We start from the raw sequence: 58,645 nt of genomic DNA on the forward strand, positions 1-58,645 counted from the left end.
TCAATATGGGAGCAGACATCCTGTCGAGGCAGGGGCTGAGGCCCGGGAATGGATGCTTCACCCCGAGGTGGTGAAGCAGATTTGGAGAGTTTTTGGCCAGGCTCAGGTGGACCTCTTCGCGACTCAGGAGAATGCGCAATGTCCCCACTAGTTCTCTCTGACTCATCCAGCTCCACTGGGGCTGGATGCCATGGTACAGACGTGGCAGAGGCTTCGTCTGTATGCCTTTCCCCTGATCGCTCTGCTCCCGGGAGTTCTGGAGAGAGTGTGCCAGGATGGGGACCATCTTCTTTTAGTAGCCCCGTACTGGCCGGCCCGAGCATGGTTCTCGGACCTGATTCCCTCCTCGACGGCTCTCCCTGGGAGATTCCCGTCAGGAGGGATCTCCTCTCGCAAGCGGGAGGCACCATCTTTCACCCTCGCCTGGAGTTGTGGAAGTTATGGGTGTGGCCTCTGAGGGGGCACACCTCGTAGCCTCCGGTCTCTCAACCAAGGTTGTTGAGACCATCCTCCAATCCAGAGCTCCCTCCACGAGGAAACTGTACACCCTGAAGTGGAAACCTTTCACTTCATGGTGTGGAGACCACCAGCAAGACCCAGTTAACTGCCCAGTTGGTACAGTGCTGGAGTTTCTGCAGGATCGGTTCTCTGCAGGGTTAGCCCACTCCACCCTGAAGGTATACGTGGCGGCTATCGCGGCCTACCACACCCTTCTGGGTGGCCCCTCAGTGGGTAGGAACCCCTGGTTACAGGTTTCCTCCACGGTGCGCTGAGGCTAAGGCCTCTGACCAGGTGTAGCTTTGCTGTGTGGTGATTTGGTTGCTATTCCATAACTCTGAGTCCTCTGTTCCCCCCTCTCTATTTGGGGGTCAAGGCTCACTCCTCTCGAAGTATGGCCTTCTCGTCAGGATTTCCCTCTCTGACATTTCAACGCTGCGGGTTGTTTCATGCCTCTCACTTTCATGAGATTCTCGGTCTTATTTATGCCACTCTGGGCTCCTTTTTTCTCTCGTCCTAGCTGTGCTCAGTGATACACACTAGGCAGGGATTTGAAAGTCTGGCAGCGTGGGCATATCGTTCCCCTAGCGTTTTCGGACGCAGCTCGAGTTCCCGAAGGGGAACGTCCCAGGTTACGTATGTAACCATGGTTCCCCAAGGGAACGAGACGCTGCGTCTCGAGCCATACTTCCGGCATCCCTGCAGCGCTTGCTTCTCTATTTAGAAGCTGCCGGCTGCATGCACCGCACGTGCTTTAAGCTCTCTGGTCTCTACGTCACCCCACCTGTGACGTCTCGCTTCTCCATTGGACTGTTTGCACACGTGTTTCAGAGCGTGGTCACGCTGGAGGTGTTCCCCTAGCGTTTTCGGACGCAGCGTCTCGTTCCCTTGGGGAACCATGGTTACATACGTAACCTGGGACGTTTTTGTATTCATCAGAGATCTACACAGTGTAACTCCACAAACAACACAGTGTGGTTAAACTCAACTGAAGCTCTAACCAAAACCATAAATTTGTTCCTCTTGGTCATTTCACAACCAGTGACTAACAGGTTCGTCACCTTTGTCTAGAGTGGAGGTTTAACCATGAGCCGAGGCCCAAAACATTTATACATTCATGTGTCTCAGTTCTCACAGCTGTCTGAAACTAAACTAGAAGCAGCAGAATAGCCACATAAAAATGCCGAGCCAAGAAAGCATCTATGTATAAATATATAATATGTTCTTAAGAGTACAGAAACTGTGGCTAGTTGTCACACTTATTCCTAAAAATGCAGTGTAAGATTGCAGTATAAGCTGCTGTTTATAACATGATGCTTATTGATTGTATATCTAGAGTAAATATCAGACCATTAAACAACATGTAAAGCAACTTCACACTTGAAACTTAAGTAAATGTGCAACGGTTAAATAAGCATTGCATGTTATATTTCATTTTCTTTTATGCATTGTACTTCATTTCAAACATTTTATAGATTTTTAGTCTAAAGGTAAAAAAAAACCAAAAAAACAAAAACAAACAAAGAAAGACCCTGATTCATGTTCACAGCTGATTCATTGTGATCTGAGTTTTTGAATAAAACCCTGTTTATATCAGTCTTGTGTCTAAAATTGTCTCTGTATTTTCTTGTAATCAAAAAATAGTAAAAAAACAGAAGTAGGTTCACTATACAAATATATATGATTCATTTTCATTTCACAGCATTTTCAATACGCCAACAGATCAAACACCTTTATGTGATATTTGTGACCCTGGACCACAAAACCAGTCTTAAGTCGCACAGGTATATTTGTAGCAATAGCCAAAAATACATTGCATGAGTCAAAATTATCGATTTTTCTTTTATGCCAAAAATGATTAGGATATTAAGTAAATATGTTCCATGAAGATATTTTGTAAATTTCCTACCATAAATATATCAAAACTTATTTTTTGCATTTTTATGCATTGCTAAGAACTTTATTTGGACAAATTTAAAGCCCATTTTCTCAATATTTAGACCCCTAGACACACCCCTTTTTACACCCCTAGATTCCAGATTTTCAAAAAGTTGTAACTCGGCCAAATAATTGTCATATCCTAACAAACCATACATCAATTGAAAGCATATTTATTCAGCTGATGTATAAATCTCAATTTAAAATTTAAATATCTCGAAAAATTGACACTTATGAATGGTTTTGTAGTCCAAGGTCACATTTAAGATACTTGATGGTAAATTCTTCTCCTGTTTGTATCAGGGCTCCACTGCAGGTGATTTATGATACAACTTTGCATATTTCACCTATTTGTGACCATCAGAGAAACATAACAAAAATTTAAATTTGAACTTATAGCTTGTATTACTAGTTTTGGCAAATAGATATACAACTACTGACAACAAACAAATACAGCATGTCAGAGTTTAGAACCAAAACCAAAGTGTCATGGACTCTGCTGCCCTCTAGAGGAAGTCTATCTACCTACTGTATACTGTAATTTGCTACATAACAACAAAATGGCTACATCACTAACTCGTGGGTGTTGTCATTACTTGGCATGGGGTTCAACCATTTCTCAAAAACCATGCATTCACCGGCAAGTAATGTGAAGTAATAGCACATGAAAAAGGATTAAAAATCAAGTTCACCATTTCTTACAAATCACCAATGTCAATATCATACTAAAACAGAACTTCAATTCAGTATAATTATAGCAAGTCAAGTACAATAATTCCTAAAACAGTTTCAACCCCTTTTCACTCATACTTGGTATCTCCCACTACCCATGATGCAACACAGCACAGATATAAAAAGGCTGAAAAAAGTCCTTTGGGTCTTTTACCCAGTTCAAGATGGCTGCCACCATGCATGCCAATCCAGGCGACAGCCAACAATTTCCCAGGAAAACCTAAATGTCCATTAATTTTAGTGTTCAGGTGGCCAGTGTGAAACACAACGGTCAAGACACAGATGTATAAATGTGTGTGTGCTTCGCTGTCACATCAAGGTAAATAAGGTAAATAAACAAATTAAAAACCCAAGTATGTGTTCATGTCTTTATACAAAGGCTAAGCTGGGGGAACACTGGGAACAGAGGGCAGCTCTGTGACGCACATAGTAAACGTTCAATCTCTGAGACCGAAAAATGGTTAGGAAGATTTATTCCATTCTTAGGAGTGACTTATTTTCGGAATGAATTACAAGCATTGCATGAAGCATTTGAGACTACAATCAAAAGTACACTCATTTCTATTGGTGAAATTTCAGATGAAGTACACGCAATGAGAAAGGTTGTTCTCATCTGATTGGGACACATACTTTAAATTATTATTGGGACCCCTTTGGAATCATTTAAAGGCAACTGTTGTAGTGGCAGTTTCAGTAGTGATTATCATCATCATAAACAGAATGTTTATGATTTATTGGGTTTATAAAAAAATGAGTGGGTGGATTTTTACCATTATAGTTTGGTTGTCTTCACACACAGCACACCCCTTATAAAAGTGATTTTTGAATACTCAGTCCCCTTAAACATAGATGTCTATAGGGCCTCTGCTGCCTTCAGGTGGATGAAAATGGTAGTTTCTACTTAATGCCTTCATGATCCAGCAGAGAGATTTCTGGTCTCAACACTAGACTGCAGCAGTTACTTTTACAAATTCTCTCTGCATTTCACATGACTGGTTCCTCAGTGAACATCACTTTCATATGCACTTGCGCACAGTAAACACAGAGTTCACAGTGTACTCAGGTTTAAACCTTGAGATGACAGAGAACATCTGCAATGACTGAACCACAGAACCCAAACTAAACCGGTTTTGATTTGTTTGGTTTTGTCAAATTTGGAACATCCTCAGTTTGCTCGATTTACTTATTGAGACAGTCCTCAAAACCACTCTTCCATTGCATCACACTAGAAGCTACTTAGTACCAGGAGACCTTATTGGATTTTTCAGTCAGGACCACTCTGATTAAGATTAATGTAGAGGTTCTGAACATTATGGCTGCAGGCTTTGCTCTGTAGGTTTCAGATTCTAAGGCATTTACATGTCACAAGTAAACATGAACTAAGAATGAACAATATTTTTACAGCATTTATTAATCTTAATGTTAATTTCAGCATTTATTAATGTGTTATTAAAATTACAAGTTGTGTTTTTTAACATTAACAAATGCACTGTGGTCTAATATGAACAAACAAAGAACGACTGTATTGTTATTAACTAACATTAACAAAGATTAACAAATAATATAATATATGTATTATTCATTGTTTGTTTGTGTTAATAACTACATTAATGTTAACAAATGGTGAATATTGGCGAAACATATTGGTCAAATGCTACAGTGTATTTGTGTATGCGCTCTGGAGAATATCAAAGATTTATTTACTCTTTGTGCGTATTATAGGCTGTATACTGTATAATCTATTCAAGATTCTGGAACAGGACATGTTGGTTATTAACACAAAGAGAAGTATAAATGATTTGGTATACTATAGCTGTCACAAATTCCCTCTGTTCACCACCAGAGGTCGCCTTCCAATTATATTGACCCAGACTGTTACACATCACCTTGGACTACATTTCCCATGTTCCATTGCTCAGGTTACGCACTCATCTGCAGCTAATCACACACATTATAAAAATGAGGCCCCAACCATCATTCAAGGCTGAGTATTGTTTAGCGTTTATCACTCTCCTAGTGATAGCTATGTTACGGAGCCATTTCAAGTTTCCTGATTCTAGTTTAGTCTTGTTCAAAGTCTGGTTATCCGCGTCTTGTATCGTCTTGTCTGTCTGCTGCCTGCCCTGCGATTATTGCCTGTCTTGGATTATCCCTTTGTCATGCCATTTCTGACTCTGTTTTCCACCTCGTCTGTTGCACTCTGTTGGAGTATCCGTTTGCCTCTCCCTTTGGATTACGTTCGCCGTCGATTGACCCACGCCTGTTTACTGGACTACTCTTTTGTCTTGCCCTCAACATACCTGTTTGCTGGTGTCGACCCTGCCTATTTTTGACTATATCTTTGAATAAAGCTTCACTTTGAATCCTTTTTCCTCACGTCTTGTTATTTGTTATTTGTTCATATGAACAAATATGACCAAAAACATCTTCATCTCAGAGAAGAAAGTATACTCACACTTTTAGTGGGAGACCTTCAAGCCCTCTCCTTCAATGGTTCATGCCTGGATACGTGCCCTAGGTACCCACCACTCCCTTCAGATGGTAACCTTGCAAGCTATCCCTTCCCAGGAAGGTAAGGAAAGGAAAGGACGTGACATGTGGCCAAGTATGGTGACCCATACTGTGCTCTGCATTTAACCCATCCAAGTGCACACACACAGTAGTGAGAAGTGAACAAACACACACACACACACACCATGAACACCATATTGCTATAGCTGCGGGAGCAGTTGGGGGGGGATCGGTGCCTTGCTCAAGCGGCTCACCTCAGTCATGGTATTGACTCACAACCTTTTGGTTACAAGCCTGACTCCCTAACCATTAGGCCACGGCTGCCACAGCTGCCCCAGCTGCCCCAGAGGATCTCCCACTGGCTTGTGGATGCGATCCGTATGGCCTGGCCGCTGGGAGTGAGAGCCCACTTGACCAGGAGTGTCACTGCCTCGGTAGCTTTTGCGAATGGGGCCTCTTTAAGAGACATTTGCAGCTGCAGGTTGGGCTACACCTAATTTTCTTTCAAACATGTTTAATGGAGTGATGAGGCCTTTCGTTATTGAGGTTGTGGACCAATGTGTGTGTATAAAAAAACGAACAAACAAAGAAAGTGAAAAGAAAAGTGAAAAGTGTACAATGCAGACAAACTTGACTATGTCCCTTCCTATTCTTTCACTTCCTTTTCTTCATGTTTTATGTTTTTCTTTTTCTTTTCTTTTTTTTTTATTCTTCTCACAGTGGTATTAACCTGCTGTCAGTATCCAGTGTCAGATCTACTAACTGATTTGTGATCAAATGTGAGCATAAACCAGAAATTTACTCACTGACAAACAGCCTTTTCACCTTTTAGAGTGGAGGTTTTGTAAAACTTTTATACTTGTTAGTATCTTAGTTCTCATAGTTTTCTAACCTCAAATGGAAACAGGAGCATTGTAGAATAAACATTGCTATCTTCATGACATGATGCTTACTGTTTGTATATCTAGAGCTATACAGTATTATTAGACAATTAGACAACATGTAAAGCACATTTACATTTGATGCATTCATATTTCTGTGAATGTACAACAGTTAAGAGACTGTTTTCTGTTCTTACATATTTAAAGCTATTTATCTGTTTTTGAATAAAACCCATGTCTGTCAGTCTTGGGTCTAGTATCTTGTCTGTGTTTTCTTGTTGAGTAAAAAAATCAAAAAGTGCTTTTACTGAAATATTTAATCATATGGTTTATTTAGATCTAAAGTGCTGCTCTGAAATCATTCAGATTCTGTGACTGAATATCATTTACAGTATGTATGATTAAAAAAAAAAAAACACACAGGGAGGCATATGCAGGGTTTTAGAAATACTGAGGTCCCAAAATTGATTTGATTTCTCTGATCTACAAAATGTGAATTTTAACACCAAACACTTATCTGCCACTTATGAATGTCAAATTATGCGTGCTTTAGCAGCTTCAGTGAGCAGCAAAGCCTGCCTACTTTGATTTGATTGGTTATCACTCATGATCAAGTCTTATCTCAACATTATGCAATATTCTTCTAGCACCAAAACAAAAAAAAAAAAAAAAAAAAAAATCAGTGTTGTTCATAGATGCTTTGCATAGCATATGACCCTGACACAAGGTGACAATATTCAGCACAACAGTTGTTTCCGCTCATGTGATACTGATTATTAAAATGTGTACAAGCAACTCATTTTCATTACACATTCTGAAATTGTATTACCATTTTTTGAAATGAACTGAATAAAATACCAATTTTTATTTTCAAGATGTTTGTATAAAGTGTTTCAAATACAGAGTAACAAAAATGCCTTCCAAACAAAAATCAAAAAATGTTTGATTGTAATCATAATTCAAAACCTGATAATTATCTAACCAATAATATCAAAACCTTGACAATAATAATAATAATAATAATAATAATCTTTTAGAATCTGTAAATAATATCTAAAGGTAAAACTTAATAAAAATAAGAAAGTCTGTCTTAAAAGTATATATTTATATAGGGACCTATACAGGAGGTTACACAACATTTTTTATTATTTTTTAACGCCACCAGATGGCACCATTCTTACTTAAAAAAATATATACATATTTTAAATGCTTGCAGTCTATTTTTTATGACTAAATACATACATGCATACATACATAAAAATATATTAATTCTAATGGAAAAATAGCTCATTAATATTGCACATTATTACTGCACAGTATCATAAAATAAAAAAGTAATAATCATTCAGTCATTTATATATATTTTTTTTAAAATTACCTTTTTTTTTTATATAGGTTTCTATGTAAGTACTGGTACTTCTGATTGAACTGTGACTGGAATTTTGCAAGTCTGAAGTAAAAGTATTTGATGGACATATAATATGTGTCAGGAGCATTCACTCAACTTTGGGACTGTCAAATTGTGTGCTGAACACCACTTTTATATATATATATTTATACATTTTTAGATGACTCTGATGGTTCCCAGTAGCACCAGTCTGAACAAGACAGACTAAAAGGAACTGGAAGTGAAAATTAGTAACCAGTCTGTGGCTTTTGCTTCTTGATATGTTTACTGAAATGCAATATGTGACAAGCCACTTCTGTTCAAGAGTGTGTGAAAGATTCATATATAAAGTTTTTAGTTACAAACAAACAAACAAACAAACAAATAAAACATGCTCCAGTCTGAATGTGGATGTATATAAATTATAGATGGATATAAAAAATAAAGTATATAGGTTATCATATTCTGTTATATAAATTAGGCAGTTTTACTAGTTATTATTTATTTTCACATTTGTCGTTTGTATAAAGTAACTTATTATCCTCTTCCTCACAGACTAGATCAAATCTAGTTTTCACTCTTCCATGATCAACTTCAATAGCAGTTGCATAAATCCTGTTCTCTACTCCTTTGCTGGAAAGTCATACATTAAATGTGAAGGCCTGACCTTTGTGGCACGACTCTTTTGGGCTCAAGGATTGAGTCATGCAGAATCAGAAAAAAAAAAAAATCAGAAGCAAGAGGAGAAAGAAGAGGCTGACCATCTCAGAGACAGAGTCTGATTTCACCACTAGTGCTAATGCAGGTTTGAACATTGGGCTTGTTTTTGGATCTTGGCATTTTTGCATAGGTTAGACTGCATGATGCTGTTACTGGGAAACAAAAGGGCAAGTTCACTTAAGTGAAATTACAAAAAGTCTTTCTTTAAGATTAATGTCATTTTTGTTTGATCATTTGTTATATAATGTATACTGTACTTCTCAACGTTTTGATTTAGGTTTTTATCCAGTAGAGGGCGCCACATTACAGAGAGACAAAAGTAGCTTCTTAGTAGAAAAGTAGTAGAAGAAAGTTTTGTTGTTGTTGTTGTTGTTTTTGTTGTTTTCCTTTTTTTTATAATTATCACAATAAATGAAACATGTTTGATGCTTATGCTAAGTACTAGTTTATTTGTTAATGACTTAATTCAATTAGTGTATTCAACATTCTCTGAAAACGTAACATCTTAAACAAATTTGCTTCTCAATTAAATGTATATTGTTTTAGAGATGTTCAGACACTTTCAGTGAAAACATGGAGAAAAAAAAAAAAACTTTTTGTTTTACATAAAAATTGGCACACGTGTGACTTTCCCTAAAGGATCCCTTTGTACATTGAGGTAAACGTTCCACTAAGTAGGACAAGTTTCCTAGATCAACATCCTTGTTGGTCCTGGATCAACATCCGTATCCGTATCAGATTTCAGGGTTGGGTTTCGAGCTAATATTAGGGTTAGTGTTAACATTAGAGTCTTGTGCACCTTTCTTATAAACCAATAACTGTCTTCTGATCTCAGTGTTGGGTTATGGTTTGAGTTAGTTGTAGGGACTGTTTCTTTGACTGAAATGTCAGAAGGCATGTTGATCCAGGAACACATCTTACAAGAGCTGTTTTATTTGTTTTCCTTGAACCTGGGGAGAATTTTCTGCACATTGTTTCCCTTTGCAACTACCTGTCTGATTTTATGATTTATAAATAATGAAAAGGTCTGTGGTTAGCATTACCCTACCTGATGAAACATTCATGTTTTGTTCTATAATAATACACACTGTCATGCCAAATTTTGAAGTGAACTGGATCAATGTAAGTTTACAATTTCTTGTGTTCACACTGTAAAAAAAAAAAAAAAACTATTTGTTGAGTCATCTTAAAATAATTTGTTACCCAGCTGCCTTAAAATTTTAAGTTGAATCAACACGAACATCTTTGTTGTCATTTAGTACAACTTAACATTTCAAGTTGACTAAATTTATTTGCGTTGACTGGACCTAAAAGAGTGACAAATTATTTTAAGCTGACTCAACAAATTGTGTTATTGTTTTATTTTATTTATTTATTATTGTTATTATTATTATTATTTATTTTTATTTATTTATTTTTTACAGTGCACTGAAGTGCAGATGATGCAAATTTGTTAAAGGTACAGTATAAAATAAATACACCATATACTCATTTTGTGGAGTGTGGTAACATGTTATATCAACTTGTGCTTTTCCAGCATGAGTCCTAAAACTGAGCAGTGGATCTTAACCCTGAGCACCAAGGTTCAAAAAATAGATGAGTGATGTGTAATGAACATGAATAACAAATAAAAAAAATACATTTAATACTGGCAAACACAACACAACAATTGTGGTACAGAACTGTTGTAAAGGCAGCAACATACTGATTGGCTCATTTGGCCTTTAGCAAACAATTTCACTGTTTTAAGATCTCATTATGTTATACAATCAGAACAATGCAGTGCAACCGGCAAGAATACAACAGCACAAAAGAGTGTGTTCTGCACTAAACATAATCAATGAAGAATACATAAACAATAAAGAGCAATTAAGTTTATGTCCTTTTTATCATTGTTACTGGTTCTTTTGAGAATAAAGCACACTGAATTATTTTTCTCCAGTGAAATATTACACTGGCTCCAAGCATTAACAATATTGCAATGTAAACCCAGAGCAGTGGTTTCCCCACATTGTCTCTTTTTCTTTTCTTTGGTTTTCTTGTTCAGTAGATTTGCCTCCTTGTTCTGCAGTTGACTCTGGAACAAAAAAAAAAAAAAAAAAAAAAAAAAAAAATCAATGTCTCTGCCTGTCTCTGACGAAACAACCCAGAGTTACAGTCAGTCAGAGTGCGGGCTTTTTGAGTACTCTACAGGAGAGAGCGGTTCTCAGTGCCGCCGTTTTGGTGTACTTCTTTAGCAAAAAAACAAAAAAAAAAGTTTGTATACATTTTATTTAGTTTATAAAGCCTTTATACTGTGTTGTAAATTGTATTATTTTACGCAACACAACATAAGGACGAGATGTCAGTCAGCTGCAACAGCAGCGGTTGTTCTGTAGAAACGCCTTTTGCCTAGCATAAAAAAAAAAGAAAAAAAAAAAGAAATATGTAAGTAAATATTCGTTATTGTACTGACTTTAGTTTATTTTGATATTAAAATATGCTCTCTAATGTCAGTACTGTTCGTTTATGTGCAGGTTTTGGAGTCAGTCACACCATCTTTCAGCTACGAGTCTGCAGTTAGCATGGCGAACAGCAGCCATTCACCAGCTTTTTAAAAATGTTTATGTCTTAAATGCTTGTAAATTGAGTTTGAATGTATGTAATATTGTAAACTATGCTGTACACCCAAATAAATTCAATTTTCTTTGTTGTATTTTGTTCATGTGTTTTTGCTTAATAATAATGTTCATCTTTGTGTGTGTTTTCTATAAGTTCCAGTCCATTGTGGGCCAGCAATATAATATTTTTTAAACAATAGCTGATCTAAAATGTTTGGTAAAAACATTTAACCCAACTAGCTGAAATAACCCAAAATAACTCAGCATTTGTTCTGTCTACTATTTACCAAGCGCTGGGTTGCCAAATGACCCAAGTTGGATTGTTTTTAACCCAACATTTTTTTAGAGTGCAGAAAGGAAGTAAAAACATTGTTAAAATAGTCCATGTGACATGAGTGGTTCAACCATCATTCAACCATTTGATGAAGCTACAGTTTCTTTTCAGTTAATTTCTTTGCACACATAAGGGATTCTTGTGTGCTTCATAAAATGATGGTTAAACCGCTGATGTCACATGGACTATTTTAACAATGTCCTTGCTACATTTCTGGGCCTTGAACGTGGTAGTTGTGTTGCGGTCTATGCAGGGTCAGAAAGCTCTTGGATTTCATCAAAAATATCTTTATTTGTGTTCTGAAGATTGTCTGGGTTTGGAACAACATGGGGGTGAGCAGTGGATGATAACAGACAAGAAATGTGGTTTCACACCATCAAGCTGATAAAGTTTCTTTAGTCGTTCTGCAATCTCACCTCGCATTTGTACAACATCCTTTTTTGTGTTTGCTTGTAGTGTGAAAACTGTATAGGCTCTGTACAGAAAACAGAAATGAAAAGTCTTGTTCATTTATTTGTCACATGATGACAGAGATACATATTCTGTATTGAATACAGAAATTAGTTATTTGTTAGTTAGTAATTCCCAAGCAGGTAGTTAGGCTTTACTCTTTTTACTCTTACAGTTAGTTAAACATTTCTAGCCTCATTTTACCTATTTATTTCTTGTGATTTATACATTTGTGAATTTCTGAATGTGCTTTAGGTGTACTGTATGTCAGTGCAACACTGCAACTTTTTTCATAGTTCTTTGAGTTCTTGATCTCAAAAGCGCAAATTAGAAGTCATATTTAAATCCACTTAGGTATACATTAATAGCACAAAGTAGTTCAAAACCGAAAGTAAAGTTCTGAAAGCTGTGCAAATGCATTTAGTAGAGTGTGGCACTAGCAGCATCATGGTCATGGGTTTGATTCCAAAGCATGAACTAATAAAAGTTTACAAGCTGAATGCAATGTAAGTTGCTTTAGTTAAAAGTGTCTGTCAAATCCACACATGTAAGTGAAGTGGAAAAGCTGAACACAATGCAAAAACTGTCCATCAAATGAATGACCTTATCAATGCTTTGCCTGTCACGGAAGTGGAAAGTATGGTCGCATTTCAAGAAACTGGGCTTCCATGATTTGCCTAAAAAATCAAGTCTGCATGAAATCAAAATTTTTACTATTTACTTTGTTAGCAAACATTGCTAACATTAATTGTCTTTGAGGTGAACAATTAATTGGTGCTAGTTAATCCACAGAAAAATATGTATCTTAGTTATCTTTAAAGAGTTACTCCACCCCAAAATGAAAATGTTGTCATTAATCACTTACCCCCATGTCATTCCAAACTCATATAATCTTTGCTCGTCTTCAGAACACCAAGATATTTTTGATGCATCCTTACAGCTCTCTGACCCTCCCATAGCAATGTAATTAACAGGATCAACGTCCAGACACGTAGCAAGGAGCATGCTAAAATAATCCATGTGACATCAGGGGCTCAACTGTAATTTTATGAAGCTACAATAATACCTTTTGTACGCAAAATAAATAAATAAATAAATAAATAATGACTTTATTCAACAGTTTGTCTCCTCTCCAATCACGCTAGCACCAATTTGGATAGTATACCCTGATCGCAAACAGCTTATCTGTGTCAGCATAACACATAGATACGTTGTTTTCACTAAATTAAAGTTTAAATAAACATAGAAAACATATCCGCATGGTGCAGCAGACACAAAACGGCATACCCTGTTTGCGTTTAGTGGGGATACTATCCGAAGTGGCGCTAGAGTGATGCGGAGGAGACGAATATTTTAGTTGTTGTTAGTAAGTTGTTACTTTTTTCTTTGCGTAAAGTATGTAAATGTCACTTCACCTCTCTTCCACCTTTCTCTCAATCTCTCAAAATGTACAGACCAAAGGGAAATGGTGGTGCTGAAAAGCTCAGGGAAAAGTGGTTTAAAAATTTGTAGGCGGATGCCGCAAAATTAAGGCTTTGTCCCAAATGGAACACTTGTGGTCTTACTGACTAACAATGGCCACCGCATGTGCATGTCCGTTAAGTCTACAAGACCGTAGGATATAACGTTCCTTATTTTAGTTTTCAGAAAGGTGTTCACAAATGTCCCCTTTGCACGCGTTACGCACCCTCGATCCACACTTCTACTGAGCCCACACTGGGGCGAGCTTGGCAGCAGACATCTACCAGACAGTCAAAGCGACATTACGTCACGAAAGTGCAGACTCAGAGGACGACTGTGAGGGTTTAGGGGTTGGAACAGGGCCTACGTCGGAAGGCTTGTTCGACTTCATACAGTGCCGCAAAGATCAGACAAAAGCAATGCATTCTGGTTAGAACATTGCTCAAAATCGACTTCAGAAGCCTTGATGATGCTTTATTCTCATTGGACAGATTCTGTGATGATAAGGATGATGTGTGTTGTTTGTTTGTTTGTTTGTTTTTTGTTTGTTTGGGTTTTTTTTTGGACAACTTCCTGTATTTAACCAGTCTTAATATTAAGTATCTGATATTCAAACAAAACACAACACACGCAAAACATTAACAAATAATAATAATAAATATAGCTGCAAGCAGCAATTATCGGGGTTCAAGCATATAAAGCCTTTTAAGATTTTATGGTTTTAGTGTGTAGTCCAAACCAAAATGTATGACTAACACCAAAACACATCCACAATGGAGAACACACTCACAAACACACACATACACAGAAATTAAATGGTTAAACTTATATTAACGCTCATTAAAGATGATTAGAGACAGACACATTTTGTTGCACATTTAGATTTCTGAAACAACAACAAAACTCTTATTGCAAGTCTTCTCTTTTAGATTAAAATTAAATTTTCAATTTTATAACATCAAACCATAATTGGCATAATTGTAAAAAACTGATATGTCTGTATGAATACAGTGGTAAACATTTAAAGTATGATCATACATGCAATGATAATGAATTTATTATGTCTAAATGCCAATCTTGAAGAAGAAAGAACTGAAAAATACTATATCAGTGATATTAATAAGCCCATTAGTTGTCTTCTAGTGCCGTCTAGTGGTTATAATTAATCACTGCAGAGACCGTACCATGTGCATAATAGTTGTTAACGTTTCTAACTATCATAGTGCCATTTTTTCCTCAATCTCCATAAAATGTTGTATGATTGTTTAGAATTAAATCATGTATCAGTTTACACAGTTTTGGGTTTTCTTTTAAGATTTATAGGCTTTTGGGTACACTATATAAAGACCACATCTTTAAATGACTCTGTCATAGCTGTCCAAATGCAAATATTTAGCGTTTTATTTGAGAATTATCAACCTGGAGAGTCTAGAGAATTGTACTGCACTGATTTTTTTTTTCATTTTGAGTTTAAAAGCTAGGGCTAGTTGGAGAATAGAGAATGTTTCATGGCTCTGTGCTGCCTTACTTACTGATCACACCTGATTCTGATCACCAGCTCGTTAAATGAGAGCTCCATGAACTGACTGGAGTGCACTACATAAGAAAGACATACCTTATTGGCCACACCTGTTCATCAGCTCGTTAGAAGAGAGCTCCATGAACTGAATGGATTGTGTCAGATAAAAGCCAATGAATGGTCCTCTGCTGCCATGTACTGGTTGTAATGGCAATTACAGGGACTTTATCATTGAAATGTACTGGTTTTAACCTTTAGAACTGTTATAGCACCAATTGTTGGCCGATCTGCACAAAATTTTGCAAACTTGTTTGGAATCATATGACGCATTACCTTGCATAATTTCATGAAGTTTTGAGTTGTCATTTAGGATTTACAGACTTTTGGGTACACTAGGTAAACAACAACATTTTCAATGACTGTGTTAAAGCTGTCCAAATCCAAAAGTTTCAACAGTTTTTTGATAATTATTGATCTAGAGAGTCCAGAGAATATTACTGCAGTGGTTTGATCGAGATTGAGCAAAAAACCTAGGACTACTTCGCAAAAGTAGGTTTTTAACATAATTGTGAATAATTAATGAACGATTTGATTAACAGCAATGGTTCTTGAGGCAAAGTTGCTCAGCATGAGGAGATCTATGAAATGATATGCATATTGTGTAGATATGTGAAACACCACGTGATTACAGAGCCATAAAACTCGTTAGCGCCAACTAGTGGCCGATTTCCTTCAAAATTCTTACAGACCTCTAGGCCCATGAGTCGAACATGCCAATTGAGTTTCGTTCCGATCGGCCTCCGTTAACCTCGTCTAATGGGTGCTCAAAATTGATTGGCCGATGGCGGTCATGTTTTTTAAGCTACGCGAATGACGTCATAGATCGTCTTGGCACTTTGGACAAAGACGCTGCATACCAATTTTCAAGTCAATCGGACAAACGGTATTGTAGTTATAGCCGTTTTTATGTTTTTTCGTTATTATAGCGCCACCAAGCGGCCGAACGGTGCAATTTTTTTTATTTACCCCAAAATCGAGCTTTTACAGATGTGTACCGAGTTTGGCGAAAATATCTCATTCCGTTCAAGAGTTATAGCCACAATTAGCATTTGGCTAACGTTAGCATAACACGTTTTTTTGCGCTGTTTCGCGCAAAAATCGAAATTTCAACTTTTTTTTGATAATTATTGATATTCAATGTCTAGAGAACATTTCTGCACTGGTTTGGTTCCAATCGGGCAAAAAACCTAGGACTAGTTCGCAAAAGTAGGTAAAATACACTTTTTTGTGCGTCTTGACCCAAGGATCGCAACGATGTTAAAATTTTGAGTCTACGACAAAGATTGTACGAGCTACGGCCAAAAAAGTCAAAAAAATTAGTTTTTTGCGCTGTAGCGCCACCTATGGGCCGATTGGGCTGATACTTTGATAGGTTCTCCCCAAATTGAGCTCTACCATCTGGCCAAATTTGAAGTCTCTACGACTTACGGTTTTTTCTGCACGATCAGTTTTACGGCAGAAAAATAAAAATAATAATAATAATAAAAATCCTAACAATTACAATAGGGTTTCAGCACTACGTGCTTGAACCCCTAATAATAATAATAATAATAATAATAATAATAAATTTAGACTTTATCACGTGGTCTGCCATGAATGAAGATGGTTCCGTTTCAGCATACAACGAAAAGCGAAAAGTGTCCGACCTTTTTACACCTTTTTACACCTCTGCGCCTACTCTGGCAGGCTAGTGTAGTTCATCTCGACGAGCCTGAACATGCTTGTCTTAACCGCTTGTCTTTGCGTGTTCACGTCATATATACGTGTAACCTCAGCTTCGTCTGTGCATGCGCCCTACAGAAGAGTTGGCGACGTTTTCTGCTGTTTTATAAAAGTATTATTTAAAATGTGTTATATTTTACTACATTTAATATTTCTGTCACCATGGTTATCGGGTAAGTGAAATTAGGCTATTTTTGATTAAATCCACCGCGGACAATGATGTATCATACTTTCGGTTTCACTTTGGACGTTTGGGCAGTTTGCCTAATTCAATAAACATATATTTAAACTAGCATTAACTGGAATTGCTGTTGTCATTAATACTTTAAACCTGGATTGCCTCATTAGTAGGTCCATGTGCAGGGAAATAGCGATAAATGTTGCTTTGCTTTGATTTGATTGGCATTAGCCTAGCATTTTATATAACCTTTGTTTCTCGCCGCATCAACAACATTTTTATTTAATATTTTCCTTTTTGCAGTGAATTCAATTTATTTAATGTTTCAGCTTCTTCAGTAAAGGATAACGATGCATCATCGTATTTATTATGTAGATTTTTTACCTATAAAACAAGTGATAAAATACAACGTCAATAAGACTATTTATGTATAATATATAAAACATAACATTATTATTTTTGTTGTTAAAGTTTTAGATTGAATTCTAAGTTACAAATTCACAGTTTACAGTTATAGTTAATTATTAGTACAGTTACAGGTTGAAATTTGGTCCTTTATCACACTAAAATCCCATCACTCATTTTCACTAATGCAAGATGGCAAATTGATTGACAGGTCCTCCTCACTCAGCCCTGATTGATAAATCTGAACTGTTATTGTTAAGATAAAATGCATGGCACTGTGCTTTATTTTTATATGATAAGCTACTTTCTTTATTATACACTTAAAAAAAATGTCCATCTGCCCAGAGCATTTTTCTCCAGTTCAACTCAATCTAAAGAAGGCTGGCAACACTGCTATCATAAGAGCAATTAATATTCTTTTCCATGAACTTGCTCTTTCCGACAGTTAAAAAAAAGTATGTCATCATTCAATGATGTCACTAATATGTAATGCTATTAGGCTATCTCAGTGGATAAAAATACATGCTTAAACATGTTCACATAGTCCAGTGATCCTTAAACTTTGTATAATCACTGTGGATGCATCTGAAATTACATACTGTTTTCTGAGCCTTTCTAATCGCCAACAAAGACTAGAGATACAGTGACAGTTCACTTGTGAATGCAAGAAACTGCAATGCGCAATATGGTGGAACAGTCCCAACTTCTAAATGTTACTGCATAACTCCAGCGGTCATTATTAGATGCTTTGGTTCCCATAGAAAACTGAGTCATAACTCAGTCATAACGCACTTATGACTGCATATGCGCATTGGCTGGTCTAGCCTGAACAATAAGCTTTTTAAAACACTATTTGAGCATAAGAAACAGCATTCATGGGGCAGTTCATTTCAGATTTTTTCACTGATTTGAAATATGTAATTTAATTGTGAGTTCAGCTAGCAGATTTGGAGATTTCAGGATTCCCCTATTCATTTACAGTACATAGGACTTGTATGAGCTGCCAGGAGGTGTTGCAAATATGGCCGCAAAGTGAACAGACTTTCCTCAATGGGGACTTTGTTAGCAGTTTGTTAGCAGTCTTACTGAGGTGCCCACCTCAAGATGCGATTTCTACCGTGGTAGCATTTCAACACGTGATCATGACATCACAGAAAGTCAAGATTTGTTATCAGGAACTTGTTTTTTCTCTTTGTGTAGTTGCCGTTTACTCTGTGTATGCTTTCAGTGCTGGTGCCGTATTTACAAAACATAGTAAAGCTAAAATTAGCATCTCACTTGCCAAAGAAACTCTTTAAAACAATGACTGTCAGCCTTAATTTTAGGACTCTAAATTTTAACAAAGAGATTTAGAGATAAAATCAGCTTCTAAATCTGTGAAAAGTTAGGGGTGGCCAAGAGGGCTTCTAAGTTGCAAAGACCAAATCACAAACCTTCCTAAAATGTCTGTTGCTGGCAATCTGCTTCTTATCGTAAACAAGATTTCATTTGAAGGTAATTTCCCTTTAATTCAATTATGTCCTTCTATTCTTCTACAAGTTAGGCAAGAAGTAACAGCTGTTCTGGAGTCCAGTTTGGTTTTCATTTATGTTTGTACAACATCTAACTATCAGCCATTATTATTCTGCTGCAGGTTGTTTATGAGATGCAAATATGTAGGTAGCTGACAATTAGCTGAACATGTACTTGTTAAAATTAGTGTCACTTAGCCTACATTTGAATATGGTAACATTATTAAAAAAATACATACATACATACATAGATATAAGATAAGGTGGGCATGAAACAAACCACTTAAAAAAAAAATTAATTCCACAGATTATGTAATTAAAGTTAATGTTTCTTTTATTTCAGTGTGTCTGCAGGTCCCAGTAAAGGGTATTATTGGTGGTTCTGTTGTCCTACCGTGTTCTTCAATTGAACATCATCTTAACCTTCAAGACATTAATGTGCACTGGAGACACGATTACACTGAGATCGTGTATGATATAATTAAGGGTGAAGCTTCAGTAAAGTTACAGGACCCACTGTACAAGAACAGAGCTGAATCTTTTCCTGAGGAGTATTTAAGTGGAAACTTCTCCCTCAAACTCAACAATCTCACTCACACTGATGCAGGAGACTTCATCTGCTACATCACAAACCCATCTGATTCTCAACAGGAGACTGTACAACTGATCATCAATGGTGTGTGATACTGCTTGAATAATAATAATAATAAAAAGTTAATTTCACTATTAATGTTTTAGTCTAAATGTAGCTATATATACAAGATTCAAAAGTCCTAATTTCCCCTTCATCAAATCAAAGGAGAAAATCTTAAATTCATAGTCATGGAATAAATAAAGTCACTATTTTTTGTTTTTATAATACAAAAAATTATTAAATCAAGATACTCTACTGAAGATATGCAGTTTTGTTTTCTGAAAAACTGAACTGAACAAAATTTAGTTTGTTTATGCTTTAAACAAGAACAAACATCTGTCAATGGGATATGAAAACTTGTTTTGTCTTTAGGTTCATTACAAAACATAACGAAGAACTGTAAAGCATTGTTAATGCTAGACATTTACATTTTGCGAACATATTTACATATTGTGTTCCATTCAGCTTATTCCTTAAATTTTCTTAGAATTTCTGTCTTAGAAGGTTATAAAAGTTCCCAAATTTACCTCCATAAAGTCTGCAGAAACACTGTATATATTATAGATGGGTATGCAATCTCTTATCACAGTGCATTACCTATTTATATATTTATTTATTTCATTTTCCTTAACTATTTTGTTTCAGAATTAACAGCAGATAAAGGAAACACATCCACTGAACACGAAAACCAAGGAGAAACAATACCAGACGGTGTGGAGACACCATGGTACTGGATTTTATTATTTGTAATTTTGATAATTTTGATAATAATTGCAGCCTGTTGCATCAGAAATCGCAAAAGAAAAAGACCTCAGGATGCCTTATAGAAAGAACAGTGAGATGAACAAAGATCATTCACATATATTGTATTATATATTGTAAGAACCAGTTGTTTAGATTCTCCTCTCTCACACTTACTGAATGCCTTATTTCAATGCTCTCAATAGCCAAAAAAAAGATGTTCTTTTCATGCTACCTTTCATGCTACCTTTACGTGCTATTGGAATTATCGTAAATTCAAGTTTCCTGATCGGAAATTAAACGTGAACAGCTCTCAAGTCGTATTTTCTATTGGGAAATTCGGAAATAATTTTGAAACCAGTTTCCAGATTGGGCGAGCTATACATTTTAAACATGTTGGAGGGAACAACCATTGCTATCATCGGTGCTATTCTTACAACGACTACATCACTTTGTCTTGTCGCTAAAGTAGTGCATTTATAGGTTATATATGAATGATCATTTGAAGCATATTGTGTCTTTTATAAACAGTAAAGTAAGGTTGTAATCAAACTTCATAAGTGGGACATAGGACGTTTCCGATAGCACATGAAGGCAGCATTAGTGCTTCAGACACTTAATGCAAATTGTTCTGTAAATTGTAAATAGAAGTTTTAGGGATTCTTATTTGACATGTTGATCTGATTCTCTTTATGCTAATATTCAAACATCAAAAGCCTTTGACCAATGCATGCTTATTTTACTTACTTACTTACTTATTTATTTATTTATTTATTTATTGTAAGAAAGTACCATTGCATTACAAAGTCTTTTTTCCAAATTAATTTTTGTCTCTGCATTAGCCCTCCAATACTGCACATTCTGCATATCTCCTTTGTCTGACACACCCATTTCAGGTCTTGGAGCAGAGATTGCCTTACTATAGTGAGATGAGAGGGTCTGTATTATTTACTATTGGAGTAAGCGTGATGCTAGCTTGGATCACAGGCCTTGATAACCAATCACATTAAAGCCTTGACGTCATTGAATTTCATACAGTGGGAATGAAGAAGTAGTGTCGTAAGCTGAATCCCACCTGTCGCAAAAAGTTAGTGACTTCTCTTGTTAAACAGCATTTTTCTGTGGTAAACTATAAAATAGTTTAATCCAAAAGCATTGTTTAGTGTACAACATGTTGAAGATTATCATTAAATGATAAGACGTTTCCTCTAAAAAGCTGATTATTCAGCGCATTAAAGCCTCTCCTCCATTGACATCCATTCAAAAAAACGGCCTCTGGTCTTTTTTCCCACATACTGCCAAACTTTAGCCGTTACGCTTTTTTGGCTAATGGTTGCACGCTTGCCTTCTAGTGGCACTCTCTGTGTCCCAGTGTGCATACTATCCACCCTAACTGCCCTAAATCGTATTGAAAGTTACTAATATCCCGTAGCATTTAGGATGGATAGTATGCACATTGAGACACAGGCTTTTCTAATAATGGGCTGTTGAAATAATCTGAATCAGGTGTGTTTGATTAAGGAGACATGGAAAACATGCAGTGCTTATCTTTTATCTTTTATAATATTTATTTTCTTTTGTACATGCTTTTAAGGCATAGTTTAAACTGTTCTTGTATTCTAACATTAATTATTATTACTTAATAAACATTCCTGTATTGTCAGTTCTCTGTCTGTCATGTATGGATTATTAATAATGATAAAAGGCACATGAAGCAAATTGATTGCTGTAGTTGCACCCCAAAGTTAAGAATAAAATGAGACCAAAAAAAAAAAACAGGTCATAGAAAATGTATGTGTATGTTTGTTTAAATACTGTTCTGAATAAGCGATGTCACTTAAAACCCGAAACACACTGCGCGATTTTCGGCTGTCCCAGACAAAAGATTGGTTTCTTGAAACAATCGTGGCGATTTCTATGATCGTGGCTCCTAATCTGTGGTCCTATGTTGTACAGTGAGAAAGGTTCAAAGATGGCCGTTGTCACGGTCTTGTGACCAAAGATCGCCTAGAAATTTAGCCTGATCATCACACGGTGTGTTTGCTGCCACGACGTGTACTGACCAGCCAATAAAAATGCCACATGAAATCAACGTGACATGGCACTAAAACTTAGAACTGCTTACTTCAAGCTCTTATACCTTCCTCTTTCACTGCTTCCTTTTTTCAGCACGCATAAAACTTATCCGAACAATGATCTTATAGGATTGCTAATCGTGCAGCGTGTAGAAGACGTTAGGGATTCTCACCTGTTCTTGCAGAGTTTAGCTTCCACCCTTAATCAAACTAACCTGTCTGTAGCTTTCTAGTAATCCTGAAGAGCTTAATAAGCTTGTTTATGTGTGTTTAATTAAGGTTGAAGCTAAACTCTGCAGGAAAGTGGATCTTAAGGACCAGAGTTGAGAACCCCTGACATAAAAAGTACAATTTACCATAATCATTAGATTCAAAAAGCATTCTTAATGCAGCTCCTAATGTATCATGTTGCCTTCCTAAGCATCAGTGAATGGTTTCACCTTTTTTAATAGTTGTGTCTGAGTCATTTGTCCTCAGTGTAAAAAGATGGATCTAAAAATCACAGTCACTACTGGAAAGGGTTCAACCATGCAGAAAGACGTTGGAAAAACAAAGAAGGTGCAGGACCTGGAGGATTTTTTCTGAAGAACAGTGGCAAGCTGAACTGAACAGGATTCATGAACAACTAATCACAATTAGGGCAGCAACAAATTATTGTTTTGATAATCAGTTAATCTAATGAAAATTAGAATAAGTAAAAGACTATTTGTCAGTTATTTCACAGATTAATTTTGACTGATTATTATATTTAGTAAAAATATGAAGTTATACATATTCTAATAAATAAATAAAACGAGGCAGTCACTTAAGCTTTTGAAAATGTCAAACAATTATATTACTATTGTACATTTACAGTTGTGATACTGTTATTTTTTTACAATAGAAATGAATATATTTGGCACACAAAATGAGATGATATAAAGACATTCTCATTCACCATTTAATAATTAACTATGTGGAAAAACTGCCAGATGCATCATTCTGCCTAACATCTAATTTTGTAAGTAATACGGATATGAAACAAAATAAAAGTGATGGCTTGGAGACATGGGTGTTATAATGATCAAAACAGTTCTGAGCTAGGTAAAACTTTAATCTTTGAAAACCAAATTATCATTTTATTGTAATATTTATCTTGCATGAACTAATAAAATGACCATAGTAACACTGAAGGGCTGCTTTAAAGCAGAATATCAAGCTGTAATTCTTAATAAAGGCAACTAGCTACGTTTAAATGGACACCATTTGTTTCAAATCATTTTGAGTATTAGGTGAGGACTGATATGTTGTTCTACTCCACTTCACAGGCGATGAATGGAAGGACAATTTTAGAATTAAATAAGTCATTTATGACGCTATTGTACAAGAACAACAGCTCAGTCCACGTGTCATATGTCACTACGCCATTTCTATGCCACTGCATGCACAGTACTATCCAGTTTACATTTTATTGATCTGATCAATAAAATGTTCATAAAAGGTATACACCATCCCTTTTAATCTGATTGACCGTTCGCAAAAACCCACCCTCCTTAGTTACTCTTGCTATGTCCAACAAACAATGCCGCTCTCATGCTTCACATCATGTACTAATGCAGTTAAAAATACATCACGGAGCAAAGAAGAAACTGAAAACACTTCAGGCATGAAACAAGATCTCAGCTTTAAAATGTTGTTTTTTTAAGCAAGTCAAACAGTACCGTTTTGTGGCTCTTTAATGTGTCATGACAGATCACCCAGATAGCAAACGTACGTCTGCAAGATGTCTGTTAAAGATCAGTTGATCTGGAAAGCATCTGCTGTGTACAAACGTCTGACAGACATCCCTAAGATGTCAGTTTTACACACATTCTAAATCATAAACATCTTAAAGACATCTAATAGACATCTATTTGACATCTGATAGGAAAAGTCCTATAGACGTATTACAGATGAGCAAACACTCCAAAAAAAAATGTTTTCCAGATGTAAATGCAGACGTCAAATAGACGTCTCTGTGATGTATGTGTGCTATCAGGGCAGTGTATTGCCTTATTAAATCAATGTCATGTAAACCGATCGTCTCTTCTTCTTTACTCAAAGCACGGAGAAAAAAAAAAAAAAACAAACAAAAAAAAAAAACATTAATGAACACGCAGTTCAGTTCGTGGATCTTTCTCCTAACCAGCTGATGATCTGAATCAGGTGAGTTAAATAAGGGAGACACACAAAATGTACAGAGCAGTGGATCCCCAGGACCATGACTGAAAATCACTGCTTTAAAGCATAGGTCTCCAACGCTGCTCTTAAGGGACCCACTGTCCCGCAAAGTTTCTTTCCAACCTGCTTCAGCACACCTGGCCTGTGACGTTTCAAGTGATCATAAAGACCAGTTTCATGTTTGTTATTCTTTCTTACAAGAAAGGCAACTCTCTCTCTTCATGTGGCCACTATTGCTGCTTCTCTTATTGCATTAGAGGTTCGCTCAGTGGGTAAGCACCCTCTAAAAATGAGCTTTCCTCAGAGCATCAGACAGCTGAATCTTCACTCTTGGGACTCGCCTGCCCTTTGAGCAAGCTGAGGTAAGCTTCTTGAAAACGCTGTCACTCAAGATGGTGCTACTGCTTACTTTAGCTTGTGGGAAACAAGTGGGGTTTGCAAGCTCTCTCTGTCAACAGTGTTTGTATGTAATTTGGTCTGAACGACTGTATGGTAAGGCTTAAACCTAGACTTGGTTATACACCAAATGTGTTCTCAATGCGTGCAGAAATCGGGTTATAACACAACAAGCATTGCATTCCCCTGATCCAACCTCCGAAAACAAGGTGTCTCAAGGTGCTCCTTATGCCTTGTTTGCATTATGTGCTTATGTGAAGAGAACCACTAAATTTAGCTTGTCTGAGCAGCTGTTTGTCTGCTTCCAAGGGGCTAACAAAGGCCACCTGGTGACAAGGCAGAGACTTTCACACTGAATAATGGAAGCTATCCAAATAGGTTATGGTTATGCCTCTTGGAGAGTTGAGTGAGTCTTCACTAACACTTTCCCTAGGTTTTATAACCTGGAGTTTCCCTCTTTCACATCGCATGTCCTGTCTGTGCAGAGGAAAATGACTGAACAGCCACTGAATGTTTGGGTTTCTTCATGGCCACGCCCCTCTCTGGTGCGTGCACCATATGCTGCACCATAGCTCACACTATTTACTACGTATGTGGATGACTAAAGCATTTATAGTGCAGCCTTATGTGTCCTGCGCTTTGTCAAGTCAAGTCAACTCTATTTATATAGCACTTTATACAGTACAGATTGTGTCAAAGCAGCTTCACAGTGTAAACAGGAAGACAGTGTGTCATTAATTCAAACAAAATTCAGTTCTGCTGTAAAGCAGCTCTAAAAAGAGAACAATAGTAAATAGTCAATACTTTGCTCAGTACTCTGTAAGGGCTTCAGCTGCTAGCTGTCTGTCCTGCTATATTGTTCTTGCACTTATAAGAGCTGGTTGATGTTGTATGTACCGAATAGTCTTATTGCTTCATTACTTCCTGTATCTTTGTAACCTGCTCATGAGAGCTGGTTGATTGCAAGGCTTGACGGTCTGTAGGGAGGTGCTGGTGGGATGACCGCTGTCTTGGCACTCTGCCAGCCAGCCGTCTAAGCATTTGAACTATCTGATACCCAACCAAGGGAAAGCCGGGTGCTAGTACCTTTATGTATTCTCCTGCTATGTCATGTGTGCCTGGGTCAGCTTTGTTTGGAGTTAAGGAAGCAACACTAGCTTGGTTTTATGTTCCCCAAAGTGAATAAATATTTGCAATGTCAAGTGAACAATTCAAAAGAGAACGATTTTTCCCCAAAGTGATTAAATAGTTTTCCCCAAAGTGATTAAATAGTCGCAATGTCCCGTACCCTTCTCAAAGGGAACCATGGTTATGTTGGCTAACCCGAGACATTTTGCTACACTACCCATATAGTTTAACCATGGCATCTGTAGTTAAACTGTGGTTATACAAATGGTAATTAATACAGCAAAAACATTTACTGTTGATGTTACAATCATGTATCATCAATGTAATGACACACAGTATTACGATTTAGTAATGACTTGTGGAGTATATGTACACACCTGTTATGTGAAGTAGCTTATTCAAGACTAAAAACTCACATACAATTTTTATGATCCCTCTTATTTTGTTAAAATTATTAACATTTTCACAGTTTCTACAAGGGCTATGTAAACTTACAAGCAGAACTGTGTGTAACATTTGTAATAACAAAATATGTTCGCACAACTAACTTTCTAAAAAAGAAGCAAATAATAATAAGCATAATCTGGTTTTAAGCAGATTTCAACAGCAGTAAATGCAGTAATGAGTAAATGTCAAACTTACAAGAAAATGAGAGTGAACCTTTCCTTAGACTCCTCTTGGAAAACTCTGAATCCCGATCCACAAGTGAAATATTTCTGAATTATATTGTATATATTTCTGCTGACATTGTGTCTCAGTACACCGTTGAGTCTTCAGTAATCATCACTGTATGAGATTCACAGGAATGCAGAAGTTACTTACATCCTCATTCATGAAAAAAAAAAAAAAAACAGGTCTGAACACACAAGTATGGACTGTTCATGAATTTGCCTTTCAAATTTTGCTTGTTTATTAACAACACGGATGCAGCTTCAAAAAATAAGTCACAGATACTCTCTTCTTAACAAAATAAAGTACAAACTTTTTTTTTTTTTAACAAGAAATTACTTTCAGTTTTTTTTTAATGTCTTGGGTTACAGTGTTCTTTAAATTGCAGCTGCCCTCTGCTGCCCTCAACTGGCTTTTTATGCATTACATTATGTGTACACATTATGTATCCTGTTTTATATGTTGTTATAAGTGTCCTGAATTATATTCTTGAGAAAAAGTGCTGCAATATACTGTAGATCCACACCTAATACTTGTACAGTGCCCTCCACGAATATTGACACCCTTGATAAATATAAATAAATCTGCATTGTTTATCCTTTTGATCTTTCATTCAAAAAATTCACAAAACTATATCCTTTCATTGAAGTAAAACAATGGAAAGTGAGGAGAAAATCTCATTATGAAATAAATGTTTTTCTCCAATTCATGTTAGCCACAATTATTGGCACCCCTAGAAATTCTTATGAGTAAAATATTTCTGAAGTATATTCCCTTTATTTATTTTTTTTTAGCACACCAGGGTGACTAGGAACATGAAATTGTCCAGGCATGACTTCCTGTTGCACAAGATTATAAATAATAAGCAACACAAAGGCCAAATTCCCTTAAAGGGGTCATCGGATGCCCATTTTCCACAAGTTGATATGATTCTTTAGGGTCTTAATCAAAAGTCTCTAATATCCTTTGATTAAAAATTCTCAGTGGTTTTGTAAAACAGCACCCTTTTTACCTTGTCAAAATCAGCTCTGCAAAAATCATCTCATTCTAAGGGGTTGTTCCTTTAAATGCAGATGAGCTCTGCTCACCCCGCCCCTCTCTTCTCTGTGTGGAAAGACGGTCTTGTTTACCTTAGCCGCTAAACTTCCTAACTACCACATTATAAGGAAAGGCGATCGCAAAGATTCATAAAAAAACGCTTATACACACTTCTGCTGTAAGTGAAGCTGGATCACGAATGATTTGCGCAAACATAAACGAATACATGTACATCAGGAGGCGCATTCCCTTCACAAACAAACGTAATCTACTGCATCTTCAGCAGCTCAGATGTCGGGAGTAAATGACGACCACTATGTTCATTATTTCATCCAGCAACACAACACCTCAACCGCTCAATCTGAGATATTCTTGTCTAACTTACATCCCTGCTCCGGCATCGAAACAAAGAAAGTTACTGGACTGTTACAGCTGGTCTGAGGTAAGAGCTCATGTCAATCAACTATTGTGGGAGCGGCCTCTGTCTGTGTGACGCCACAATGACAGGAATCTGAGAACGTCTCGATTTGAAAAAGGGGATATTATTTTTACAGATTAATTAAAAACCACTGCATGGATTTTTATCATTATAGGGTAGATTTGTACATACACTGCCAACACACATTAATGTTCAAACAACATGAAAAAGTGAACTTAGCATCTGATGACCCCTTTAACTGTCCATCACAAGGAGTAAAACCAAATAATATATTTTGGATGTGCAGAACAAGATTGCTGAGCTTCACAAAATGGGAAGTGGCTGTAAAAAAAAGCTACAGTATTGAAAATCCCCATTTCCACCATCAAGGCAATAATTAAGAAGTTCCAATCAACTAAAGATGTTACAATTATAATAATAGTGGTAATAATTGTGGTCAATGTGAACTAGAGAAAAAAAATAAAAAATAATAATAATATTTCCCCCAAACCTTCTATTGTTTTACTTCAGTGAAAGGTTAGAATTTTGTAATTTTTTTTAATGAAAGACCGAAAGGATAAACAATGGAGATTTATTTCCACAGCTGCCTTTGCTCATATTTATCAAGGGTGCCAATATTTGTGGAGGGCACTGTACATCCCCATCACAGCATTACAGAACAGCTGATCTTGCCACTATCGAATTGCCTTTTTTTTCTATCTATCTATCTATCTATCTATCTATCTATCTATCTATCTATCTATCTATCTATCTATCTATCTATCTATCTATCTATCCTTTTTGAGTCTAATATAAGTTCAAAGTTTATATGCTTCATGACCTTATTAAATGTATGCATTATATTTTAAAAAAATCTTACCTCATAACTGATAAAATTATGTAAAAGAAAGAAAGAAAGTATACATTAAATATTACATTTAAACCATCAGTAGGTGGCAGTGACTCACTGTCTTAATGAGTGAGTCACTTGAATCTTTTATTCAGCAGATTTGTCTAAAAAAGCAGCAGGTTAATTCAGGAATGAAACATAATGTTTCTGCTGTGGCTCTGCTTGGTTTCAATAATTTCGATAATGAAACAGCAAAATTAGACAATGTTGTCTTAAATTTATGTCATTTACTATTGCATTCTTATTCATTTTATTCAATATCACACTTGTAATCTTAATGATATTCAGTAAAACTCTATATACTGTATCACCTTCAGTGTCGTTAAGTTATTATCATACTTCCTTCTCACTAGGCCTACATGTTTTATTCTTTTACCCTAAGACCTCCGTGCCTGCAGCGTCACCCTGATCCTTTGGCTCCACCATGGTCTCTACCTCTGCGATTCAACTACGACTCTATATTTTTTCAATTCCTCAGCTCTGCCATGGTCAGTGCCTCCTTGGGCCTCTGCCGTGGATCCATTGTCACATCCTCTCACCACGTTGTTGTTTCCTATCAGGTATGTTCGTCACTTGCTTATCTTCCTATTATTTCCTCCTTTGGATCATTACCCTTTTAGATTATATTCTTCTACGCCTTCTTCATGTCCATCACACTGTTATAGCTACTGTATTGGTGTTTTCTAAACCTGCCTACATTCTAAGAATGTTGATTTTATTAACTTCAACTGCAAGGCAATACATTTCTTTTTGAATTAACAACAAATTAAATGGTATATTAATCAGGTGGCCTATGTCTTGTTTTGTCATTAGCTCTTGATTATTTATAGTCTTCTTGTTTTCATGTACATAATTTTGAGATGAGGTTTTACCTCTCTTGCAGTCAAAAAATGATGTAGTTATGCAATCTACCAACAGGGGCTAACTGAACCAAGTTACGCCAGGCAAACCTTGATCACTTGGTAGGAACTGTTAACTGTTCCCATCTGATTTACTAGACACAGCTATAAGGCCTCATAAGAAGTAGCTTAAAATTTGAGTCAATGTCATAGGCATGAACATTGGAATTCTCTTTTGTGGGATTTTTATTTATTTATTTATTCATTCATTCATTCATTCATTCTCTCTCTGTATGATTTACGGCATTCATTAGGTGGATTCATCATATGGTTTCAAACGGGTAATTTATTATTATTATTATTCAATTAACGATTTGTTAAAATAACTATCATAAGCATAATTTGTTTGTCACTCTGGCTACACTGGATGTGCTGTATAGAGTCATTTGCTTGTGTCATTGTAGGGATTTTTATTTATTAATTTTTTTTGCCTTAATTTGTTTTTTATTTAGGTTTCATGAAATGTCTTTTGGAAACAGTGGTTATAAAAACACAAAATATATGGTAACTTCATTTATGAAGTGATGGTGATGTTGGGGCATTAGACGTAGAAAAAAAATGTGCTCAGAGCAAACTCTACTTCCTCTGCTTTATGTGGGAATTTTTTTATAGCTGTGCAGTAGACACCTTCAGTGCTGTGTGGGGGGACACGTTATTTTCAACTTTTTATCAAGTCAACATGAAGATCATCCAGCTTCAGCTCTGTGAGTCATGAATATTCTTATAAACTTCATAAAACCTGATTTCAAGTTACAGCTTCTCAGTGGTTTTAAAGACTCTTAACTTTAATTATATTGCATGTTTGTTTGTTTGCTTATTTTTTATCTTATAGATGCATTGATCTTTTGTCAAGCTGCAGTTTCAGATTTCCTGACTGATTTGGGATCAAATGTGACCATAAACTGTGATCTTGATGAAAATGAGGTTTATTGGATTTTACAGAAAACACCAGATCCTCCAACACTGATTCTACGATCAATGTCAACCTCAACAACACCTTTTTACTTCAATAAAACATTCAGAAAGAAATATTCAGTGCAGTTTAAACATTGTCTTGTTATAAATAATGTGACTGCTGATGAATTAGGAGTTTATTACTGTATGAACACAGCGAAACAACCAAAATTCAGCAACATCTCTAGACTAAGTAAGTACATTTCCTTAACCATATTGATGATCAGTCATTGTTTATCTTATTTTATAATTATACATTTCTCATTTACTATTTCAGTTTTTTTTTTTTTTTTTTTTTTTTGATACATTTAAATAATAATTATCCCTCTTATTGGTTGCTTCAGGCAGTCGGATGTATGAATCTGCAGTCACAGTTGTAATTGTAACACTTTCTTTACAGAACCACCTCAACTAACTGAACTAATTGAGTGTCACAATCATACAGTGGTGGATATTATTGATCAGAATCAGACAAAATGGCAGATTATATTTTTCATATCTGGTCTGCTGTTTGGGCTTCTGGTTATTTTACTGATCGGTGTGTACTTTATTCAGACTTTGACTATTTGACTTTTTTTTGCCATTAATATGACTTTATACATTTTCTTATAGTATAATAATAAATGTTCTAACCTTAAATATTGCATCTGACTGAATCAATGTTCAATTTTTAGGACTATCAAAAGTTTTTGCTCTTAGAAATAGAAAGTATCCAGAAAGCGCACGGCAACTTCAGATGCAAGTTATAGAACAGCAGCAAGAACCAGACCAGTTACAGGTAAATTAAGTGAAACAATCAACAAAAAATTCCAAACTAAAAATTCCAACAGTAGAATTTCCATAACCATCATTTTCAGAAACTGCAGCTAAAATCCTAACACATTTTATTACTCTCTTAGTACGCTGAGGTGGACTTCACCAAGCTGCGTAGAAATATTCGGTCCAGCCAAGTCAACAGCACCTATGCCACTCTAAGCCTGCCGAAGTCATGATCGCATGAGTATAAATGATCTCATATATATATTATTTTCTTGAAATTTATGCAACTTATAATCAAATTGTTTCGCAGCTCTGCTGACATATTTAACTCGCAGGACATTGATACCTTTAGATCATGTCTTTTCAGAAGTTCTGCAGGAAAGTTCAAAGAAAGATAACATGAAAAAGCAAAATAATAAATACAAAAATTCAAATGTTCTGAATTTGATAATGTTGTTTCATTCTACTCTTAAAAATAGATTGGAAATGATGAGATTAATCAGTTATTATATTGCGTTGACAGCAATATAGTTTTATACTTCTGTTCAGAAAAAAAGTAAATATGTTCCAGATAATATTATACCTATATTTTGATTTTTCAGTGTATACATATTGTATAAATATTTTTTAAAATATACATGAAATATAAAAAGATATATGGCTGGCTTTATATTTGTCGGATAGAGGACTGTTTGTTTTGTCATGATGCTTTAATTAATGTCTGTATAAATTAGTCTGTATAAAAAGTGTAAACAACGTCAGTCAAATGTCAGTTGATAAAGTTATTGTTAGTCAAACTGAAATTTGGTGGCTTGTCAACCTGATTTTCTTGGCGCACAAAGTGTTTTTTTTAACCTTGTGTTTCAACAAGAATGTGTGAAGAGTCTGTCTGCGGGGGTGCTGTTTTTTATTATATATATATTTTTTTGTTTTGCTTTAATAATTATTGTTATTGCAGTTTCTCTGTGTATATTTTAGTATGCAGATAAGAATCAGAAATAAAATGTGGAAGCAAATGAGTGGCATTCATTTTCTGGATTGAAACAAATAAAATGTGTTAAATGTATTATTTTAGACACATGATAAATAATAATATGAACATTTTAATTTGCAATGTTACTATTACTGTTTATCACTGAAGTCCAAAATTGGTAATATTATTTACTGAAATGTTATGTGATGTCATGTTTGAATATCAGATATTTTTGTTACATATGTATAATTAAACAATTAGTCTTTTTATAGTGTATGTGTGTGTGTGTGTGTGTGTGTGTATTTTGAGAGGGAGATAAATAAATACATAACATTTTAATTTGTAAGCTATATATATTAGAATAATAAATTAAAATTTAGTTTTCTCAGTGTGCATAAATTCAAACAAAGTGCTAAACTGAAACCAGGCACATTCCACTGGTTGGTGAATTGACAGCCAATGACAAACATTGTCTGTCACCTTTGTCTAGAGTGGAGGTTTACAAAAACCTTTATACTTGAGTTTGTATCTCAGTTCTCATAGTTTTCTTAACCTCAAATGGAAACAGAAGCATTGTAGCATAAACACTGCTGTTTACTTTATGACATGATGCACTTTGTCTATATATCTAGATCTCCATATTTAGTATCATAACATTTGAAAAGTGTCTTGGAAAACATAAAAGCAAAGCTTTTCACTTGATACTCGCAGGTGTCACAGCTGTTTCACATGAATTTTGGGTCATTCGTAAAAAAAGAAAACAAATATATATATAGAAGTGGTACTAGAAGTGCTACAACTAATGAAGTAAAGCAAAGTAAAAGGAGAAGAAAAATAATAAAATAAACTTTCACACTAGTCACACTAAAAATTAGGCCTGCTGCTGCAAACAGAGACCAGTGGAGAAATACAAACAGTGAAATGTCCTGTCAGTTGAACTAAATTTCATAGAGCTATGTATATGATTACATATTTAAACGTTTTGAAAACACAGACAGATTTTTAGTCCAAAACTGGATAGGAAGGAAAGGCCCAAATGATAGTAAACGCAAAAGTTCAAGTATTTTCTGTTGCAATTGTTTCCTGGTGTAGAAATTTTAGACCTGAACACAGTCTAACAAGACCTGCTTAATGAACAGATTTGCAAACTGAAAGAGTAATGACAACACAACACAAATCTCACCAACCACAGCTGTCATGTGACTTTATTGTTACATTATGTTCTAACCTATGACTGTGAAAAAAAAGCAGGGTTAACACTAACTGCAGACTCCCTCTCCTTTAACACTCACCGCTCATGTTCTCTGAATGACTAATCATCACTGCCTGTTTTACCCTCATTAAGTACACTATATAAACCTGCACTTTCACTGTTTCAATGTCTGGTCTTGCCTTTACATAGCTTCAAAGAGACATGTGAGTCTGAGAGTCTATTTACCTGGTATTCCTGTGTTTCCACGATTGTCTTTTTCCATGATCACTGTTATTTGTGTTCCCAGGGACTCTTATCTTTAATTAAATTTACTTCAGTTTGTGTTGGATTTTCACTGTACTGTTGTATTCCAGCCATCATTTCTCATCAATAAACCCTGCTGAGTTCATTCACCTGTCTGAGTCCTACTTCTAGTGACAGAAGACCAGATTGCAAAACACTGTAAGCTCAACAGAGGCCTTCATCTGTTGCTGACACAACTGAGGAAAGGTTGCAACATCTTCGTTGCTTTGTAGCCACTGTGGCCCCTTCCTCATCCACCGCCATTATCTCGTTCAGCACACCTGATCATCTTTCTGCTTTTTGGGAGATCACTGCAATGGACCAATACAATATGTCACCATTTGTCTCCAACAAGGGAACTCCTAGTGCATCCCAGCTACTGCCAGGGGCTGGAGTCTGTTTATACAATTTATACAATTCCCTATCTGTGTGTCCCATTGCCTACAGCCCTTTATAGCCAGCACTGCAATCCCTGCCTGTACACCTTCTAGAACCATGCAAGGAGTATGCAGACTGATTCCATACGGCTAACCGTAGCGGAATGCCAATGGAGAATGGTTAACAAATTGTGCCTTTACTGTGGAGCCGGTAGCCATCCCATTGCTGAGTAAACTGTAAGAGCTTCCCGCTTCCTAGTAAGTCCCATCCAATCACTTCCTTTTACCGACATACTTTTATGTATATCAGTATCAGTAACTTCTACTGATCCTTGACAGTCATGGCCCTCCCTGACCCTGGCTCTGCTGGGAACTCCATGACTAAGACGCTCCTCACCTCCAACCAACCTGGTGCCAACCTTGCCATAGTTAGCAAGCCACTCAAAGTGGCATCATCTGTCATTGTTCACCTCCTCTCAATCTGCATGTAGGCTGCCTTCGCACTAAGACATCACCTTCCTGATTCGGAAGGGTTCCACATCTAATCTCCTGCAGCACTTGTGAGGACCTTTCTTAGAGAGACAAGTTTTTCCACCAATGCCTGTGACTACCCAGCCAACCAGTTCCTCCTCTGACAATTCAAGCCACCACCTTGTGGGGACTAAGAGGACTGAGAGTCCTTCCAGTGAATTCAAGAAGGATGTTCCTGATGCATTGACCTGCTTACACTGAAGTCATTTTATTTGCCAGAACAGAAGGCCACTGAGGAGTATGTAGAGGAAGCACCAAAACAAGGGTACATCTAACCCTGACGCTTTAAAGGCACAATATGTAAGATTTTTTTTATTAAAATATCCCAAAAACACTAGAACAGTGTTGTATATTTTGCTCACTTGTGTACTTACATTATCCCAAATGTTTTGAAGAATGTTTAAATCCAGAGAAATTTAAACTCCAGTATGAAAAAACAGCACTGTTTTACCTCACATACACATGACTGGAAGGTGCGGTAGCGGTCAACTATTGCATAATAAAAGCTCCGCTGCTTTCTAAGCCATGTATCATGCTCGACCTTTATTAGCGATTGGTTTAGTTCTTTGTTTGTTTTAAATATTCGCCCTCTAGTGGTGAAAACTTACATATTGTGCCTTTAAGGCCCTGCGTCGATTACTGCTCCCTCAATGACATCACTGTGAAATTCTGCTATCCTCCTCCCCTGGTCCTGGTCACCTTGGAAAAGCTGGGAGGTATTACACTGTTCACCAAGCTGGACCTGCACAGCACTTAAAATCTCATTTGGATATGGAGTGGAGACAAATGGAAGGCGGCTGTCATCATGGCCACCAGCCATTATGAACTCGGGGTAATGTCAGATGGTCCCTCAGTGGGATCACGAATAAAGTGTTCCAGGAGTATCTCTATCGATTTGTCATCAACATCCTCATCTACTCTCAGAATGACGATGGTTCCACATGTGCGCACTTACTCTTATCTATGTTCCTAAGGACTTTTATCTTCAGTTAAATTCACTTTTGTTCTGTTTGTGCTGGATTTTCTCTCTCCTCCTGCATTCTGGTCACCACCTACCAAACTCTGTTGAGTTCATTCACCCAATGTGAAGGTGGTGATGATGGTAAAAGCTATTGTTTTATGTATTGAATAATCTCAACTCTGCTCATTCTTGTCTCCACTGGCTCTGCTCAGTAATGTATGTTTTTGTATGTAATGTATATTTTAGTAGTTTATTAGGTTTTTCACACTGATAAACCCCTAAATCATTAATGGTGATAACATTCATAAATAAGCAACTGTTTTCAGTAAGTATTTTGTGTGTGAAGATGCTGTTTCAATATTGATCTCTTTTATATGTGCTATTGTAAGAGTGTAAGATCAACAGGAACCAGTAGTTTTAGCTTGTACCAGTAAAGATCGCAGGTTATATTCACATCAGCTCCTAAAGTTATGTTTGTTAGACTCTCATTGGCTTGGTACCACATGAAAAGATTTATGAGATAAACAAACACACATTTATTAAGAAATAATATAAAAACAAACTGATGAATGAAACAAAGTCAACTCGTTCTAAATCTGATGTGAGAAAATGCCCTCTGTAACAGATTCACACCTTCTCTGCTGTGACCAAACAAACATCTCTTACTGTGAAACACCACAGAGCTTTAAAAGAAACATCAACCACACAGACAAGAGAGGAAGTCAGAGCTTAACGCACTCCCACAGATATATTTTTTTTAATTCTTCATTTGTGTAGGTCTGTGTGTTAGATATATGCAATATAATCAGTAAAATTATGTCAGAATTACAAAATCCATTTTATTGTTCAGTTATATTGTTTATAGATTCTCTGTATAAAATGAATATGACACTATACTCATTGCTGTTGTACTGAACTGTACTGAACAGCAGTGATTTGGCTGCAGCCACAAAGCCACAATATTTCAAAGGCTGCTCTTGCTGGTGTGATATTGATTAATTAACTCTGCATATGGATGCCATTCCTTCTCATTTCACTGGCAGAAAGCTTTTGTGAAAACAGATTAAGTTATATTTTGGACGCTACCTGGTGAAGTCTCTGAGCTCTTTTGCTGCCCTCTGCAGGTCATTCATCACAGCTTAAAATGTTATCTGATCGAATGAAAAAATATACATGACAAACTAAAATATTTCGTCAATAAAATAAGATGATTAACTTTTTCAAATAAAATAATGGTGTATTTAAGAATTTAAAAAGTCTCATTTTTGAGTTTCACAATGAACACATCGCAACCATGCGTGGGACGGCCCTAATCGCAAAACACAGGTATACAGTATAGTTCAAAACAGTGTGCGCAAATAGATGAAACACATTCAGACATTCAGAAAAACACTCCCCTCCCTCCAAACACAGCTCTCATGGAACACGAGACACATAAGATCCAAAATGCTTTACATTTCTTCAAATAATAATTTCTCAACATTAAACATCGATTGTCAGTCTTTATTCACCTGTTTCTTGTGGTTTCTTTTTAAAACCCATAAAACTAAATAGTGAAAATTACATCGCAAATGTCACTGAATAGCATAGTTCAATATAGCAGGGCAGATTGTAATGCAGTGTTACAATCAGCGCGACTGGAATATAAAACTGGTTCTTCTGCTGACTTGCCAGGCTTTAATAATCTGAATTGATAAATAGACTGAAGATTAAAATAATAGCAGATTTGTCTCATTTTAAATTAATACTAAAAATTGCTGTTCGAATTTGTGTTCCCACATCATTAGCAAGTTTGGATTGCTAAATCTTGAATGACGGTCAACTGAAATGGTATTTGATCCTAAACATCAGAGCTTGTGTTAACTTGTGCGGTCTTCATTTTGGGTTGTACACTCATGGTCTTTGGGGTCTCTAGAGACCCCACGCAACAAAATTTTATTTTGTAACAAAATAATAGTTTTAAAAAAAATAAAATAAAATAATTTTTCTGTTCATTAATGTTTTTACTACATTTGTGCCATTTTCTGAGGATTTATTATAATTTTTAAAATTTATATAAATTAATAAATAAATATTTTTTTAATAGGTTTTTATATAAAAACAGCTTTTTTGTGTAAAATTTACTTCATAAAAGACCCACATTTTGAACTTTCATTCATGGGTATAACATGGATCATTTGACATGGTTTGGTGTAAAATTTTTGCCCATTTTTTGGAAAATGCAGTTTTAAAAATAAAAAAAATATATACTTTTTACCAGTAGATGGCTGCAGAGCTCCACTATTTACTATGTGCTATTTTACTAACTGCGGATCAGCGACTCGAAGCTGCAACGTTTCGGTTGCAAGCCCGATTCCCTAACCATTAGGCCTTATTTATTTATTTATTTATTTATTTATTTTTTTTATTTTATCTACATATTATGAAGTCACAATAATAATAATAAAAATTACTTTTTGTCAAAGTAATGGATGAATTGATAAATTTTTAATGGATGAATTTTGAATCGACATTTTGTTGGTTTGATTCTAATCATAATGTAACATTATTGAAAAACTGATTTTCTTCAGTACAAAAAATATTAAACTTTGACAAAAAGTAATTTTTATTGTTATAATTGTGATTGCATTATATGTAGATATCAATCCAGCTGAAAAAACTTGTAAAAAGATGTCTCCAGTTAGTCAAATAGCACATAGTAAATAGTAGAGCTCTGCAGCCATCTACTGGTAAAAATAATATATTTTTTATTTTTAAAACGGCATTTTCCAAAAGATGGGCAAAAATCTTACACCAAATCATGTCAAATTACCCATGTTATCCCCATGAATGAAAGTTCAAAATGTGGGTCTTTTATAAAGTAAATTTTACACAAAAAGCTGTTTTTGTATAAAAACCTAATAGAAAAATATGTATTTATTCATTTATATAAATTTTAAAATATATAATAAATCCTCCAAAAACTGCACAAATGTAGTAAAAACATTAATAAACAGGAAAATAATATTTGTTTAAAAAAAAAAAAAAAACTATTACTTTGTTACAAAATTAAATTTTGTTGCATGGGGTCTCTAGAGACCCCAAAGACCACAAGTGTGACTGTTTTTTTTTAACACTAACATAACATCAAGATATCATTCCATTTTTTTTTTTTATTTGTAGATCTAGAAAGTGCTGACAGTTTTACATAGTCTCATGTCATTTCGACAAAGAGGACATTTTTTAAAAATTTAGCAAAAGTCATTTGCGGGTCAAAAAGACCCCATAGGGCATGCCAGATGAAGCCTTGATTTGAGGCTTATTAACGTAGAAATCCCTTTCTAGAAGCCTCAGTTTCTGTCATGTGTCATGTGCGCGATTCACTTTGCATGTGGTAATATTCAACCCCCAGATCTTGCTTTGGAGTACATTTTCATTGGGACTTATTTAATAATTACATTTTTAAACAACCAGTCATCAGGGCCGGCCCTGGCCAATTTGCTGCCCTAGGCAAGATTTTGGTTTAGGTGTTGATTTGATTTAGGTGTGGACTTCCAGACAGTGCTATGGCAGTCAAGTGAATCACAAGACATGCGCACCACATATTTTTCGATACTTAAATGTTTCAAAGAATTTTGACCTTCTGAATCCTTAACTATGTCATTATTTTATCATTGATTGAATCGTTAATTATATTGTATGTGTTTCGGCTGTCAAGCATATATCTGTTTGAATAATCTGTTTGTCATTTCTGTACTTCAGTTTGTCAATAAAACAGCAAAACATTCATGACTCTCAGCGATACAGAAGATGAAGATGAATCGTTAAATCAGTTACATAATATTTTTTAGACTCAAATTTAAATTAAAAATGGCTCCTGCTAATAATGAACAATATATCAACAACAACCCTAATGATAATAAAGTACACAAGTTGATTCAACGTCCAAATGTACTTAACATAAAGCATAATGATGTCATAAAACATGGCTGAATTCAAATCAGGCTAAATCAGGCTACCTTGGTCAGCCAACATGACAAGAAAGACCATTATGCTTGACTAGATCCATCAGTAAAACCAAGTGACCAATTTGAGACTAGCACAAACCAGTAAAAAAAGTGACCAGATAAAATCCATAGTCATTGATAAGATGTAGTTTTCCTTTATTTTGTCCAAATAATTTTGTCAGTTAAATACTTGCTTACATTTTGGTGGTTTAATTAAACTTGTTTGGTCATTAAGAGCAAGAACTGCATAATTGTCCCTTCCAGACATCACTTTTGGCCACTGCATATAGCAGGATATTGAAAAATATTCCCATATATCGAAATGTATAATTCCACCCTGCAATGCATTTCTAGGAGATGGCACAAGTACAGCAATAGAAATACAATAAGAAAATGCAAAATTGCATTTTCAACAAATTCAACACAGTTTGCAAATCTAAGATATGACTTACCTTGAGGTACTGCAATTTTTGCTTTTGTCACAATTTAGTTTAGTCTTAAAGGGTCAGTTATCCTCTCCTCTCCTTTGTGAATTTGAGGAAAATTCTGAAAATGCGACTGTTCAGTTTGAAGATCACAGGTGGAGTCATATATCAGTCATCAGGAAGAGAGAGAAAAAAAAACCTTTGTAAAAACTTTCCTGCAGCACTGGTCATTCTAATATACCCTTTTCTAATTTTATTATTTGTAATATACCATTTGTTAAATGATATCACGCTTTCTGCCAGATATTACTGTGAGTATTCCTATTTGTGTTCTCTCTCCCTCTCCCTCAAATCTATTGTACTCCCCCTCCCATAGTTTGAATGAAATGACTTGGCTTATGTTTATGTCATGTTTATAATTCTTTCCACGGGCCCATGCAAGGACTGAAAATAGTCAGACAACATTGAAAGATAAAGAGCTAAAATATATAGTAACACCAATAAATAATTTACTAATCAAAAGTTTTCTTAAAAGAAAAGCTGAGAAAATTAAGCCCATGATTTTATCTTTCAAAAGAGTGTGTCTGACATTTCATTCTTAATATTTAATCCATTTTCAGTTAAAAGAACAGCTACCATTTTCATGAAGTGTCTAATTTTCTTCAATAAAGAAGACCAACACCAATGTTTCATTAAAGTAAAAGTAAAAAGGAAAATAATTTTCAAATAAATCAAAAACTTTATACATGTCTGAAATTAAACCTGAGTAATCAACAACATCACGCATTAATCAAATAATATTAGAAATGTGTCGACTAAATAGAAATTAATTGGAATCTGTTATAATGTCCTGTATATCCTTAAGGCCTTGAGTAATTGTAGGAGAAGAGAAGTTTCCATGATGCTTTCTGTGAAAACTTGCAAAAGGAAAAGATTATTTAGCAAACAATCCGTAGAATTCAGAAAACAAACTGTCGAGCCGTTCCTGGAAATGTGTTGAGTTTAAGATGATTAATGGCTTCAGTGACATCTTTTAAACAAAGAGGGAGGTTATATATGGTTCTGTCTATACCACTAATCTCATAAATGGATAGCAAAAAAAGAAAAAAGAAAAAAGAAAAAAAAAACATGTAGATCAAAAGAACTTATAGTTACTATAGGAACTGTAGTGTCTCAAAATTGCAATACCATTGTTTAAGGCATTAGTTTTTTCATTGTTTTTTTTTTGTTGTTGTTGTTTTTTTTTCCCCTTCATTTTTTCATTTACCACCATCTTAAACACAATAGATACCTCAAATACTATTCAAAATCAACTCTAAAACTGTATATTCAGCATCTCCAAGGAAGTGGTCGGTTATGATGAGCAGGAGCCTTCAGCCTGGCCGACAAAAGGGGGCACAAATGCAATCTATATTATAAAAACCCTTGTCAGACCAACAAAATTGCCTCAAGTGTTGTCCCAACTAGTCAAACACAGTTGTCTGAACAAAGAATTTGATATTGTTGAACTGTTGAGATATGTTTGCTGACTTAATTTAAACTTCTTGTTGTTGTTTTGCCATTATTGTTAGTTGTTTGTCACACTGTGATGTAAAAAGACAATGTTGTCTACATATTAGACTAAGTTATACATTAAGATCTTAAAACAATTAACTGTTTGTCACTTGTAAATGAACAAAAAATGAAACAACAGTTATTGTTGTTTCAGTTGCTGTGACAATAATTCTTCTGTTAGCAAAATAATCACCATTGCATGAGCAAACAAATGTATGTTGGCTAAACAAAGTATATTTACTGAGAAAAACTATTGTTGAGGGAACTCAAAAGTCTTACTGCATTAAGTTTCCTAACTTTTTTTTTTAAGTTTTTTTAACTATTTATTTACCCCCAAGTGTTCTTGGGGTTGTAACAGCTGAGCATTCTGACTCAAGCTTCTGGTAAGACTTAAGAAGATCCAATCTGGTTCTTAATTTGCAATTGAGGAATAAAATCACAGGTGACTCCCTTGTAGTAACGTGGAGTGTTTCTGAAAGCTTTCAGAGGGATGATAGGGTGCAGAGCGGATGTGATGCACCTATAGCGTTATTTTAATGACAAATGTCGAGAGCGAATTTTTGTAGCGCGAAAGTAGATTAATGAAATGCGCGAGCGCGAATCACGCCGATTTTCTTTGCTGTCGCACAAAACCGGACGCGCGCTCTCAGATTTAAGCTGCTCTCGCCAAGAGAGACTGCGCGCACTTAAAACGTGTCTCTCCTCTCTCTCAAAGTGTGTGTGTGCGCGCTCAAACTGTGTCCTGTACACTCGGAAATCTCTCCGTGCTCATGCGCTAGAAAATAATTATTTTAAACGTTGTCAAAAGTTATCAACCAAACAGATTTTTCTACGACTGAGAGATAAAAACTCTATATGAGATCCTATTCAGGGTCAGATGACCTATTTCCTAAATACTTAAGATGTGGAGACCAAATATAACACTAATTAATTACTCTTGTTTGTCATAACATCACTACATTATATTCTATAGGTAGGTTTAATGTATTTGCAGACAATGCAATTACCTTTAACTGCCATATAACTGTATATTCACTGTTTTAGAGAAGAGTTTAGTGGGTTTTCATCAAAAAAAAAAAAAAAAAAATTATATATATATATATATATATATATATATACATATATATATCAGAACTGAAAACAAATTGGATTAAAAAAATATATATACACTACCGTTCAAAAGTTTGGGGTCAGTAAGACTTGTAATAGTCTTTAAAGTAGTCTCTTATGCTCATCAAGGCTGCATTTATTTGATTAAAAATATAGAAAAAAACAGCAATATTGAAAAATGTTTTTACAATATAAAATAATGTTTTTTTATTTTAACATACTTTAAAATAGAATTTATTCCTGTGGATTTATGCGGATTTATTATTAGAATGATCAATGTTGGATAATATCAACAGTTGTGCTGCCAAATATTTTTTGGAACCTGTAATTTTTTTTTTTTTTTTTTTTTTTTTTTTTTCAGGATTCTTTCATGAATAACAAGTTTAAAAAGTACAGTGTTTATTCAAAATATAAATATTTTATAATAATGTAAATTATTTAATAACTTTTAATAAACTTTTAATTATTAACTTAATACATCCTTGGTGAATAAAAGTATTAATTTCTTCAAAAAAAAAAAAAAGAAAGAAAGAAACAATAAAAATGTACTGACCCCAAACTTTTGAACGGTAGTGTATATATATATAGATAGATAGATAGATAGATAGATAGATAGATAGATAGATAGATAGATAGATAGATAGATAGATAGATGAGATGCACCTGTACATACTCATTTGATGTGGTGTGTTTAGTGGGTAATAAAGCACACAGCACTTTTATAAATTATTTTTTTTCTTTTTATATATTTTGCTTTCAATACCCCTTGATCTCTGTTCCATTGTTGCTTTTATTGTTGTTTTTATTTTTGATACCTTTGATAATTTTATGTCTGAGATTTTTTTTTTTTTTTCTTTTATTCTACTATGTTCAGCACTTTGGTCAACTCTAGTTATTTTTAAATGTGCTTTCTAAATAAATATTATATTGTATTGTATTGTATTCTTGTGTTAGATGAACATTATACGTACTGTATTACACTAGAAAAATATTTGTGTCAGAACTTCATATGCCCCAAAACACACAGTTTACAGTGAATTTAGCTCTAAATCTTTTTCCAAAACAGTGTACGTCAACACATAAAATAATGCAGTGTGTTTCAAAGCACTTTAGTGGACCTTAAAATTCTTGATTAAAAATGTTAAAGGGATTTCCTGAGCCGATCCCAAAGATTGGGATTGGGGTTGATCAAGCATTTTTTTTTTTTTTTTTTTTTTTTTTAACTGGTTGGTATCAACTCTCCTAAGCCTAATCCTTGCTTTGGTTTCAGAAGGTCCCAAAGGATACATCCCGTGCATCATTCAAATTCAGCTGAATCAAGGACATGAACCGAAGACTGTCTTCCAAGGATCTTTCCAACTAAGATAGCCTTGACATTTGATGACGTGGTAGCCGAGATATGCAGCCTTCCATTTGAGAAGCGCCCACAAATTTACATCACCTGTTGTGCCTGTGTTGTGCAGTAGGTGGCAGTGTGCACCTTCAAGTGGGTTAGCAAACTATCATTTTAAGGAAAAGAAGAAGTTCAAAGGTGCATGTTCAGCCACCATTAAAACCAAAAGAAGAAGAAATGTGTGTAACACATGAACACCAGTTAGGTCTGTTCTAGCTCCTCACAGACGCTTGAGCTCCTGTGTTAAAAGGAATCCAAGACATGTCATTAAAAATTTGTTAGCAAGGAAACAAGTTTCGATAGAAGTGTTACAGTATTTGAGAATATATATATATATATATATATATATATATATATATATATATATGTTTTTTTGGTATTTATTTATTTATGTATTTATTTATTAATGTTAGTAAGAGTCCTTCCTCCTTGCTGTTCCACACTTCAGTTCAGTTAATGCACCTAATGATTTGTTAACCGCCAATAAACGAAAAAAAAAAAAAAAACACAAGAAGAAGAAGACGAGTTTTTTCTTTTATTTGTTTGTTTGTTTGTGTTTAGGTATATGAGGTGATGCTGATGCTGGGCATTGGGTTTTGAGAAGCTCATGTGGTTAAAGTTAGTATGACTTTTCACTGACTCTTCATTTAAATAAACATGCATATCATATGCATACGTTTAACAGTGTCAAAGATCTTAGGTTTTGGATTAATGAAGTGGTAATGGTGATGGGGCATTACAGAAAAAAAAACATGTGGTCAGAACAAACTTCCTTCCTGTCTTTTTTTTTTCAGAGCTGCAGTGATGTCATTTTAACTGTTGTGTGGATGGAAAAGCGTGTTTTAACTACAACAACAACAACATGAAGATCATTCAGCTTCAGTTCTGTGAGTTTATTATATTATATCGATATATTTTCATGCTTTATATACCTGGAGCAGTAATTGCTTTAATGCTTCACCGTGGTTTTAAGCAGGAAATCTTAATTATGATGCATCTATATCTTATAGATGTATTATTCTGTTGTCAGTATGCAGTGTCAGATCTACTAACTGATTTGGGATCAAATGTGACCATAAACTGTGATCTTGATGAAAATGAGGTTTATTGGATTTTACTGAAAACAGTAGATCCTCCAACACTGATTCTACAATCACAGTCATTTACACTGTATCCTTTTTACTATAATAAAACATACAGAAAGAAATATTCAGTGCAGTTTAAACATCGTCTGGTTATTAATAATGTGACTGCTGATGAATTAGGAGTTTATTACTGTATGAACACAGAAACACCTCCAAAATTCAGCAACAGCACCAGACTACACTTCAATGGTGAGTTTATGTGCTCCCTTAGTGTTCAACTAATGTTCAATGTGTTTATTTTCCTTTCTATTATTTGTATAACTTGAGTCTTTTATACACTTCATTAAAGTGATCCCTCTTATTTGTTGTTTCAGACAGAGATGAATAGGTCTGTGTTGTAGATATTAACCTGCAGTCATTGTGCTTCATAGAGACTGACAGATGTTACTGTAACTGTGAACACTTTCTTTACAGAAGCGGTGAAGTTTATTGATCAGAATCAAACACAGTGGCAGATCATTATCATTATATCTGCTCTGATGATTGGACTTCTGCTCATTGTGATGACCAGTGAGTTTTATAAAATTTTCCAATTAAACACACATTACTGTAAAAATATCATAATGCTTTTCTCCATAGACAGGTGAGTTTTTTAAGAGAAAATAATATAACCATACATATCGAAACTGGATTCTCTGATTCATTCTTAGTTTTTGCTGCTGGAAAAACAGAGCGGCTGGAAAAACACATTCATAATACTGATCTGCAGACAAGAGTTACATATCAACCATAAGGACCAAACCAAGTGCACTAGTTGTAAGGTCAGAGAATGAATATCTTTATTTATTGCTAAATGTAATTACAGTAAGTTTTACTTATTGAAAATTCTGGCTGACCTGTTATCTTATAACAAAATAAAGTAGCTTTTTGTTTGAATTGATTTAAATCAACTGCAGCTGAATGTTAATATTGTTTCCTTGTTGCTCTTTCAGTTCACTGATGTGGAAAACATTCAGCAAGCAAACAGCACATGTGTTTGTACCTAAATTCACTGAAGAAAAAAAAAATCCTCCTTTTTTAAGTTGGCTTGAGAAAGCTGTTTAAACCTACAGTTATTCTTCTTCTGAGACTAAAATTATCAACTCTATCTATCTATCTGTATATGGCTAGCAACCAGAATCATGCTAGCTTGCAACTAACTTGCTAATCATTCCAGAAACATGCTAGCAACTTGATAATCATGCTAGAAACATGTTAGCAACTTTGCTAATCATGCTACAATTATGCTAACAACATGCTAGTAACTTGCTAATCATGTTAGCAACTTGCTAGTTATGCTAGAAACATGCTAGCAACAAGCTAATCATGCCAGAAACATGCTAGCAACTTTGTTAATCATGCTAGAAAAATGCTAGCAACTTTGCTAATCATGCTACAATTATGCTAACAACATGCTAGTAACTTGCTAATCATGCTAGAAACATGCTAACGACATGCTAATTATGTTACAAACATGCTAGCAACGTGCTAGTAACTTGCTCATCATGCTAGAAACATGCTAGCAACATGCTAGTAACTTGTTAATCATGCTAGAAACATGCTAGTGACATGCAAATCATGTTACAATCATGCTAGCAACATGCTAGTAACTTGCTCATCATGCTAGAAACATGCTAGCAACATGCTAGTAACTTGTTAATCATGCTAGAATCATGCTAGTGACATGCAAATCATGTTACAATCATGCTAGCAACATGCTAGTAACTTGCTAATCATGCTAGCAACTTGCTAGTCATGCTAGAAACATGCTAGTGACATGCAAATCATGTTACAATTATGCTAGCAACATGCTAGTAACTTGCTAGTCATGCTAGAAACATGCTAGTGACATGCAAATCATGTTACAATTATGCTAGCAACATGCTAGCAACTTGCTAGTCATGCTAGAAACATGCTAGCAACATGCTAATCATGGTACAATCATGCTAGCAACATGCTAGTAGCTTGTTCATCATGTTAGAAACATGCTAGGAACATGCTAGTAACTTGCTAATCATGTTAGAAACATGCTAGTGACATGCAAATCATGTTAAAATCATGCTAGCAACATGCTAGTAACTTGCTCATCATGGTAGAAACATGCTGTATTGCCTTAAAAACATTAGAACTTTAACCTTTTAAAACTACTTTAGACTTCAAACTATTTCAGACTGAAAACCATCACACTTCAAACTTTTTAAAACTTTTTAAACTTTATAAACTTTTTAAAACTTTCTGTTCCAGCTTCTCAAGCCATCTTAAAGTTTGTCTCGACAAACTTTTTATCTATTTTATTTTATAATGTTATTGACTCATTCATGTTCTACAGGTGAAATGTTTGTACAAACCTGACCAATGACTTGCTTACATAATATCATCAGACTGTTACTCATGCAGACTCCGAAGCTCCCTCTGATGGCCACCAGAGGGCCCCCTCCTGTATATTGACTTTTATTCTATTAACTACAATTCCCACAATACCTTGCCTGATTACACTGCACCTGTAAGCCATTTGTAGAGTATTTAAGCTGTGAACATACTCTAGTCTTGGCAAAGTTTTGTTCTTGGCAATGCTGAGAGTTTTCTTGTGTTCGTTATTTCTGGTTTGATCTTGGAATGTTTTTTGTTTTTGTTTTGTTGTTGTAGTATTGTTCACTGCCTGACCATCGACTGTTTTCTAACTAGTTTTTTGGGTTCTTTGTGTTATTTCACTGTCACACTGTTACCATTTTCTTCAGGGTTTCATTCCTCTGTGTGCTCAAAAAAAGCAACAAATAGATCATCATTCAAACATTAGGTGTTAAAAAAAGTTTGTTCAATATGGTCACAGCAAACTTGACTTCCTCTGACTGATGTGGGAGATTTTTTTCTTCTTCTGTCTTTGCTTCAGAGCTGCAGTGTAATGAACAGGGTTTTGTTACTTTTAGCTGTTTTATTCACAGCTACAACATGAAGATCCTTCAGCTTCAGCTCTGTGAGTATATGATATGTTATGAATAAATGTACATTTATCATAAATTCTTTTACATTATAGGTTCACAATGTTTTAAAGCAGGTAGTCTTAATCATGATGTTTGTTTTTTATTTATTTATTTATTTTTAATAGATGTATTAATGTGTTGTGAAGCTGCAGTGTCAGATCTACTAACTGATCTGGGATCAAATGTGACCATAAACTGTGATCTTGATGAAAATGAGGTTTATTGGATTTTACTGAAAACAGCAGATCCTCCAACACTGATTCTACAATCAATGTCAACTACACTGTCTCCTTTTTACTTCAATAATACATTTAGAAATAAATATTCAGTGCAGTTTAAACATCGCCTGGTTATAAATAACGTGACTGTTGATGAATTAGGAGTTTATTACTGTATGAACACACGCACACCTCCAAAACTCAGCAACAGCACCAGAATATACTTCAGTGGTGAGTTCATCTACTCCTTCATAATCTGTGTGATTATTTGCTTTTTGTTATTTTATTCATTACTACATTTATTCATACACATCATCATAATTATCTCTCTTATTAAGCTCCAGTCTTTGTGCTCCAGTAGAAATTGACAGTAACAGACTGTGAACACTTTCATTACAGAATCAGTTCAGCTAACTGAGTGTCACAATCATACAGCGGTGGAGATTATTAATCAGAATCAAACACAATGGCAAATTATTATCATCATATTTGCTCTGATGAATGGACTTTTAATCATTTTAGTGATCAGTGAGTTATTCTTTTTCTAAAAATGATCAAATTAATTAAACATTATTGTAAAAACGCCAATATAATGCTGTTCTTGGTTTTATTTAGTTGTTTTTGTTTTTTTTTCATACTGTATATATTTTTACTATTTAATAAACAATAATTTACCGTTAGTAAATACTGAATCTGAATTCTCTTTCATTCTTAGTTTTTGCTGCTGGAAAAACAGAACGGTTGGAAAAACACATTCATGATACTGACCTGCAGACAAAAGTTATATATCAACCGTAAGAATTATTATTATTATTTTATTTTTATTTTATTATTATTATTATTATTATTATTTTAGCCTCATATTAAGCCTCAGTTAATATAGATTGATGTGTATTTCTTGATTTGTTTCAGTAAGCATTTGTGCATACCTCATATTCATACAGTTTCTGTTAAAATGTTATTGACTCATATGGGTGAGATTTCTGTAAAAACCTGCTAGAAAAATTATTTCTTACATAAGTGTTAGTAAATAAATAAATGTTAAAAGACAAGAACTATATTTTCTGCCAGTCATTAGATAAAAAAGATAAAATTAGATTTATAAAAATGACAAATTCAAAACTATTTATGTATTTTTTTTTATTTTATATACTGTTACATTTAACATAGGTTGCATCCTTGCATCTTTTGACAGTCAGTAACAGAGTTAAAGTATATAAATATATATATATATATATATATATATATGTATTTGTTTTATGGTTTTTGTATTTTTGTATTTTTGTATTCAGCAGAAATCTACACCGTGTAACTAAACAGGCAATCCAGTGTGGATGAACTCAACTGAAGCTCTAACCCAGCGGTCACCAAACTTGTTCCTGGTGGGCCGGTGTCCTGCAGAGTTTACCTCCAACTTTCCTCAACACACCTGCCTGGAAGTTTCAAGTATACCTAGTAAGACCTTGATTAGCTGGTTCAGGTGTGTTTGATTAGGGTTGAAGCTAAACTCTGCAGGGACACCGGCCCCTGCTCTAACCAAAACCAAAAATATGTGCCATTGGTCACTTGGCCAATGACAAACAGGTTCTGTCACCTTTGTCTAGACTGGAGGTTTAACCATGAACTGAGTGCAGTGTTTTTCCTGTAACTTTATGCATGTATGTATGTCAGTTCTCACAGTTAAACTCAAATAGAAACAGCAGCATAGCAGTTTGTCTGTTTTGTCTACTGTATCTACACATCTATTGTCAAAGTGCTTGACAAGTATTTTTAAATGCATGTAAAGCCCCTTCACACAACCTTAAGTTTGTATTATTTTGAATGTTCAACAGTAAATAAACTGCAAATATTTACACCTGATCTTTGTATGTGAAGGTTTATCTGTCTGTCTTTACTTCTGTGTACTGTTCTTGGTGAGTGGAGAAAAAACAGCGACACCACGTGGCTCACACCGGAAGTTCCGGTTTATTTAAAAAAACAATTTATTAATGGAATCTGAATTAAAGCACAAATGAAATGACATTTGATAATATTGTAAAATTATATTTACGTCTCGAACAATTTTTCTCTAGATAATGTGCAGTGTGTAATCATTTGTATATGCAAGTTGTTTTGTAACTGTTAACGTTATTTCTGAACTAAACATCATAAATGTCCTGCAGAGGGCAGCAGAGGATTTATTTTCAGCTGTTCCTTTATTTGAAATTCCCAAAACATATTAACATACAGTAAAGGGCAACTATAGTTTATAGATTTTAGACCAAGACAACAGCACAAGAATCATACAGCTTCAGTTCTGCATTTCTTTCTGAGGTAATTACATGTCATTTAATATTATTTTACGTGCTTTGTAGCTTAGAGTACTCTTTTTTTTCACAATGCTATAAAATAATTATAATAATTGTTCTTCATTACTTTTGTTGTTGTTGTTGTTGTTGTTTTGTACATATATACCGCTCATATAGTGTAACTGAGGTTAACAGAGATGAATAACTCACATTAAATGGAGGACGGGTTCATTTGTCTAGAGAGAAAAACCAACCCTCCCTCCTCGTGTCAATCACTGTCACACCCTAAACCTACACCACACTTCACCACTAGAGGATCTCTAGACCCATAATGTCTGTTTACTGCTCACAGAAACACTTACTTGAACTGAGGAGACATTTAAGGCACTAAACACTTCATCAAGACTTCATGTAAACACACAGTGCTGTGTGTGTTAGTGCATGTTTCACCAAACTAAAAAAATATGAGGCGCCACGTTGGATTTAAATCAAACTTCGCTTATCAATACATATACAGAACACGTGCACGTACACCTAGAAATGACTTGCATATACATGTATACTATTGGATGTTCAAAATATATATATATATGAAATACACGTGCACACTATTATGAAATCCATACAAATACATCTTATGTTAGTAATGAATACATATACTTGTGAATAACTTGTATATGCATATAAACTTAACGCATGCATACGCTAATAGACACTCGGTTATACGTATAAACTTGATCCATACACCTACAACAACACGCACATATACATATAAACTCGCTGCATGCAGACACACCTGTACATACTCGCATATACATATAAACTTGACCCATGCATATACACCTAAAAACACTCGCACATACATATCAACACGTTGCGCGCATATTCACCCATAAAACACTCACGCAAACATACAAAATAAATCTCAGGTAAGACGCATGCTTGAGTTGTGTATATACATATATGCAAGTGATTTCATATGTGGATGTGCGTGAACTTTTCAGTGCAAACGGAAGGCATTTCAGTGTCAAAGGAAGCAGCGGCACTTTCGGCGGAAACTCCAGATGCCGGGACATCTTAAAATGCTTAACATGACTTAATGCATTAAAATAGTGTTTTAAAAAGACATTTAATATAGCATACGATGTACCAGGGGCGAATTTCCACTGGGCACTTTTCAAAATCCCGTTCAGCACCGCCGAGAGTTCGCGCGATTGTTCAAACAAAACCGAAAGTAAAACGCGCACACGCCTTCAAAAGCAATTTTAACCCTTTCATGCATGAATTATGAACAAAATTTTGTAAAAATGAAAATGGATTTCAATTTTAGTGTCATATTAAAGTTATAAAAATAATAATAAAAAAATCCAGGTAATGTTTTTCATAATTCATGCATGAAAGGGTTAAAATTGCTTTTGAAGGCGCGTGCGCGTTTTACTTTAGGTGCGTTCGACTTCATGCGGCGCTGCGCAGACCGATCGGCGGCTGACTTGAAGTAGTGCATGCCGGTTAGAAATTTTGTCCGACTTGAACCGGCGCCGACGCCACGTGACGTTCACGTGTGGCATCAAAGTAACGCGAGAGCGTTTCGAGAACAGCCGGCTTGCTCAGCCAGCGCAGCATTTCAGGAGCGACTGCACCAGGCTGTGATGACGTCACAGCTTCTCATGATTGGCCACATTCACCACATGACGATGATCACGAGTGTTTCGTGCTTCAATCCATATAATTGCATAACAAATAAATTTGCATGCCATTTCGTAAATAGTTTACGATCTTTTGACTGCAGTACATTTTTTTTTCCCTTAAATTCTTTATATTGGATTTGTGCATAAGTTTATTATTGTACTTTTTATATACACATGTATTGTAATTCAAAAGTATTGTCATTCAGTGTTTTTTGTAGAACTGGGATAGATTCCAACAATTAAGGTATTTCTATAGCTTCCAGTTCATCTGCAATAAAGTAGGCAAACGCCACGTGATCTGCCATGTTTGAGGAAGCAACGAGATCCCCAACGTGTCCGACTTGACGGCTCCGTTTTAAGCTCCTCCCCGACTGCTTTCGGCTAATCTCGCCGATCGGTCTGCGCAGCGCAGCATGAGCTCGAACACACCTTTTCTGTTTTGTTTGAACGATCGCGCGAACTCTCGGCGGTGCTGAACGGGATTTTGAAAAGTGCCCAGTGGAAATTCGCCCCTGGTACATCGTATGCTATATTAAAGGTCTTTTTAAAACACTATTTGGTTACACTTTATTTTGATAGTCCACTTTAGACATTCTACTAACTATAAGTAACTTTGCAACTACATGTCAAGTAATTCTCATTAATTTGCAACTACATGTCTACTAACTCTCAGAGCAGACTGTTAGGTTAGGTTTAGGGTTAGTAGAATAAGTTGACATATACTTGCAAAGTTTAGAAGAGTGTTAGAAGATATTAAGCAGACAGTCTACTAAGACTCTAATGACTAGTTTACATGCAGTTGCAAAGTTACTTACTGTTAGTAGAATGTCTAAAGTGGACTATCAAAATAAAGTGTTACCCACTATTTTAATGCATGAAGTCACGTTAAGCGGTTTAAAATGGCCCGGTATCTGAAGTGCCGCTGCTTCCGTTTACACTGAAAAGTTCACGCACATCCACATATGAAATCACTTGCATATATGTATATACACAACTCAAGCATGCGTCCTATCTGAAATTAATTTTGTATGTTTGGGTGAGTGTTTTATGGGTGTATATGCGCCAAACGAGTTGTGTGACTGTTTTTATGTGTATATGCATGGATCAAGTTTATATGTATATCGAGTGTCTATTAGCGTATGCATGCATTAAGTTTATATGTATATACAAGTTATTCACAAGTGTATATGTATTTATTACTAACATAAGATGTATGGATTTCATATTAGTGTGCACGTATATTTCATATATATATTTTGATCATCCAATAGTATACATGTATATGCAAGTGATTTCTAGGTGTATATGCACGTGATTTATGTATGTATTGATAAGCGAAGTTTGATATAAATCCTACGTGGCGCCTCATACTTTCGCAACAAGCTGCGTTGATGCTTCAAAGCTTTTGATACAGTTCTCTACTACGCCATCTGGTGGTCAATAAAAAAATCGTACACAAAATGTGTCATTTAGATATTTTGTTTATTGGGGTGTCGTTTTGAATTTTCTAAGCATATATGTCATTAGCAAGGTGGCGTGTGTGCAGCGATAGAGTTTCCAAAATGTATTGTATTTTGCACAATACAATTACAAAGGCTTTATGTTCTGTCTTTTCACCTCCAAAATAAAGTGTTTAATACGTCAATAGATTAAACTAACGTAATTTTTCATTGCACCATTTTTGTGTCTTCTTTACAACAGAACACAAACATGCACATTGTTAAAAAAAATGCACAAATACAAAAGCAATTATTTGCTATATATATAGCAAAAATGTTTGTGGTTGAGGAAGGACTTTTGTCCTTTTATCAAGGTGTTTTAATTTTCATTCAGACAAAAGGCAATCGATACACTTTGAATTTGAGCCTGGCGTAACGTGTCAGTGAGGTAACGAAGCTTCGTTTTCAAATATCACGTGACAGCCTCGTTTCAAGCAATGCTTCGAAACACTGTTTCAGAACACTAGTGTGTCGAAAACTCGAAACGTGTGTCGACACTAGGTGTCGATCTACCCATCCCTACTTTGGACTGCTCTCTGGTATTTTAACCTTCTGCCTATTTTTTGGATTACGCTTTTGTCTTGCCCTGGATATCACTGTTTGTTTGGATATAGACCCTGCCTGTCTGACTACGTTGTGTTCCAGTAAAGCTTGCACTTGGATCTATCCATGCTATTTGTTGAGTCCTGTTACAGAATACTTCACCGCCCACAGATCCAGCAGCTTTTTGAACACAGTTCAACCATGGACCCAGCATCACACCTCGTTCGACTCCATCAAGGTAAGCGGCCTATTGAGGAATATGTCATGGACTTTTGTCCATGTCACTTGGTGGACTTTAAGGGAAGTTTCCTAAAGGACATTTTTAAGTAGGATGCCAGGTGATCACCCTCACTGGTCTCTGGTACATTATGTTGACTTTGCCTTGCTTCTGAGTGGCTCTGCATTTACTGTGGGGATTGCTGATGAGAAACCCTGCCATCCTCCAGTATCCACCACACCACAGTGTATACATGTTATGTCCGGTATTGTTAGCATCATGCCAGAGCCCTCTCCCACCATGCCTGCCACGCCAAAGCCTGCTCACATCATGTCTAGCAAGCCAGAGATCTTTCACAACAAGCCTGCCAAGCCAAGGCCCGTTCACGTCACGCCTACCAAACCAAAGCCTGCTCGCACCATGCCTGCCGCTCCAGGGCCTGCTCACGCCACGCCTGCCGGTCCAGGGCCTGCTCACGCCACACCTGCCAAGCCACAGCCTACACCCGTCACCCCTGCCAAGCCACAGCCTGCACCCATCACGGCCGCCCTTCCAGAGTCTGCACCCATTACGGCCACCCTCCCAGAGCCAGCTCACAAGATGACTGCCCCATCTGAGCCTCACCATGCCAAGGTCATCTCATCCGAATCTTGTCTGTCATGTCTATCATACCCAAAGCAAGTCAAGTGATGGCTGATCTTCTGGTGTCAAGTCAGAGCTGCACTTTCAGTGCCAAGTCAAGTTACAGCTGTGTCTCCTGAGCCACGTCAAGTTACAGCTGTGTTTTCTGTGTTAAGTCAAGTCACAGCTGATCTTCACGAGCCAAGTCAAGCCACAGCTTATCTTCATGAGCCAAGTCAAGTTACTGCTGTTGTTCCTAAGCCAAGTCAAGCTACAGCTTCATCTTCCCAAGTCAAGTCAAGTGACAGTTGACCTACATGAGTCAATGTAAGCTACAGCTGGTCTTCATGAGTCAAGAAACAGCTGTTCATCCAGAGTCTCGTCACTTCACAACTGACCTTCAAAAGCCACATCACATCGCAGCTGATCATCAAGAGCCTCATACCGTATCAGCTGACATCCCAGAGCCTTGTCATGTCTCATCCCATCTAGTAGTTCCAACGCTCCTAAGCCACGCAGAGCCCACGCTCCCAAGCCACATGCCCACAGCTTCTACACCCTCAAGCCCGGCAGGCATCCCATTGTCTACTGTGCTGCCTGTAATAGCGGTTGCCATTTTGAGTGTGTGGGCTACACACTGCACTCCAGAGTCCTTATCTGTCCATGAGTCTGCTCCTGAGTCCTTGTTTGTCCGCGAGTCTGTGCCAGAGGCCTCTCATGTCCACGAATTTGCGCCAGTGCCTCCAGAGGTAGAACACTGTAAAACCTCTAAAGAAGGCGGCGTCCATTCATGAACTCATGGTTTCGTCTGTCCATGAGTCTACTCCAGAGATCTCGTCTGACCATAAGTCTGCACCAGTGCCCCCGGAGGTGGCAACTCCAGCTGCTGAACCTCCTAAGAGGGCGCCGACCTCCTACGAACTCTCTGCCCACCCTGTCACGACCATGGAGGCCAATCATGAATTCTCTGCCTGTTCCGTCACGGCCAAGGAACTTGTCCATGAACATTCTGCTCTGCTGTGGGGATTCTTACTCTCGTCTGCTCTGCTGTGGTGGTCGTCTGCTTCACCATGGAAATCTTCAGACTCATCTGTTCCATTGTGGAGGATCTTTGCTCCTGTCTGCTCTGCTGTACTGCTCGGCTTCACAGGATCTACCATGGTGGACTTCTGCTCCAGTGTTTTACTGTTTTGTCACTGCTTCAAAGCCCAGGTCCTCCAGTGCTTCACTGTCTGTCACTGCTCCACAATCCAGTTCCACATCCTCTGCATGGACCTAGCCCACCATCCCACACCCTGGTCTACCTCTGTTCCCCCACCCACCTGGACTGTTGTTTTTTTTTTCAGTGCCAGGAGTCGCTCCTAGAGGAGTGGGATTCTGTAACGCCACACCAGCAGAGGGACCCCTTGCCCATGTACTGACTGTTACTGCTCCCTCTGCTGCTTCTATGATGACTTTCCGTTTGGCAGCCATTTAAGGAGGGCCATGCCAAACAGAACTTCGAAGTACTGTTTTGCCTGCACGGATTCTAACAAGCATTTTCCTCGATTCATTGCGTTATTTCCATGGTCATTGTTTTGTTTTATAGTCATAGTTTTACCTTGTTTCTTGCATTGGTTTGTCTTGTTTCATTGCCTTGTTCATTTGATACTTCAGACTGCTCTCTGGTATTTTGACCTTCTGCCTGTTTTTTGGAATACACTTTTGTCTTGCCCTGGATATCACTGTTTGTTTGGAGATTTATCACTCAGTTTACTTCAGCTTATTTATTCATAATTTTTTCATACATTTGAATATGTTAGATATTTACATGAGTGTTGCAAAGGGCTCTTCATTCAGATTTAAATATCAAATTCTCTTAGAACACTTGAAGTTTGAGGACGCTCTTCTCATTGCAGACTCCTACATCAATTCCAGTAGGCCCTACTCTGATACCATGGCCTCTCTTGCTGAGCAATACGGGCAACCTCACCAGTTAGCCTTGCGGCGAATTGCTGATTTGATGGATGATCCTACTATCCGTAGCCATGATGTCAGCGGGTTCAAGAGGTTTGCATTGAAAGTCAGAGCACTGGTAGGCATGCTGGACCAACTGGGGGATAGCGGCAGAGTTGAGCTTCAGTGTGGCTCACACGTAACAAGGCTGTTGTCCAAGTTGCCCCATGACTTACGAGCTGAGTTTAAAAGATACGTGTACCTCTTGAATGTTCGTATTCCCACACTTCTACACTTTGCGGACTGGCTTGAATATGAGCTGAAAATACAGGAGAGTGGTTTCGAGTTTCTTGGTGGAGACAGAAAGGAATGCCCTGACCAGAAGAGAGATAGGTGCAAAGACTTCAAGTCCACCGAGACAGCAGCTATATTTCACAGTGCAGACCCTGCCCCTAGTACCACATCTTCAGAAGAGTCCAATGCAAGTGTGGCTAAACCTCAGGACAGACCAAGAATGTTCTGCCCCTACTGCACAAATACCCAGCATTATCTGAATCAGTGCCAGAATTTCAGTCAGCTCACCAAAGAACAGAAATCTAACTGGGTGAAAACCAATAAGAGATGCTGGCGTTGCGGCTGAGCTCATCAGGCAGCGCAGTGCCGATTAAAGACAAGCTGCAAGGTATGTAAGGGCAAACATCTTGAAGCACTTCATGAGTTGAATGAAAGACCAGTCAATGAGAACACTCGTCTTGCCAGCAATGCCAACGAGGTCTTGTATCTAGACCGACCATTAGGCTGCAGTCAAGTACTGTTAAAGGTCACGAAAGTAATTCTTCGGAATGGAGAATATGCCCTTGAGACCTTTGCCATTTTGGACGATGGCTCAGAACGCACCATCCTTTTGCAAGCAGCTGCACAGGAACTGAAGCTACATGGCAAACCAGAAAACCTTGCTCTGAGAACTGTTAGGCAGGACATGAAAATCATTCATGGTAC

The 58,645-nt window shown here is 36.1% G+C and overlaps 1 protein-coding gene and 2 long non-coding RNA genes across 3 annotated transcripts; 2 read left to right on the forward strand and 1 right to left on the reverse strand.

Annotated features, from left to right (window-relative positions):
• Nucleotides 1–10,321: 10,321 nt before the first annotated feature.
• Nucleotides 10,322–26,864, reverse strand: LOC127160864 (uncharacterized). The gene is made up of 3 exons (XR_007826870.1): nt 26,723–26,864; nt 12,018–12,076; nt 10,322–10,744 (listed from the first exon to the last, which is right to left on the reverse strand). It is a non-coding gene; the product is annotated as an uncharacterized LOC127160864 (long non-coding RNA).
• LOC127160863 (uncharacterized) lies at nt 16,844–21,990 on the forward strand. The gene is made up of 3 exons (XR_007826869.1): nt 16,844–16,986; nt 19,251–19,583; nt 20,187–21,990. It is a non-coding gene; the product is annotated as an uncharacterized LOC127160863 (long non-coding RNA).
• A 3,768-nt stretch (nt 26,865–30,632) lies between the features above and the next one.
• On the forward strand, nt 30,633–32,056 carry LOC127160865 (uncharacterized). The gene is made up of 5 exons (XM_051103511.1): nt 30,633–30,718; nt 30,847–31,161; nt 31,369–31,506; nt 31,643–31,746; nt 31,868–32,056. Exons 1-5 carry the CDS (start codon nt 30,694–30,696, stop codon nt 31,958–31,960), a joined length of 675 nt encoding a protein of 224 aa, XP_050959468.1. The 5' UTR covers nt 30,633–30,693; the 3' UTR covers nt 31,961–32,056.
• The last annotated feature ends 26,589 nt before the right edge of the window (nt 32,057–58,645 follow it).

Source organism: Labeo rohita, unplaced genomic scaffold (assembly GCF_022985175.1).
Source record: "Labeo rohita strain BAU-BD-2019 unplaced genomic scaffold, IGBB_LRoh.1.0 scaffold_481, whole genome shotgun sequence".
Lineage (NCBI taxonomy): Eukaryota > Metazoa > Chordata > Actinopteri > Cypriniformes > Cyprinidae > Labeo > Labeo rohita.

Excerpts from the sequence above, each read along its gene's own strand:
- LOC127160865 (XM_051103511.1), top strand. The coding sequence starts at position 30,694 with ATGAAGATCATCCAGCTTCAGCTCT. Across the intron at positions 31,507-31,642 it reads TCTGGTTATTTTACTGATCG|GACTATCAAAAGTTTTTGCT; the intron begins GTGTGTACTTTA and ends TTCAATTTTTAG. Across the intron at positions 31,747-31,867 it reads AAGAACCAGACCAGTTACAG|TACGCTGAGGTGGACTTCAC; the intron begins GTAAATTAAGTG and ends TTACTCTCTTAG.